Below are 72,089 nucleotides of genomic sequence, written 5' to 3' on the forward strand. Positions count from 1 at the left end.
ACAAATTTTAATAATTCCTGGACATTGGTAGTGGCTCTCAGGGTAAGTATTGTGATATGTTTACTCATTTTTTATTTTATCATTTTAAGATGCTTCTTGACCAATGTTTAAGCACATTATTATTTGATTTTGTGCTTTCTAACAAAATTCTGCCACAGGGAGGCATTTTATTCTGTGTTCCTTGTGAAATAATTTACTAAATACATATTAAAAACAAGCTAAATGTGTAGTTCCAGTTTACCCTTTATTTCTTCAAATCCTGATGCTCACAGGGGAGATCGAATGAGTGAAGAGAAATGATTTGAGATTCAGAACTAAATCACACATAATAGAACTAAATTGAAATGCAAAATAAGGGCATTTTTCTATTTATATGGCTACCAGTTTTCCCATTGTTTTCTTGGGGGATACCTTCCCATCAAAAAACATCCCTTGCTGACTTTGAATGTATTTTGTAGTTCTATTAATTTAAATTCCTCTCTTATAAACTGTTGGATATAATTGGTCAGCAGTTTGATTGCTGCATTACCACATATAAAAGGAACTTTTCTTACCTTTAGTGAGCTGAAAGGAGTTCTGAATCTCACACAGATGAAACCAAATTAAGGAGCTGCATGGAAAGCTTGAACTTGTATTTTGTTTTTTGTTCTAAATGTCTAAATTGGTTGGTTTTTATATCTAGTGATTAGTCATCATCTAAATGAGCATTTTGTAATTTGTATTTGTGAAACATTGTATTAATGGACTCATTTTTTGGCAGTATTTTGCTATTATGGATAAAATTGTCCTGCTTTTTTCTTAAGAATTTTTTATAGGTGATTGTACAGTAGTTGCTAAGTTCTGTGTTTTCTGTCTGTGGGTCCATTTTATTTAATGACGTCTTGTTATCTCCTTCTACTACTTTGCAGATCATTTGTTAGGGCAGTTGTGTTAGTATATCTGTAGCTATTGTTTTTGACATAAAATCAAACTCGATGTTTTTACAGAACCCAAAGTACCCTAAACCAGTTAGATGAACCTAAAACCATGTGCTGGCTGTATACGTTGATTTTAGTTCTTCCAAAGATGAGAAAAATAAATAATTTCTGCTTAGAAAGAAATGTGAATTCAGGACAGGTTTTTTAACTTTGATCCTGTAGAAAGTGGTTCTTCAATAACTGAAAGTCCCACGAGTGCATTTGTATCAGTTACTGCTGGATCATTCTCTGTAGGACCAGGGGTATCAAAACCTGTCACAGGATTTCCATTTCTTAATTAAAATGGAAATTAGTTATTTATCCCACATTAAGAATTAACAGATCTGCATGTTAACCTGTATTTTTAGTCATCTGTTTCCTAAGGATTTTTTCAAATACAGATCTTCTTAGCTTGCTTTTACCTAACATAATGAACAATCTATAAATGTTTGGTAGTTGATGAAAGGACAAAAAGCGTGTTGTTTTGTGTCAAAGTAAGTATGGTATTTCAGGTCTTTTGAAGAAATCCTCTCATGTTATCCATGAACATTGTCAAATTATGACTTCTAGACACTGCAGCTGAAGAGGATGTGTATTGTTTACTTGTGATCAAGTAATTTTTGACAGATTCAGTCTTCATTTTTTTTAATTCAGTCCCCAAATCCTTATTTAATACTCAATGTTAGTATTAACTAAAACCATTGGCTTTGTTTTGTTTATTTCACTTAATGCAGTTAAATGCATCTACACTTCATCTAAATTAAAATACATTCTAAAGATGCATCTTAATGCATCTAAAATCTCTGTCTCTTTGTTCTTCCTAAAACCTCTTTGAAGGTAAAATAATCTTAATTATAAAAATTGAAAAAAGAAAGAGAACACCTTGATTTTCAGTTTATCTTTTGAGTTTTCCAAAGGGAATGGTCTATGTTGTTTTGCAAAATAACGATTTTTTTTTCTTATAAACTTTCAGTTTGTTATCATGGTAAATTTTGATCTCTTAATTGTGGTCTCTGGTCAGATTTGGTCCTGCTTGTAAAGTCCTGAGGTGAAAGTGGAGAAATCATTGCAAAATCACTCTGGCTTCAGTCAGTCACATACTCTTTTTTTAAAAGAAAAGTATCTATCCATTTAGAGAAGAGACCTGTAATTACAAGGCAGTATTGATTCTCTGTGCTTGAGCTCACTAAACTGAAGTAGCACAGCTGGACTTAGGGCAATCAAAAATACAGAGGTTTTGAAGACCAATTGGTGAGTAACGGTGTTTTGTGGATAGGAGTATTTGGATTTGACATTAGTCACAAAGGGAGACTTATTCTATAATGGGTCAGTCGTCTTCACCTTTTTTTGGATGAAAATCGCAGCCATATAAATTCTTATCGTTGCCAAATACTGTGGATAATCTGAGCCAAGAGTAATTAGTAATATAAGTCACATGCAGGGTTTCAGTGCTTATTATTACATTGCCACTTTACCCCTCTGTCAGTGCTTTCAGCACAAGCAAAAAAACTGAAAATAAATCATTGAAGGTACCGTGGCAACTCCACAAATCAGTGCAGTATTTGTGAATATGTGAGAATGTAAAGGTCTTTCATCATACCTACCTTTTGCTAGGCTGGTAAGAAAGGAGCAGAACTCTGTTTTCAGTCACACCCACACCTGTCAACGTGAATAAACATGTCAAAGACTTAATTAATAGGGTAGTTAATAGTAATGCCATTTATTTCCTCTGAGGTGTGGAAAAGAACAGTTATCAAGCAAATTAAAATAACTGGGACTTCCAGAAACACAAGACCCTCTACTGCAGACCCACAAAGCACTAAGTCACCTGTGAAATTCTAGGAGAGACTCATCTTCCTATTGACTTGCATTTGTGAAGAGGAAGTACGAGACTGACGCGGTTGTTGGATTTGCTGTAGTCTTTTTATGGTGTTGTTACATTATTTGAACTCTGCATAACAGTCTGTGGGTAAGGAGTGCTGATCGGTGGTCAAATAATCTCCTAATGTGAAGTTATTTTGAGGAAATGCAGGTTCCTGGCTTTTCTAAACACACAGGGAAGGGTAAATCTCAGGTAGAATTAAGCATAGCAGCTATCTCAATTCTGTCACAGGTGTTATTTAATTTTTTTAAGAAACCATGTGCTAACTGCCTCTTAGTCAAATCTTGGTGTAAAAGTATGCAGTACTTGTCAGCAAAAGTATCAGTGAATTAGTATCGAGGAACACACTAAGCTTCCTAGTTTGATGCATCTTAGCTTTCGAACACTCATGATAAGTCATGTCAAGTTAAATGAATTTCAAAGAATCTTCCAGAAATCTGAGGGCGTATTTCAAATCTTTTTCCCTCAATATACATCTAGTTCTTTTTGACCTTACAAATTTATGGGTGTTTATGGTGCAGTTTATTTTTTAATTTTAATGAATAAAAAAGCATTCAAATACTTTTTAATCAAACCAGATATGATATAGCCTCAGTTGTGGGCACATTCTCAGTCTCCTACTCAAGAAAGTTGTAAAAAAGTCTGTTGAACAGAGTATTTTTCTGTCATGAGTGTAAATGGCAAAGGGAAAGAGTTAAGAGTGTAGTTTGAAAACAGCAAGAGCTGAGCACACACACGACAAACTAAACTGTAGAATCTGCTGAGAGCAAAGATTGGAGTTTATTGAATGAATGTGTGAGTCAGAGATATTCCAAACTCTTCTGGACAAGGCCCTGAGCAACCTGACCTAACTTCAAAGTCGACCTTGCTTTGAGCAAGAGGTTGGATCCTTCAGGATCCCTTATAATTAAACTATTCTGTGATCACATGTAAGAAAGAGGGATGGTAGAAATGGAACTAACTTTTGCTTGCAAAAAGATGGGTAACTAAGCTGCAAGACTGCTAGTACTGTAAGTTGCTACAAACTGAAACAATTAGGTGATTGTCAGGGTTCTGATACAGATGTATCTTCTTAGTGGAAGAAAGAAGGAAAAAAATGTCTGTCCTGCAACCTGGCTTTACAAGAGGAATCCAGAATCAATTGTAGTTAAATTTTTGTGAGTGATGTTTTAGATTACCCTTTGTCCTAAATAAATGTGGTTCTAGCTGGTTTTACTTCATTTTTATACAGGGTTCTACAGAAGGCAGAAATAATTTATCTAATAATTATTAGTCTTCATCATGTGTTATTTCTATTATCTTTTAGTTACTGATAACTTTCTCCTGTAAGTTATTTCTAGCACTGAAATTAAATGTATACAAGAAGAAATGGATCCCTTGCTTTGGCTGCCCGAAACTAACAGCTTTCGACGTTTCACTCCTGAGTCCCTGGCAGCAATTGAGAAAAAAATTGCTGAGAGAAAAAACAGGCAAAACAAAGATAAGGAAGAGAGTCAACAAGTTAAAGAAGATAAACTTAATCCCCAGCTGGATCTGAAAACATGCAAAAAACTGCCCTCTCTCTATGGGGATCTTCCTGAGGAGCTCATTGGGGAACCCCTTGAAGATTTTGATCCATACTACAGTGATCACAAGGTTAAAACTTTAAAGAATGTTCTTTATTTAATTTTCTTTAGCTAAAGTCTTAAGAAAAAAATAGCTGTATGCAGAGGATTCTGGTGTTGATTCTTCTGTAGACAGATCTTAGAACATTACTAGCATACGATGAGTTAGGAGTGCTATGAGTATACTTCATATTTTATAGTGAAAAAGTATTTTAAATCCCACGCTACAAGCAGTTTTAATTATGAGTATATGATACACTATTATGGAAAATATACTCTGAGATGACTGATGTTTTGTTATTTAGAGCAACTCTCTGTCTATGAAGTCTGTGGAGCTGAACTCACTATACTATAAATAGTGCCTGTCAAACAGTAGGTCATGTTGAAATTGCTGGCAAAGTGCCAATACTTTTGCTCAATTACAGATTAGGACATACATATTTGAAATATTTCCAATGTTCTATGTAATAAAAAGATAAAATTAACTTACACTTCTTAAGGAAATTGTATATTATTTGATAATGTCTCACCAGCTTTACTTATTGTAATGTATTTGTTTGGTGTATATCCCATGCTATTACAGAGTTTTTTTGTGTTGTGTTATCTATGGGATTGTGTAAAATAAATGCTTTAGGAATCCTCTTGAGATAGAATTTCTATTATATGATCGCTTACTACTGAAGCGGACTTGAGCTGAAGTGTAGAAGGTTTTGTTTTTCTTATGCCAGCAAAAGTTAATGAAATATAATGAAGTTATATTATATAATGAAATATATTGAAGTAATATAATGAAATATAATGAAGTTAATGAAATATCATTTTTTTCATGCTATTAGGGTGATGATCTTGATGAAAAGAAGAGAAACTATGAGTTCTTACTTCCTTCACAGAAAATACAAACTGGCATAGCTGGTGTTTCATTGAATATGTAGTATGATTAGGTCTCAGCCCCAAGTAAGGATGCAAGAAAGCTGTACACAGTTAGATATAGTTCTAGGTGAAGATTTTTTAATGTTACTGTTTAATTTGGGGAACATTTTTGTTTCATGAAAATATTTCATATACTATGAATCTTTTGTTTGTAGACTTTCATGGTGCTAAATAAAAGGAGGACTATCTTCCGGTTTACTGCTACGCCTGCTTTGTTTATACTTGGTCCTTTTAATCCAGTGAGAAAAGCAGCAATTAAAATTCTAATCCATTCATATCCTTTTAAAGGTTTCCATCATTTACATTTTAAAATACACAGCACTGTTTTCTGCCATTTTGTTCCTCTGTTGCTGCTAAGCTAAAGGTAAGCTATGATACTGAGAGATTTTTTAGAAGATACATTGAATCTTGTTTTATAACAGCAAGGATATTTACATGCTGTTGCTGTAGGTGAATATGTTAAAATGATCATATTTAAATGGTCAGATTTGCTGATATTGTTACAAAACAGCATTTAGCAGCTCCTGTGTGTTATTTTAGCTTTATATATTTAGAACTTTTTCTAAATCCCTACAGTGATGAGAAGTGTAGACTTTTTTTTTTTTTTTTTTTTTTTAATTAAAAGGAATCCCTCACAGACTCTTGCAGGGTGTCACCCTCCTTCCTTTTCTTTTTCAAATCAACCTTAAGAATTTCCCTAGCCCAGAAGAGTCCTGTGGAATGTCATCCTCCACTTCCTTTTCACCGTTCATCTAAATGTTTTTGCTTGAGCAGTGACAGCATCATTTCTATTGACTATCACTGTATCCAGAAGGGTGAAGGAACCTTAGGTCTTTATGGCCTGCCCCTTTTATGTTGTTTGTGTGATGGAATTTCGAGACACTTCTGTTTGTTTGACAGGAAGAAAATGACCTGGAGACATCTACAGCTAGAATCTACATTTGGATTTACTGAAGAATGAAAGGCTAGACCCAAAGAAGAGCAGCTAGTGTTCCTCTGTTCTTCTAGATGTGTCACCCACATTCTTGCCCTACCCATTTCCTCCTCTTCTCTGAGTGTGATGCGGCATTAGAGCCCCTCCTCCTACAGGTGTTGCAGGGAAAAACTTTCTGAACTCATGGCAGTGCATCCTTCTTGTTTGGTTTTCCTAGATTTTCTTAAAAACAATGGGATAATTTTTTTCATCATGTTTATTCCATATTTTTGCTTGGAAAAAACATGTATCTAAAGTTTCAAATGCCACTTGACAGCTGAGGGCTCTCAAATTTGCTTGATTCTCAGCTCTTCAATCTAGTATGTCCACTTGAATCTCCCACTAATACCCATCTTCCAAAACTACCTTCACATAAAGATCATTCATTGTTATTTTTTAATCATTAACTTAACTCAGCTGAGCAGAAATTTAATCTGACATCAATTTCTTAGGAAAGAGCATGAGGAGTCCTGGGCATATTCAAAACCAGAAAGTAATTATTTAAATATCTGTGTGTGTGTGTGTGTGTGTAAATCAGCAAGTTTCCTGAACTTGATTGTTTTAAAATAGAGCACGTTTTCTTTAACTTATTATTCAGGTTCTTTATTGGGTTTATTACTTGTACTGTGGTACTCAATTGTGCTTCTATGACTGCATCTAGCCTTCCAATAGGGCTCAACTGGACTGAGTGAGTATCTCAATTGCCATTTATTCACTCTTTCTTCAAGATGGCTAGCGTACTGGACTGAAACATTAAATAATATGATCATCTAATTCTGGGACTTGAAAAAACTCAGAGACCTGTGATTTAGACTCATCAGTCTAAATAAGCAATCCTTTCAGGCTATAAATAAAAAAAAAATGCCATTATTGCTCTGCAAGAATGTTGAAGCTTTTGAAATTTTTTATTGTGCTTTAGAATATAAATGTGAGCTTTCAAAACTTTTTATAAGGAAATGTGAGCATCCTCTTACACCCATGATGTTTCTGAACGCAATATATACCTATCTTGTCCACTTGTACTTTGCACGTTTTCCCTTCATCTCCATTCTGTGAGTAAATAATAGAAAAGGTGGAATGTGCCTGAATTCAATCACATTAATTTTTTTCCATCACTTTCACATATGCTTTCTTCTCAGACATCTTTTTACTGGCATTTATACTGGTGAAATACTGATAAAAGTAGTAGCAAGAGGATTTGTTTGGGATGAATTTACATTTCTTCGAGATCCGTGGAACTGCTTGGATTTCTTGGTCATTATTGTGACGTGAGTAAAACTGAATTGCTCCTGCTCAAGGGAAAACATAAGATAACTCTCTGATACTGCTGAAGTTTTTTAGTGATTGGGATCCCACCTGTTTAAGAATTGCTTTTGGGTCTCTGGACCTTTGCATATCAGCTCTCTGAAGAGAGAAAAATAGTGGTAGACTTTAAAACAAGACTTAAATGCAAAGGCTCTCTCTTTGAGTTAGCTTTCATTTGCTGAATTTCTCCCTGTATGCATTATTACAGTTGATAGAGCTGTTGTTTTTTCTCAATTTACTGTATATTTATTTTTTGCTAAAAGGTGCCAGCATGGACAGCCAAAACCAAACATGCCTCTCTGTTATTGTAGCTACTGCACTATGGGTCAAATGAAATTCGTCTGAGAAGGATCCAAAGAGGTTTGCAAGGTGTTGAGTGATGTGGTGATAAATAGCCAGTGAAATTCCAAGAATATAAAATAATACTCAAGGAAAAACAGACATAGCTTTACATACAGAGTTGTGGATTCCAAAATAGATATTACGTGTTGGAAAAAAGATTTTGCAATTAAAATAGATAATCTTGTGGAAATACCATCTTAGTGTGCAATGATAGTCAGAGAAGCAAATATATAATTAGGACCCTACAGGTAAAAAATAAAGAACAAAGGAGAACACTCAGTTATTTCACTGTAGAAATCCGGTATGTCTTTTTCTTCAAGACTGTATGTAGTTTTACTCCTGTAGATACAGAGAAGAGTGACAAAGATGGTTAAATGTACATCTCCTTGTATTCCACATGATAAGAAACTAAATAAGGAGGACTCTTTCATGAGGAAACAGAACAAGAAAATGGTGAGGGTGTGTGGCACAGAGTCGAAAAGAGAATAAATCCCCACATCCTCCCCTTTAGGACTAGAGCTAAGGCACTAAATAAAGTTGTCAAATAATAGAAACAAAACAAAAAAAAGGATGTTGTTTTTCATGCTATGAGAATTTCTATAGGAGAATCCCATTGTGGATTCAAACAGCTTGTTTTCATTCAGGAGGTTTCTGAACAAAAATTGTGGATGAAAATACATTAAGGAATATTTTTAACTCAAAGACCCTACATCATGTTCAGGAAGGCTCTGAGATGTAAATTTGCTGGAAGGAAATAGGAGAAGTAACACTGATTACCTTGATTTTAAACTCTTCTGTAAGCATCTGTTATAGGCCATTCCTGAAGATGGGGTAATAGGCCAGATGGATCATTGCTATGACTCATTTTGGTAACATTTAAGTTTATATGAGCGTAGACTAGCTCTTTCTTTTAAATATCTGGGAGGTAGACAAGAAGTAAGGAAGAAAGTCAGAATTTGCATCCCAAATACAGAAAGAGAATCTTGAAAGCGATATAGCCTTTCTTGCAGCAGCTTATAGATTGACTCAAAACCAAGTCTCAGAGATTTCAAAACAAATCCCTGCCATGTAGCATTTCTGAATATTCTCTGTTTGAAAAAATCCCTAGCTTCTTAGGTTAAAAGGGGCCTCTGGAGATTCTAGTTCAACTCAAAGCGGAGCCAATTTAGCTTAGGTTGCTTAGGACCTTGTCCACTCAGGTTCAGAGTTTCTCCACTGATGGAGAAACAGCCAATAGTCAACAGCCTCTTTGGGCAACCTGTTCCAATATTTATCCGCTCTTACTGTGATTTTTCCCAGCAGTATCTAATGGCAATGTTTCGTGTTGCAACTTAACTTATATCTGCTACCTCTCATCCCTTCATTGTGAGCTTCCAAGAACAGTCTGGCTTCATCTTCTCTAAATTTTTGCATTAGGCAGCTGAAGACAGCAATGTTTGTCCTGCTCTCACATCCCTTAGCCTTCTCGTCTTCAGATTCAACAAGCCCAGCTATGTCAGCCTAACCAGTTTATCATCTCATTGTCTTACTGGCCCCCTTACATCCCTGGCTAGACTTCCTTCAGTATGTCAATGTCTTTGACTTGGGAGGCCAAAGCTGGACACAGTACTCCAGAGTAAATTTCAAAAGTGATGAACAGAAGGAAAGAATGACTTTCTTCAATGTACAGGGTGGACTCATGATAATAAAGCCCAATATGTGGTAGCCCTTCTTTGCTGGAAGGGTGCTCAGTGTAATCGTATTCAACTAGTCTATCCTGACTTCCAAATCCTTTTCTGCAAAGTTGTCTCTCATCTTGCCAAGATATTTGAACACATTTTGAAATCTGCCGTTCTTAAACCCAGGATTTTAATTCTACTATCCATCTTGCTTACTTCTCTCAGAGTCCTGAACTCCGCTTTTTGTTGGACCTAGTATCAGCTGTCATGTCTGTGATTGGTTCTTCCTTATTTGCGAGTAACAGGTCCAACAGAGTGCTTCCCCTGTCAGCTTGTCAATCTTCTGTGTCAAAAACTGATTTTACAAAATGCTTTAGAGTTTGGAAGCCTTCAGGTGTCTTTTGGTGCTCACACTTTAAGACGTCATTGTGCAATTCAGTTTCAGTACTGTTGTATACTCAGATTCTACTGCATATATACATATGTATGTGAACAAAATATTCTTATGGGTAATCTGTAATCCACTAAGGAATTTGCACTGAAAAAATAAACACATTGTTAATCATCAGTAAGTCTCAAATTAACAACAACAATATAAACTACTTCATTTTACCTTCTCACTTCCCTACCCATACTTCTAATTCATTTGTTTTCAAGCCAGGTATAAATGCTTTTCAATACAGTATCTGCCTCAAGGTTTTTGGATCTTGTCATGCTACAAATAAAAGTATTTGGAAGTTAATTCAACACACAGTTTTTACTTTGTACTTTATGATTATTTAATCCTACAAGCTAGACAAAGCTATAATGATATATATATGAGCTATAAAATATATCAATATTGCTGATGAAAGTTACTCTTTGAATAGAAAGTTGCCTAAATGACCTCAAGAGGTCCCTTCCAACCAATATCTTTTTATGATTCTGATATTGAGACTTTTTATTTTAAGGAATTAATTTGGTTACTATTTATGATCTTCTTATAAAAGAATTCACAATTAATTTCCATTCTCACATGAAGGAAGTCTTATAAAAGTAGGAATAACCAATTAGAGGTAAGATTTTGTATAGAATATGCAACTCTTAAAATCTTCATTTTCTGGGCATTTCAATTAGTTAAAACAGATTGATACTACTTTCCGTATTCAAGTTCTAAACTGACTTAAATAAAAGTTAAAAAGAGCACTATGCGGTCCAGAAATAACGTATTGTAAATGAATTTTGCTCAACTCTGTACCCCTAAAGTATATATTCTATAGTTTTGTAAGATATTTTTGATATATACTTTTATGTACTGAATCTGATCAGTTCGAGGTTGAAAGGACCTGATAGTGACATTAAAAATTTTATATCAAGATGACGTTTGGATGGATAAATGCTTTAAAACATTAAGCATCCACATCCACACTAAGTAAAACTTCTTGTTTCTTTTCAGAAGCACTATTCAAAGCTCCCAGTATTTTATTATCAATTCCTAGAAATGGACTTAGATTTTTAACTTCAGATACCTACATTTGGATGAATGTTTGACCTGTTTCTCTTCTGTTAACTAGTCTACTACCATATCCTCTATAGGCATATGCTCTAAGAAGTTTGATCTTTGTCATTCAGTTATGTGGTGGTTTAATTTTATAGGTATATTAGTATCTGTACACCACTGGGCAATGTTTCAGCTCTTCGGACTTTCAGAGTACTGAGGACTTTGAAAGCTATTTCAGTAATACCAGGTAAGGAGAAACATGCCGTACTAATTTTCTCTCAGTTTCAGCAGTATGCTCTCTCTCCTATTCTTGTGTTTAAGTGTCTTGTCATTTTTTGTGACTGTAACAGAATCCCAAGTTATGACCCTAATTTGAGGTCCCTAGTTTCAGCAGCATCCTAACACAATCTTTTTTACCATCCTTCATCAAAATTATTTTGACCTAAGCACATCTTTGTATTCTTGTTGCTTTTTCTATCCCATTACAAGTAACCAGTGTTACTTATGCCAGCAAACTTGTCTTTTTTTCTCTGTCTTTCTTGAGCAGTGTACACTATCCAATGCTTTCAGAATTTCAAAAATTCACTGATCTGCTAGCTTCTTCTTCCAGTTGCCTGAATGGAGAAAATGGAAAAAAAAAATGAAAAAATGAATCAAAAACATAATGGATGCACTAAATCACAAACGTCTTTGTATAGTAAACGGTATTTTGACAATGTCTGTAACAAATGATAAACAGGTTTTTGGACTGCATAGGTAGCCCTTATTTTCAATGTACACACTGAATTCCTAAAAAGAATTTGTTAGAATAATTCTGGATATCACTACCTATGTTGTAGGTCAAATTCAGTTTTTCTGCCTGAATGTTGGTCTTCAGTTTATGTATCACCCTTTGTACCACCCCTATGTCAAAAATGTTCATTTCTTTTTAAAACAGTGAGCTTGTAATGTATTATCTTTTGAGATAGACTGCTCTGAGGTTGGCACAAGGTATCCTTTATTATAATGTCTTTTCAGCAAAATGTGAAGTACTTGTTTCACTATGCACAAAAATCTGTCCATGTTCCTTAAAACTCTTAAAAGTTTGCTTAGATGTCCTCTTAAATTAGAATTTTCAAGTAAGCAAGATCAATTTTAGAAGCAAGTAAAAGTCAAATAAATTATGATTAGGAAATGAAAGTAAAATTACTCATAAGTTTCATATTACTTGTTTAATATTGTGAAGTTGCAAAACTATTTACACCGATTGTTCGTAACACGCTTTCAGCTGTGGAATGTTGTTGTATGGGAATACTACTGCATTCCTCTTCTGATTCTGCATATTATTGAATCTTATTTTTCTAGGTCTGAAGGTCATCGTAAATTCACTTGTTGAATCTGTTAAGAAACTTACTGATGTTTTGATCTTGACTATTTTTTGCTTGAGTATATTTGCTCTAATAGGCCTTCAGCTTTTTATGGGCAATTTAAGATACAAATGTGTCCTCAATAATGCTACATATAATGACACACTCTGTAAGGATGCTAAGATATATGTCCCAAGTAATGAAGGTAAATTTTATTTTCTCCCTTTTACGTAAATTATATAACTTTCTATGTATGTCTTGATTTTCACAGAAAGATATCAAAATATATTTGCATAAATCTCTCATAGTAAGGTATGATCTTGCATTTGGCGAAGTAATAATGTGGAGTCCCTGAGGCAGTTGCATATATAATTAATGAGTCTGGGATTCTGGGAGAGTTAGAAGTCTATGGAATAGACAGGACTGGGTTTTCTGTAAGGCGTTTCCTTTACCTACACAAATTACACTAGGATCCGAATGTTAAGGGTCATGCATGCAGAATTGGTTTTCCCGTTACATAAGCTATATCTTGTATAGATTTTGCCTATATCTAGCAGACTTTCCTATTTTTACCTGAGATAAAATAAGATCTTACATTGTAAGTTGTGCCATTAATGAATTTTCAAATCAAATTGAAATCAGGAACAGATCTTCTGCTCAGTAACTGTGCCCTCTATACACTTTGTTATAAAAGTAATCTTTCACCTGGTTTATAAAATGCTAACTTATATGCTAATATATGGCTAACTGTCTGTATACTGTAGAAATATGAATACGTAAACAGTCACTTTAACCTGCAGAAGTTCAGACAACAACTTGTGATTTTTATGATCCCTTGATTTTTTTTTTGAATAGATATCTGCTACAGAATGAATAAGTCTTCTGAAATATTGCTCTGTGGATTCAGTTCGAATCGTCAGTAAGTAAATAATACATTTTTAGTACTTTTATCTTTTTTTCCACAAAACTTGCTTCTGTTTTATTTTTGCACTGCTGAAGGAATGCTGATGATTTTTCAGGAGGATGGAATGTGCTTGTTTTTTAATAAATAAAAGTAGATATTGTACTTCAGGGAAGGAATGAAGTAAAATACTATGATGTAGACAATTATATATGTGCTTCGCTGGTAAACATTGGTGGTTTAATGATCATGTAGAATGATAAAAAGATGAAGAGGAAGAGATCAGTAGAGAGCTGTGGGATTATTAATAAACTCTCTTCCTCTCTGTCAGTTTTTGAAAAGTAAACATTTGATCATTCCTTCTGTAAGCATATATTCAGGATCTGTATACATTTCTGTTATTTTCCTCTGTGTATTTGTTTGCATATAACTCACCTTAGTGGAGAGTTTCTGTGTAGTCAAACTATACAATGAATCTTGGACTCTTCAAATGACTTTACAGAATGTCTGATAGAAATCTGCCCTTGTGGCAGAATCAGATTAGGGGATAAAGAAGTGGACTTCCGGATGAATTAAACAAACCTATGTTAAGATTGTATAGTGAGTGCTTTCAGATACAGTTTAATAATGCAAATATAAGTCATGTGCATTTTTTAACATTTCTTCTATGATTAGCAAAGAGTGCCCAGAAAACTATAGCTGCTTGAAGATTGGGAACAATCCTGACTTTGGGTACACAAGTTTTGATCATTTCGGCTGGGCCTTCCTTTCCTTATTCCGTCTGATGACACAAGATTACTGGGAGCGTCTCTACAGACAAGTAGGTACTTTTATTAGCTGCTAGAATGGCCTTAGGCATGCATTCTACAGCTTTATGTCCACTAGAAAAAGCTACAGCTGTTTAAATATTATTTAAATTTATTTTTTAAAAATGTAAATATTATAGAAGTTTCAAGTGGCTAACTTAAGTTACAACTTCTGCAGGTGACGTGTATGAGAAAAATGAAGTAATATGTAATTCTACCATGAATTACATGGTGGAACAGATGCTGTGGACAGTGAAAAGTCCTCATACTGCTCTCCATCCTTAGCCACATCCAATCAGTGTTCCGACTGATGAGTGTTTCAATGCAATATAAGATCACAAAGCTGTGCAGATGTCATGACAAATTTTGAGAGTTATCCTCTGTGGTCCCAGAAGATTAAGAATCTTTTTCTCATGTTAATGGGCTGAGTAGCCTGCTTACATGATCAGAAAAGTTTATAGATTAAGGAGGTAAAATATTTTGTTGAACAACACACTTGGGTCAATAATTAGTAGTTAAATATTTTAATCATGTAACTACCAAAGGACATGGTTAAATAGCAAACCAATTAGTGAACTCATTGCTGCTGCAAGGGCTATGAATCCTTACATAATCTGTTTCTCACTTTTTCAGTCCTAATTTCTTACCAAGTTTCTGGTTCAGAACATAGGTGCTTCCATTTCAGACCATTTTTTGACAAATGGGAATAAACAAGTGAAGCAGTTTTTTGTTTTTGGTTCAGGAAGTTGAATGTAACTTCTTCATTCTGGCCTTTGACAAAAATTATACAAAAATTGTATGTTGAGAACTCTCTGGAGCCCTTTTATCGATGCAGTGCTTATGCTAAAGGAGAATATCTTGTTCTGGAGCTTTCGTATGGTCCATTTTAACTTTTTCCAGTGACTTTCTGAGTTTCTTTTTTTCATGGATAAATTATCTTCCTGCTATTTTGAGGTCAGATAGTTTTTGCTCTTTAATATCTTAGAGCTTAAATTTGAGTAGTCTGTTCTACTGTCATCTAAAAGAATTATTGCTTCTTATTCACTAATTAAAGCATCTTTCAGGATTATTTAGATAATTCTAGCTCTCTTCCATATTAAAGAGTTTTAGTAGTCACATGTTCTTCTATTGTCACATGTATATGTCTTTACAGCTAAAGTTGTTTTCTCATAACTTGAACTCTGATAATTATTTTCTCTATTTATTTGTTGGGAGATACCTTGTTTAATTTTAAGAATAGTTTTTGTTCATTCTTCTCAATTGCATCTGGCATCATTATGAATGTTAGGTGGTCTGATGCAGAAGGAGAAAAATACTGTATGAACACAAATAAATGTTTAAGTTCTGAAATTGAAGGCCAAAAGAAACACTGACTATAGATGTATTTCTGGACCTTCTGTATAACCTAGACCAGAGGTAGATCCTGTAGTTTAAAGAAAACAGTGCAATTCCTTGACCTTTTAGCATCACATAAGGAAAGAAATTGTTTAAAGTTAGTTTCAAATTCTATTGTAAACCTTATTTTTTTAAGAATCTCTTACAAGCTCTACTCTTTCCTCACAGACTATCCGTACATCTGGAAAGAACTACATTTTATTTTTTCTAGGGGTCATCTTTTTATGCTCATTTTATCTCTTCAATCTGATCTTGGCTGTAGTAACTATGGCATATGAAGAGCAAAGTAGAGCCACTCTTGCTGAAACAGAGGCAAAGGAAAAATTACTTCAGGATGCCCAAGAAATTCTAGAGAAGGAAAAGGTTTGTAAACTTACATGTGATACATAATATGCAGTTCCTATTGTTCTTTTCTGTCTATGATTTAGGGGGATAAAGTTTTTGATCTAACATGCTTTTTAGAGTACTTTCTCATATTTCATTTCCCTCTATATATTGTACACATATATATGTAATTTATATGTAAATATTTCTAAAATACAAATAAACAACGTTAGTCCGAGTTAAATAATATTAACTTTTAGGTTTTACAGGCCTAACATTATATAATAAAACAACAATGGCTTGCAGGCAAATATTTAGCTTTTCTGGTATTGACAGTCTCCCACACTCTGTGGGCTGCCCCATTCTGGTATAGCTTGACTATTGCTATACACAAGAATTTCTTTCCCTGGGTATAATTATTTTTGATATTTCTGCATGATCTGATGAAGAAAATGTGGGTGGAGAGGTTTACATTCATAGGAAAAGTTGACATTTCTTCAGTGCTTCCAGATTAGAACTTGTAATATTGATAGATTTCAGGATTGATTAAAAATTCAAGATTTCGGAAAGCCACTATGCTTCACTATTTAAGGAGCCTTTTTTGAGTAATGAAACCTACATGCAGAAGGTCTAATAACTGACAGATGAAGAATAGCCTGTGTATAGGCTAATGCCATTAGTTCCATGTTAATGCAGAAGGGCATCCATAGCCTGCATTAATTTCTTTGCTGTTGCTTTAGAAGACTGACTGCCTCAGATTTTTGCAGTGTTTCCGCTGCTTCTTGTCACAGTACTGCATAGGTTCATTAATTCCTTGTCCTATAAGGAACTAGAGATCACCTTGTTGCTTTTATTTTATTTCTGAGATGTGGAGATCAGAGCTAAGGTAACCATGTAGATTGAAATTTATTGGTAAGAAAACGTTTATCTTCTTTATAAAAGATACCTCTGGGTTGCTGTTAACAGTCAGAAAAGTCAGTCTTGCAAGAGCACATATGAATACTCTCTAGCAACTATCCAGTTTCATCATCGAGATGAAAGGCATCATCAATTAACCAGCTTCTTCCTATGTAACTGGGCAGGCCTGTGATGTTTCTCCATCTGTATTCTAGCTTGCTAAACTTCACTTAGGCTTTTCTTCCTTCCATTTTTCTTTCTCTATAATTAGTAGTTATGAAAGCTATAATACCAGATTATTTGAGAATTTAGTTTGAGCCCATAGTTTTCTGTTGTCTTGAGCTCAAGATCCTTTGTAAAGTAAGGAAAGGAGGAGGAGAAGAATATACATTACTATTCTGAGCTTCAAATGCAAAGTGTAATTTCTAAGGTGGCAAATATAAACTTTAATTACAATCCGTCTTTATCTTTCAGTATAGTGAGTAGCATTTTGTAGTCTCTCTTTTGAAGTAGTTTAATATTAGAAAACTGAAAATTGTTAATGCAAAGCAATGAAGTAGCATAATAATTAAATTGTATTTGATTTTAGTCCATTCTCTGATGTTAGCCTTGTACTAATAGGATTTTAACTGTTTGTTTTACAGATGATGGCTGGTGGAGCAAGCGATAAGACCTTACAGGTCGGATCTGAGATGTCGGTTGATGACTTGAAAATTTTAAAAGAAAACGAGAATAAGAAAGAAGAGCCTATTTTAAGACAAAGCCTAATTTTAAGTGACAAGGGGAAGGAGGAACGTATATTTCACTCACAGCCTGATCGTAGCCAAAAAAAACTTGTAAGTATTTGAAGTGTAAGACATGTTCATTTGTCTTAACATGCAGTGTGACAATTGGTGACCAGAAAAGCATTCCTTATTTGCAAATGTTTCCCTCTACCTTCTTTCATGCATTTAATTCACCTTGTTTTTTAAACCAGTTAGATGTTAGAAAGACAGCATTATGTAGACTTGAAGGGAAATGAAAATTAGTAGTGGGTGTCATTAGCGTATTTCTAACATATTATAGGCCTCTGCACTTAAAATTGTGTTAAGATTTATCAGCATTTCTGTTGTGCTGCATAAAAAAACATGGTACAAGAAGCCACAAGTGTAATCTGCTTCTCTGGAGTATCTTCTGCAAAGCTTAAACTTTCTGTCCTTGCTGATGAATGCCTCTACATTCTTTGCATGAAGATTTCCAATTCCAGACCCAAGTGATTGTTCTAGTTGTATTTTTACACATGTGAGTGTACTTACAGATTATCTTTTGAAGGCAGAAAGAGCTATTTATCAATTGCCAGGGTTCTTCAAGATGTCCACCTGTATGTTCACTTCCCCTCACTCGCTTGTATCACAGTTCTCACTTTTGTGATTCTATTGTAAATTCTTTTTATATGTCTATTCTATGCCTATGTCTGTTCTATTCAGTCAGCTAAGTTTTGCTTAGCTTTTGAAGCCACCATTAAAATACCAGAGAGATGAAAAGAAATTAATGTCGACCACCAAAGACCAATGGTATCGGTTCCATTCCTTGAAAAACAGACTCACAGAAAATGTTCATAAAGACCACATTATGATAAAAGTCTGAAGTAATGATATGAACTGTCTGTGGTTATGTACCCTCTCTGCAAAATCAAAATGAAACAAATTACATTGTTAGATTGAATGCCTAAATTGGATAGTAATGTACCATGCGTTACAATGTGGCCAATCAATAACTCCCCGCCAACTGTTGGCTTTAATTACATCCTCTCTGATATTTAAGCCTGCTTTCTCTGTTCCTCCGTGCCTCAAAGAGTCTCACCTTTTCTTTGTGTTAGGAGGGAGAGTTTGATATATCATGGACTAAATCTTGGATAATATTTCAGTGTATTCTGTAAAACACAAGTTTTCACCTGTCTGTTTCTCAGTGCACATCAGGAGCACTGAATGATGTTTAGCAATCAGTACATTCTTACCAGAAACATAGGTAATCTCATTCCTAGTTTAAAGCTATTTGATGTTCATCTAGGCTTAAAATGTCTCAGCAAAGCCATAATTACAATTCACTAAATAGCTATTATTAATATTGACTATTATTTATTATAAAAACTGATAGTTAATGGTTAAATAATCAATAACTGATTCAAACTGATCTTCAGTGTTCATTTCATGTGCTCCTTTTATCACTCACTGGAAAGGTGGAATGATTTTTTTTTTCCTTTGCTTTCCTATTAATGATTTACGTACTTCTTATATAATGGAATAATTACTGTTAAGTATTTTCAGAAGGAAAAATCATCTTGAAGTTTTTTCTTTTAATAAAGTATCCTTTGCCTTCACGTGATATTTTTAGTATTGTTTTGTTTTACACTCTTTCTTCCAGGTAAGATTTTGTTACAATAAATGTAAGGAGGCACATTTATGTTATGCTGCATGTAGTTTTTATATTGGCCAAACATTTATCCATATTTACATGTTACATTATTTTCTATTTTCTTTCTGACCAAAGAGGCAACTATTACTGTCCTATGAATTGTCAGTGGACTCTATTAATGATCCCTTTCGAAGACAGAGGTTAATGAGTGCAGCCACTGTTATTACAAATAGTTTGGGTAAGTCACTCTTTAGCATTTTTCGTACAGTGATTGTGTAACTTGACCTAAGAAATCAAAATGTTACAATCATCATTATTTTAAAAGTCACTAGAGGGAATTATGCTGCAAACAAATGTAAATTTCAATAATACAAATATACTGATACCTCACATAACTGCAGCTGTAACTTGGATTTTCCAAGGGTAAATCATACCTGACCAACCTGATTGTTCTGTACAATGAAATGACTAGTTTTGTGGATTAGAGACAAGTAGGTGACGTCGTTCTCCTTGACTTTAGTAAGGCTTTCAACACTATCTCCCACAGTATTTTGTATCCAAGTTAGGATGTTAAGTTCTGGATGGGTGGACCAGAAAATGGTTTGGCGATTGAGCTCAGAGGGTCCCATTAACAGGTCATATTTTACCTGGAGGTCGGTAACAAGTAGAGTAGTACATGGATATATCCTTGGGGGCTGTCATGACCTAACATCTTTGTCAATGATCTGGAGGAGGTGATGCAGTGCTTGTTCATGAAGTTTGCATGGCACCAAATTGAGAGGACTAGTTGATGCACTTGAAGCACAGAGATGTCATCCAGAGGGACATAGAGAGCCTAGAGGGATGGACCAACAGGAGCCTTATAAAATTCAACAAGAACAATACAAATTCCTGTATCTGGAAAGGAAGAAGTCCTTGAAACAGTACAAGCTAAGGATTGCCTAGCTAGGGGAGCAGGTCTTTGGAAAAGGCCCTGAGGTCCTTGTGGCAGCAAGCTGAGCATAAGCCAAAAATGTGTCCAGGCAGCAGCAATGGTTAACAGTGCACTGGACTGTATTAAAAGGGGCATAGACAGGAGATTGAGGGAAGGGATTATGGCCCTTTGCTCAGCACTTGTTAGACCATATCTGGAATACTGCATCCAGTTTTGCCTCCATCTGCCCTTTCCAGTACAAGAAATACATTGGTAAAATAGAGTGAGTTCAGCAGATGGCCACCAAGGTGCTTGGAGGCTGGAGCACTTGCCCTGTGAGTAGAGGTGGAGAGAGCTGGGCTGGTTCAGCCTGGTGAAGAGAAGGTTCTGGAGGGGACCTAATAGCAGCCTTAAGGTGCATGAGAAGAGGTTACCAAGAAGATAAAACTAGGCTCTTCTCAATGGTATGTGGTAGGAAGATGAGAGAAAATAGGCATAAATTGAAAGAAGAGAGTTTCAAACTACATATAAGGACAAGCTTTTACCGTAAGGACAGTCAGACGGTGGAACAAATCACGCAGTCTCTGACCTCATGGTTGACCCTACTTTGAACAGAAGGTTGGACTAGAAACCTCTTGAGATCCCTTCCAACCTGGATTATCCCATGATCCTATGTTCAGCTGTGGGACATCAAAATATGGGGAACACAGAAATTGTTTGTTTAGAAAAACTGAAGCAGTGTGTTATTTCTTCCATTATTCTGTAACCTATTTTACCTCATGTGGCTGAGTATTAAGGTGTAGCCACAAACATGAAAGCTTTATTTTAGCTTGGAGTTCTTTTAAAGCGCGTCTGTGACTGCACATACGCAACTCGCAGAGAACAAATTGTCTCTTTTCCTGGAAACAATTAAGTTCTTTCTCCTCAGTGCAGGTATTTTATCATCCTTAAAACGTATGAAGAAGTGGGTGATATCAGCTGTTTTAGAAATTATGAGATTTGCTTATGATAGCTTTTCAGTAGCCTGTGACTGGTTTGTGCAGAATGAGTGAAACATAGTTTTGTCGATAATACTATTCTGCTCGCACACGTACTGAACTCTTACAGATGACTGAATGTTTTTTTCAATCTTCTCTATTATTGATTGTCTTCTTGCTGTGAGATTTCACATAAGATAACTTGTATGTCACTTTGCCCTTTGCTGTTTAGAACTGCAGGAGTCAAAACTGAAATGCCCTTCATTTTTGAAACGTTTCGCTCAAAGGTATCTAATTTGGAACTGTTGCCCATTCTGGCTAGTAGTCAAAGAGAAGTTGAAATTGGTAATGTTGGATCCATTTGTTGATCTCTTTATCATGGTTTGCATTATGATGAATACTTTATCATTGGCTCTGGACTACCCTGGGATGCCAGCAGTTTATTCACATATGATTCGTACAAGTGACAAGGTAAGTTGGGTCTACCTTAGAGTCAGTATGGAGTTACAACCCCATATTTATAGTGGGATAGTCAAAATGGCAGACATGCTCTTTCAGTCACTTTATGCTAATTTCTTTTTCCTCTTTCCAGGTCTTCACTATGATTTTTACAGCAGAAGTGGTCTTGAAAATCATCGCTCTAGATCCCTACCACTATTTCCAGCAAAAACAGAATATTTTTGATAGTGTAATTGTTATGATTAGCCTAATAAGCTTTCAAGAAAACTTGTCATTTTTCAGACTGGTAATGATATCTTTATTCTTTTTAAGAGAAAAGTACATGCTTTGTATGTATTTGTAAATATATACAAGTAAAACACTTGCCCTCAAATTATTTTACTGACAAATCTTTAAATAAGTACTCTGTGTTCACATATAATAAGCCAAAATGAATGTTAAATTAGAATGAATCTTTAATGTATTTACTGTGTTTATCATATTGTGTACACTGGATACTGCAGATCCTCTGGCATGGTGCTCCTGTTTGGAGATTTGACGTAGCTGGGAGTTCTCTAGTTCTCTGTTAGTTTTATGCAAGGGTAGATATCAACTCCAGCATTTCATATCTTCAATCTGGAAAAGATATTATCTGGGTGCTTTCGTGATTTTAAGCATACCAAAGATTTTTTCACTGCATGGCATTTCCTTTTGGGTTGAGATTTGAAAAATAACCTAGCTTTCCTTAAGACTTTCTCCTTGTTAAGTAAAAAGCAAAGTAGCTCTGGCTAGTAAAATGTCGGGTTTTTTTGCTTATACCTTTACTGTGTATTGAAAATTATATATGCTAAATATACTGATCATTGTAAATTCTTCCTAGCTTTACAGAGTCAACACACTTAAAAATTCAATTGAATTCTGTTTCTACTTGTGTATCATCACGGAGACTGTTAACAGTCCTTTATACCTGTGCAAACTCTGCTGAAGACGGTGGGATGAAGGCTAATTTGTCTTAAAAAAAATCCTTTTGACTAATAAGAGTGCATCCCATCTTGCTTTTTAGATCCTTATTTGAGTCTACTGTATGAGAGAAAAAAATCTTTTCGTTTGTGATCTCACTACATTTGATTAGCCCAAAGTACAGTCATTTGATAAGCCTCTTCTAAGCACCTGGAAGCCACTTGACTTTTTATTTACAAATAGACTTATACATGCTCATATCTAACTGGGCCTGGGCAGTTTGAAAGCTTCCTCTAGCAGGGCTGTGTTCTCAGTAATATTTACCTTCTGAGTTTAAGCATGGCACTTTGGATTTGAACTAGCTGGCGTGCAGCGCAGGCATAACAAGCACAGACATATCAAAATTCGTATTATAATCTGGTAATCCCAGGTGTGAATTGCAGACCTGTTAACACTCAGTATTTGGGGCCAAGTTATGAAGGTGTATTTCAGTGTGGCTTTTAGTTTCATAAATATGGGATTTTTTTTTCTGTGCATTATGCTTAAGTATACACTGTTCTGCCACTCACATTGTTCTTTTGTGTATTGTTTACAGGTCAGAATCTTCAAATTGGCAAAGTCCTGGCAAGCCTTAAATACTCTGATGAAAATAATTTTAAATTCAGTTGGTGCTCTGGGTAACCTCACTCTAGTTTTGGTTATCATTGTATTTATTTTTGCTGTAGTAGGAAAGCAGGTTTTAGGCAAATGCTACGAGGAAAACTACCACAGAATAAATGTTGACAAGAATTTACGTTGGCATATGAAGGATTTTTTTCATTCATTCCTGATTATATTCCGAATTTTATGTGGAGAGTGGATTGAAATGATGTGGGAATGTATGCGAGTGGCTGGAGAAGGGCTGTGTCTTCCCATTTTCTTGCTAGTCCTGGTGATAGGAAACCTAGTGGTGAGTCTCAGCTATTTTTCTGTTTCTACTGGATGCATCCCGTTACATTGGCATCTTCTTTTAAATTTTTTAAAAAATCTTTATTTTTTTAAATAATGAGGCAAGCATCATTATTTAAAGAGTATTCATACAATTCTTTCTTCTGGGTGTTAGTTTATATTTCTTCTCTTTTTTCCTTCTTCTTCCTTCTTCATGCCCCTCCCTTTTGCACGAGGTAACCGTTCGTTAAAATATTCAATGTAATTCCTTCTAGCCAGAACATAGAAATGCAGTGCCCTTGTTAATTAGATGTCTTATTTCTTTCTTTTATTTTGCTAGAAACAAATAACCAAACTACTCAGTGCTTGTAATGATTACTGAGTTTTGATTATAGTATCAACAGATTACAGTAAACAGATTTTTTTGGTCTGCATGATTTATACTACTTATACTCGATCATATGAGCCGTTTTCCTCTTGTTGTCCATCTTGCCATCTTGCATATATTCTTTCTTTCTCAACTTGTCATACTCTTTTGTCGTTAAGAAGCATTGTTCCATTGTGTTTTAGTGGTTCCAAATGTATCACCTATTCAGTAGGGAATCTGTTAGGCAATACCATATACATTCAAAAGAGACAAGGATAAGCTCTCAAGAAATTATCTAGTCTGCTTCTGTCTCCCAAGATAGGATCAGTTATGCCTTTGTCAGTCCTATTTTTAAAAGTCTCTATACAATCTTTTTATTAGTCTACTGCCTAGAAAGTTGTTCCATAAAGCACAGAGTAAATCTCCTTTAATGTGTTTAAACCCATTACAATTAGTTTCATCTGTAGTGATTGTTCTTTTTTTTTTTTTTTTTTTTTTTTTTTTTTTTTTTTTTCCCCCTCTCTGCTTGGTTTGTTGATCTGTAGCAAATACTTGTTTGGTAGTGACGTTATTAAAGTTTATTTTTCTCCACTATTTTTCAACAGATTTTCTATATCCTCTTACATTATAGACATCAGAGCACGTGAAAATATCTTTGATATGCCCAGAACCACACTTCCTTAATTTTTCTTCTGCCTTTCCTTCCTGAAGGAGCCATACCATACTATAATTAATATTCCCATATAAGAGAAAATAATTTTATTACAGTGGTTGAAAAGGAGTTTGAGATTTTTTTTTAACTAAGAAAGGATTTGAAATTTTATTTCTGTTAAAAGCAGTAGTGTCTCCAACTTTTTGGAGTTACTCCAAAAAGTAACTCCAGTTACTTTTAACTGTTTTAAGGTGCTCAACCTATTCATCGCGTTGCTGCTGAGTTCTTTGAGTACTGACTCTTCAATGGAACAAGTGGAAACTGGAAAAAAGACTAAATGTCAGATCGCCATTGCTAAGATTCTCAAGGGCCTGCAGTCTCTGAAACACAGAATTTTGGATCATTGTGGCAAAATGATGAAACGAAGCCTCAAGGCAAAAACTAGAAAGACTGTGGTGAAAATTTCTGCCAAAGACATAGAGGAAAATAATTATACCATGGCAGATATCAGAAAGGATGTAGGAAACTATTGCTTTGACATTGGGTTTTACAGTAATGAAGAGAGTTCCTCAGTGACAAGGAAATATGAAGAATTTTTAACGAACCATAGTACCTCTGTTCCCATTGCAGTAGCAGAGACTTACAGTGATGAAGGTGATGATGAACAGAGTGTATATACAGCAGTGGAATACAAAAAATGGGTAAGAAATATTAATTTTTTTTTTTTTTTTGTAGCTTGTACCTGCAAATACATTTTGCAAGATTTGACAGTAAACTTCATCCCTTCTATTTTTCCATTTCTGCCATTTTGTTTTTTTGTTCTTCTGGTAGCTTCAAAATGCAAGAGCTATCAAATAGTCTCAATTATTGAGTAAGAGATACTAAATACCAATTTTCCACCATTCAGCTAACGTGACAAAGCAGTGTTCTATCTATTTTGTTTCCATTTATTCCTGTCAATTGCTAAATGAGCTTTGGTTCTTTCTTATTATTATTTCTTCTTATGTCCTTTGCCTTACAGATGGAATCTGGAATTTTTGAAAGGCAGGATTCTTGTTCTGTTGCTTACATGTTGGTAATCAGTTGTATTGGAGACAAAGGAAATACGATTAAAAACTTTGGCTTAAAAAGAAAACATTTCTTAGTGTTTTTAAATCCCCTATTCTGTGTGACATTTTGGATTACCCTTTTCATCTCTTGATTTTGTTGTTTTGGGCAGGATTAATCTTGGGACTTAGGCGCATAAATAAGAATACCTAAATACAGGTTTCTGCGTGTAAGGTATTTAATATGATAGTCAGTAAAGATGCAGTTCATTTGCCTGAACATTGGCTTTTAGAGACATTTGAGATGATTCAGGTATCTGTCAGATCCACGTGGGACTGCCAAATATGACACAGGAGCTATAGCAGCTCTTTCTGGCATCTGGAGGCCAGGGTTATGTAGAAATGGGTTAAGATGGCACTAGATATCAGCTACATTAGTAGATTACTCAATTTAGGTAACTCAAGGTGAATCTCTTCCTTCGTTGCTGAGACAGCTACCCACACATAGATGCCTAGTGTCATTTAAGATGCCCAGGAGTACCCCATATTGCTTACAACTGCAGCTCCAGAAAGGCACCAGTCTTCTATAGGTCCTGTGATGTATTTATCTTTGCCATGTATATGTCTTAGCTACCCTCAGGTATCCTAAAAGACCCCAGACGTTTATGGATGAGCGATTGAATCAAACCCTTTGTGTTCCTCGCTGCACGCAGTGTCCCTTGCTGCATGTCTGTGTTACTTGTATGTCTCCTGCTTTTGCACTTCATGTTTTCTCCCTTCTTGCTTTCTGGACTATTTTTTTCTTTACTCTATTTTTGTTTCTTTTATTACTTTTAATGATGTGAAATACTTTTAATAAAATGGAATTTTACCTGATTACTTTCCTTTGAGAAAGATAGTGTGTCTTAATGAAATTCTGTTCGTGACAGCATCATTGCTTTTATTATATGTGATGTGATTGCCTAGACAGGAGCGGAATGCTGATTTGTGTGTACCTATCAATGATATGTCTTCATGAAGGCATTTGAATTCAGAGTCATTTGGCCATTCTCTGAGATGCTTATTTTCTTATAAATATTCTTGCTTTTGGAAGGTAAGAGTGATAGCTTTCAGCCTATCAACAGTACCACAGATAAGTAAACATCCAGCAATAGTTTCAGCTCACCTCAGGAGACAAGGAGCCCAAGTAGGTGGTGGTACTAACAAGTGACCAGCTCCAATAAAATTTCTTGCAATTTTTGTTAGGAAGCGAACAAAAAACTGTTATTAACCCGCACTCAGACTTACATATAAAGGATGTACTAATAGAAGCTTCTTCGTGCATCAGAAGAAGAATGAGCTTCTTTGCAGGTGCAAGATACAAAACCTCTTACGAAAAATAGCTTATGAGTTTCGTTTAAGTCATTTGTCCATTTACATTTATTTCTCCTACCCCACATTCAAGTAGGTGTGAGCTATTATGAGATGTTGCAGGTAGTGCTTTTTTTTCTTCATTGGTAAAAGCAAATGGTGTTGCCTACGATGTGATTCAGAGAGGCAGTTTCAGCTAATGTATGCATATTCGGAGCAGCTATGCATGAATACAGATAGCTATGTATATATGTGAGCATTGAGCTCAGGTGGAGCCCCATGCTGTGACGACTGTACTACCTAGATTATCTTGTTTAAGGTGGTATTTTATGAATGTCGGTCACATGTTATGATCATAGTATCAACACACTCTAAATCAGTCAGAGCAGGTACTTAGGCAAAAAGTGCACAGTAACCTAGCATTACGTGAAATGTCAAAAGCAGACACTATTTTTGGTTGAATTGTCATATGGCCAGTGTGTAGGTGGACTACTAGAATCCACTTCCTATGTTTTTGGTCACAAGAGGACTGCAGTATTTGAAATTGAGGAAGAAACCATTCTTTTACCAGCTTTTTAAGGGATATTTGTTTCATTTTCTATGAAAAGAAAAATATTTTGATTTTTTTTTGTATGCTTTGGGTTCTGTTAAAGAAATTTGGCTGTAAGAATGACTCTTGAAAAAAATGTTTAAACTTTTTGCATTATTTCATTCAGGGAGACCAATTAAGACATAGAGAGTGGTGCATAACTTCAAGTGACTGCAGTCAGTTATCTGAGACTTCAGAAATCATGACTGTTTCTTCAGAAACACAACAAAATAAAGAGCAGAAAGAGGTAGGCATAATTTCTATTTTTATGAATATGTTAGACATGAAAATTGTTCCAGTGGTTCTCTCATTCACCAACGAAAGGACAAAGATGTTTGCAAACAGTGTAAGCTATAATCAATGTGGAATACAGTGCATCTTTTGAAAGTAAATAATATTTTAGAATGTGGAACTTTGTCTCACAAACATCCATGGCTACTAGTATAACTTGATATATGATTTTGAACAAAGTGAGTCAAAAGGAATTAGTCAAGAAGCATACTTTCTTGAAATGTATCTAGAATGTGCTATTCATTTTTATAGATAACTGCTTTTGCTGTCAACCTGGGATGCAAAAGTTTCGTTTTCTTGAAATGGTTCCCAAAGCAACCATATGTTTTCTGATCTAGAAACTTAGTTTATTCTAATACGATACATTTCCATGTTAAAAAAGATGAAGAATCGTGGTTCATCTCCATGTGACCCAGGAAATTAAATAGAAGTTCAATGAGTCTCTGAATTACTACCTTCAAAAACCAAACTTTAATATTAAATGGTTTTCAGATACAATTGCGTAAACTTTTATTTAATCTAAATTACAGTATTTTGTTATATTAGGAATAAGTTTAAAATATTAAAATATCCATAAATTTAAACCATTACATTTTTCTGTATGCTGAAGGTTTTCTGTGACCTTAAGTTAGCGTAAGTCAACATGGTAGTCAAAAGAGGCAATCCTCCCTTACCCTGACTTCTCATTCTTATCCTCATGCCACCCCCTTCCACATCATACAGGGCACTTATACTTCTTAGCTGAAAGATTGCTTTTTTCTTTTTTAATGTTTCCCCTGTTCCATTTGGTTTTATAGATACGTAGGTTACTTATGAACGACTAGAGTTCCTCAAAATACAGTGCTTGCGCATTTTTTTCCTTCCAACCTTTCCTCTCTTAAAGCCTTTTCAGATGTGGTCTGTATCTCTGCAAAAGAAAAGGAAATTGGAATGGCATGAGACAAGGTGAAGCCTGAGCACTCCCACTATACGGACTGCCAAAGGAAAAGTTAAAATCTCTCTCTAGTCTGAAGTGATGGAGTGCATGTGCACACCTAGTGTGGTTGTACCTGTATGAAGGTACATGACTACACATTTACCTAATTTTGATTCTTAATAAGCAGCTTCTCTTTTTTTTAAGATGTGTTGCACGTGCTATAAACATATTTATGGATTTTTTTTTACAACCTTCCCTCCTTTCTTGTAAGAAAGTGGACAAGAGCCCAGCATATCAGTGCAGTCCACATTTTCGAGCCTGTATGCTTGATACCAATCAGGTTAAAGAACTGGTCCTAAGGACACCCACCTTTTCACCACTGAGATGGCTTTGTGCCAGCAGAACGTGAGGGATCATATCCTTAGGGGACATGGAAGCAACACATTTCAGCAAAAGATTCTAGAAATTCTTTCCATAAACCTTAGTATGTTTGTAGCCTAATTAAAACTCTTCTAAAATTTTTTTCTCCCTGCCTAGAAGACCGATGTAGAAATCCAGAAGTCAAAAGAAAGGAACTTATCAAAAAAGAGCCATGCAATCAATGAATAGGGAACAGCTCTATTATTTGTGACTTTATTTTGGCAATTCAGCACCATTGAGATGATTTATTCCCTACAGATATTTTTTTTCCTTTTTTTGTAAGTTCAATTTATTTTAAATCTGGTAGCCTTATTATGGAAAAATGAATAAATTCTCTTATTTGTTCTTGTCCTGTGCAGAAACTTGATGTTGGCAGTTATTCTGAAGCCAGCACTGTGGATCCAGTTATTCCTGTGGAGATGCTTTCCCAAGATAAAAAGCCACAGATACCTAAAGACTGTCTTGGAGAAGGTAAGAATCTGTTATTTATCACAATGACAACAAATAAGGTGGTATTCAAAGGTCTTTCTTTGTGACATTTCTAAATTGGCAGAAACTGTTTGCATGAGACACTTTTTTTATATACATAAAAACTCAGGCAAATATATATGATACCGGCGTACAATCGGAGCAAGATTCTGATGCCTGAACATTGGCTTTTAGTATGCTGTGAGATCCTGCAAATACTGAAGACGACTGCATTGAGCTAGCAGAACTGACTCGGGAGCTGTAGGATATCCCAAAGGGTCTGAAATAACACCGAACACCAGTATTTAGGCCACTAAATCCCATCCTTGGAGTGTGATGCAGTCTTGTATTAAGATACCAGAGTGAAGGTGTCTATATATGAGCTAGAGCACGTAAAGCACTTCTGAAGGGGCAGTTGGAGATCAGCCAGCATATGTATCTGGACACCTAGTATCTTAAATGGCACTTGACTCCAATGTTTAGACAACTGAATATGTTTGAGCTGCCAGTGTAGTGAATGAATGTGCAGTCAATAGAGCTAATGAAATTCAGAGGACTGTACTGTTCATCCTAAAGCAGACACCTACGTTTGATCACCTAAATGGCTCCTCAGATTGCGTTGACTTTAATGGTTAAATCCTGTTGACTTTACAAGTAAAGAAGTGTGTATCTGATGGAAGACAGTGAACAGAGAATTTTGCAATAATATTTCTGCAGTGCTAACGAGTGATGTAATCAGTGAAAACGATAATTCACTAAAGTACTGGAAAGGGAATATTTATTTTCAAAAAAAAAAAAAAAAATGCGGAGAATAAAACCAGCAAGTTTTGTAAATAGAAGTAATAGCTTTTTAGATGAAATCCCTGCAGAAGGGTCAGAGCATAGAAACATTTTTTGCTTTTTCCAAGCATGAATTATCTGTTAAAAGAAATTACTTCTGCCTGCAAATTTTGTCTTTTCTATCCACAGCAGCACTACCACTTGGGTAAAACAGCACCTTCTTTATATATGCCACAGAAGCTCATTTTAAGATGTCTTGCACGTTTTTTAACATTCCATAGCTCCATATTTTCTATGGAATCAATATGTTGTTCTTTTTCTTTTCAGGTTGTATCCAATGTTTTCCATGTTGTGTAGTGGATATCACTAAGTTTCCAGGAAGCACTTGGTGGAAATTTAGAAAAACCTGCTACAAAATTGTTAAACATAGCTGGTTTGAAAATTTTATCATTTTCATGATAATATTGAGCAGTGCAGCACTGGTAAATTTAATTCAATCTCTTAAACTTTGAACTAAGGAGTAGAAGTAAAGTAAAAGAATCATATTACTCTATTTCATTTATTTCTTCTCTTCCTCTTTCATGTCCCGTTCTCCAAGGATAGATAAAAGTATAATAAACTTATCCCTTGCAAGCTGTAAGGCTTTCCCCAATTGGAGAAGTAGCATGATATTTAAATGTATGGAATTATTGGCTTCTTGATAGTTCTTCGTGGAACTACTTTGTTTGCTTAATTAAGAGGCTAAGCCAGAGTCTGAAATTACTTAGGAAAGCTTAAAAAATAGATGTACCTCCAAATTTATAAAACAAATTAACTACACATTAACAATAGATTTAAAATCATTCAAGATTATCAGAATCTAAAACTGAAGATGTCTGTAAACTGGTGGGGTGACTTAATATTTAATTACAATTCCAATTATATCTATTTTTACTGAAGAATAAGAAATTTTTTATTTGATATGTGCAAACATATTAACTAAGTCTAATGAAAGTAATTTCTGTAATAAAAAAATATATCATGTAGAAAGAATATAACCAACTAGTTTGAAAATCAGTATGTGGTAGATATGAGAATTTTCCCAGTAAAATTTATTCTGTGCACATTAGTTTTAGGTTGAACAATGAACTGTAAATTTGAACTTTCTACTTTAAACTTTCCATGGCAAAAAGCTCCATAGGAAGTTTCTGGGATTCCAGTGAGTGCTCCTCTGTTAGATGGAGTGATTTTTTTACTGTACTGTGGGACCTAGCCATTTTGAAAACAAAAATAGTCAGTATACACGTACAAAATAATAATGATTTCTATTCATCAAAGATTTATTGTGGCACTGAGAACTTTCATGTTACTAACAAGCTGTTGCCATCCAGCAAAAATATTCTACTTGCTGTTTATTTATGAAATTTTTTGATGATGCGATATTTCCTGAACTACCCATAATGAAGTAAGTTAAATGAGATGGTATCACAGAAAAAATGCATGGGAAAGAGACATGGTAAGCATTCAGAGCAAGGGAAGAGTTTAGTAATTAGAAGATTGAAAGAGCATCTCAACTAATGAATGGGTGGGTTGATTAATGGATGTAGATCAAGATAACAAGACCTTGGGTTGCCAAGGTTAAGCGGAGAAAGAGGCAGCGCGAATTGTCAAGGTTTCTCAGAAAAAAAGAATAGGAAATGGTAAATAAGGTTTTGTATGCGAATACAGTGAGTTCTCAATTTCCTATCGTTGAATTACCAATTCTGTGGATACTGTGACATCTTTGTTCTGTAGACATTTATCTTTTAGCAAAACTGAATGGCCACTGCTTCAAGGACCACATAGCTCCAGAAATGATATTACTTGCAGTACAAAGCAGGAGTGTGCAGATCCTGCCAGCTTGGTGGTAATTACGCATAGCAGTGACTCTGCTCCCTGTTTTGTCAGTAGGAATATAAAACAGAAACACAGCAGTGATTTTGTGTGAATTTTAATTAATTCAAGTCTCACTAGTTCTAAATACCTGCTTATGCTCCTACTCCCTTTTATCAGTGACTTGTTAGATAGGGCTTAGCATGTCATTGATTCAGGAGAACAAATCAGCTCTGCTATAATGCCTGAATAAACAACATCTTTCTAAGCACTGTGGACACACCACAGCAACCCAAAGTATGTGCTTTTCAACCAATCTGAAAATGAGACTGTTTTTTTCACAGTTTAGTTTTCAGCTTCTAAATATAAAAACTAAGTGGAAATTTCCTATAATTTATTGTGAAATTGTTATAATAAACCAAACTGTATGTTCTTGTACCATTTGAAAATAATTTACCCCCAAAATACTGAACAGTTTTATAACTGAATTCTGAAATTCCAGGCATTTGAAGACATTTACCTTGAGAAAAGAAAAAATGTTAAAATGGTCCTAGAATATGCTGATAAAATATTTGCTTACATCTTTTTTATGGAGATGCTTCTGAAATGGGTGGCTTATGGCTTCCAAGCTTATTTCACAAATGCCTGGTGTTGGCTTGACTTCATCATTGTATGTGTAAGTATTATATTGAACCTGTCTTATGTCCTGAATTTTGAGATTTTACTATAGGGACAACTCCATGTATAATCAGATTATGAATAAATGCAAATGTAAAAGTTTCCAAAAGCTGAAAATAATTGTAATCAAAAGAAAGTGAGGGAAAAATGTAAATGAAATTATAGGTAATAATTAGAAGTTGCTTAAGAAAATTTTGCTAAATATCACTGTCACTGAGGAGTGTGTTGGTTATAAAAACCTTTTCTAGCATAGAGAGAATGCAATTAGCAATCAAAAATGAAACTAAGATACATCAAGTAACATAGGCACGTGAATTTGCTGGCAGCTTCAGTAGTTAAAAAAAAAAACAATTATTTACTTGAAAAAGAAGAAATTTAGATGGTAAAGGGAATATTAAAGTATTGTTGGAAAAAACATGCGCCAGAGAGTTAAGGAGATAAGAATGTATATTTTGTTCTGCAACAGAAGAAATGGTAACATAAAGAGAAATGGTGAAATGATCAACAGTGAGATAGAAGTCATACAGTATTCAATATATATATACATACATATATATATATATATATATACATACATACATATAGATGTTCATAGAATGGTAAGGTTGGAAGGGACTGGTTGGAAGGGATCATCTAGTTCAACCCTCAGTATGTATATTCTGGATTCAGAAAAAGTTAAATAATGTAGTCTTGTCAGATCATAATGAAATGGTTTTTTATTTGTCAACAATGCACTTGGGAGATACTGAGGCTAAATATCTTAAAGTAAGAATATCCAAATAGCTGACTTCCAGGAATGAGCAGGTAGCTGTTTCATAAGCTGTCTGGATTGTTAGAATTGAGAGTTTTGAAGTACTCAATGCTTCAACATAAAAATCTAATACTAAGACAATTTTAAAAGGATAAATAGCATTACTCTAGCAATAGCCCTATATGTTTAACAGCAGTCCTGAGTAAAACAGGTTAAGAACATGAAAATACCCAATGGCTACACAGTGAGACAACAGATTCAAATAGGAAAAAGTATGGAAATTACAAACAATGAAAAAAGCTAATTATTCAAACCATTTACTGATTTTTTTGTTCATTTCCTGTCATGTGAAGATTAGAAATCATGATTACATGTTTTTTTTGATAGCTTCTATTTCCACCTTACCATCTTAAGTTATAGTCATGATAAGGAATTACTGGAAACACTGCTGAGACCAGTTATATACAGAAAATTATGCTAATTTACGAGAATAATCTTTTCTGGCCTTGTAGTCTTTGAAATCATCATAGTTACTAATTTGATTGTTATACTAACATTTTCAGATACTATATAAAATAATTGTGGAAAAAAAAGAAGTGCATTGATTGGAATAAAAGAATGCCATTATTCAAAAAATATCAGAACAAAGTAAAACTATATTACAATAAATTTGAATTAGTGGTCAAAAATAATGTAACATTCAGCATGTGCTTGTCTTCTGACACAAGCTAAATAAACGTTTATATGCCATTTAATAATCTTAATTTTACTTCAACCAACACAGCTTTCATTTGTTTCCTGGGGGCTGAAGTCTGTTTCCAAAGACATGTCACTTTGTTCCCATGGCAGTGCCTTGAAATCTCTGCGAACACTCAGAGCCTTGAGGCCTCTACGAGCTTTATCTAGATTTGAAGGGATTAAGGTAAGGATATTTGTGTGTGTGTGTATGTGTGTACGTGTATTTCATAATAGCTTCATTTGAAGTTCTTATGGAAAATATAGTTTGATTCTGTAGTTTGGGATGTGAAATAATGTTGAAATGATTCATATTTTCTACTTGCGTTATATGGTGGTTAGTTTCAAAACACTTTCACAGAAATTTACAGATACAAGTAAAAAAAGAAAATTATAATTTAATGTCAACCCAATGTTCTTCCATATTTCCACAGTTTCAATGGACTGTGTAGAACCCATTAAAACAAAAATTTTTGGGGGAAATGTACTTTTCTAAAACCTAGTTTTTTATTTTAACTTAGGCATGGAAAATTCTTCTGAAAAAAATGAACTTGCTTGAAAAAAAATAGGATCTGCTTTTAATAACTTAGAATAGATGCTGTATGTATAAACATAGAATGAACTCACATAAAAGAGTTTTAATATGAGGAGGAAACCCACCATACTGTGAAAGTTATACAAGATATCAATATTAATGGCATAAGAAGGGTAGTGACTGCAATCTTTTTTCAATTTTTTCTCATTGCATGAGGCAGAAAGTTGGAACCTGGAAAAATTGATTCAGTAGGTCTTTGCTTCAGCTGAGCCTATTCATTTTGTTTAAAACTCCTTTTCATAACTCCCTTTCTTTAGACTGCTGTAACTGTATCTACTCTTCTCGATAGTTTTCTCTAGTCAGACTCCCTGCTCACATGACAGATTTCAGGTTATCCACGGTAGATTTAAAAGATAACAGGTTCCAAGTCTTATCAATCATTTGCATGCTTAAATAGGGTGGAATTTTCTTAGTAGGAGCGAGGATTCATTTAATGTACCTTTAAAAATTGCAAGCATCTTGCTCCGAACAGGTTATCGTGAATCTTTAAAGTCAACGTGGAGAAACAGAAAGTGCTATTATGCAATTCACCTGACCTGTTTTAGATCATAGAGTATGCTGAGGTGCTAACCTCAGGCCCTAGGAAGGATACAGAAGCCATGGCTTCCTGGACAAGAACTTGATTAAGAACAACCAGCATGGATTTTCAAAGGGCAATTCTTGCCTCATAAACCTAATTTTCTTCTATGATGAGATGAGTGGCTCTGTGCATGAGGGAAGAGCCACTCATGTTTTCATACCAGCTGGATGTGTTTTGAATAGGTGGACTACAAGATAGGTAGAAACCTGGCTGAACTGCCAGATTCAAAGTATCAACAATTTGAAGACCAACTGGCTGCTTGTTACTAGTGGCATCTCACAGGGGTGAGTACTAGGGCCAATACTGTTTAACAATATTTACAAGCAGAACTGGGGGATAGATTTTACCCTCAAAAAGTTCATAGATGATGCCAGCATTAATACACTGGGGGGCAGGGCTGCTGTACAGTGAGACCTTGACAAACTGGAGGTACAGGTTGCAGAAATCTCATGAAGTTCAGCAAAAACAGATAGAAAGTCCTGCGCCTGAACCAGAACCATCACATGTGATCTACGGACTGAGGGCGCGTTGGATAATGAGAGGCTTTGCAGGAGAGGATCTGGGATGGACAGCAAGTTGAGCATGAGTCAGTAGACACTCTTGCAACAAAGACAGCCTATCATATACTGGGCTTTTCCAACAATTCCGATTCTACGGTTCTACAGTTCTTATTCTACAATTCTTACAGGTCTAACCAGCGTATCAAGGCAATTGGCTTTTCTCCTCTTTGGCACTTGTGAGACTGAATCTGGGTTGCTGAGTATAGTTTTTGGGTTCTCCAGTATAAGATACTAACATACTACAGAGAGACCAATGGAAGTCCAACAAGATGATTAGGGAGCTGGAGAGGAGAGAATGAGAGACTTGCACTTGTTCTGTGTGAAGAAGAGAAGGTTAAGGGCGAGGAGGGGGGATCTAATTGTTGTCCGTAACTACTGAGCAGGAGGTTACAGAAGTGATAAAACTAGACTTTTCTCATAGGTCCACAGTGATAAAGTAAGAGGCAACAGACTTGAGTTGGCAATAAGGAATATACTGATTAGATATTGGAGAGAAATAAAACACAGTGACTGTGGATAAAATTAGAGTGGGTTGCCTAGAGAGGTTGTTGAATTTCCATCATTGGAGAAATTCAAAATTCTCTTGGACAAATCCCTAACTAACTTGTCAAGGTTGACCCTACTTTGAGCAGGGAATTGGAAGAAATGAACTCCAGAGGTGAACTTCCAGCATGCGTTATTCTGTGTTTCTGGTATATGTATATTATCCTAGCCCAGGATAAAAAGCTCAGAGTCTTTTCAGAATGAGAGCAATGAAACATCTCCAGAGAGACATTCAGCACATCCCACTGTAATATCAGAGAGTAGTGAAAAGAACCTTTTTTAAAAAAAAGTAAGGACCAAAATTACTCAGTCTTCTTTGGAAACTAAACTTCTCTACTTCATCTACTGTGTACATTTAACTACAAACACTTATCAGATTAGGTTTCCTTTGTTATCGAGGGCAATTTGTTTCTCTTTTTTACAAAACTCCTCCAAGATAAAACGTTAGAGGTTATTTGTGGCAATATGGTAAATGTAGGTCATGTTACCCATTCCTCTATACCTGCTTTTTAGATCCATAGTTGCTACAGACTCATTTTTTATATATATTTCTTCTATCCAAGGAGGATTCTAGTTGCCAGCTGCTTTAATTCCTTCCACAAAATGGCAAATTACTTCCATGGAATTACATGTTAAAACAAGCTTGAAGTTAAGCAGAAGCTGTCTTTAAATTGGCCATGTACTAGTTTCTATGTGTGAGAATCTGCTATAGATACAGAATAAGAAAAAATAAGTTCTTAAAAGTAGTTTTCTAGAAAGGTGTTCTATTGAATGCTTATAGTTCATGCAGTCTTTTCATTCGTTTCATCTATTTAAGGTTGTTGTGAATGCACTCTTGGGAGCTATCCCCTCAATCGTGAACGTTTTGCTCGTCTGTATTGTCTTCTGGCTCCTATTTAACATCATAGGAGTACAACTGCTTGGAAAGAAATTTTGGAAATGCACACTCAAGGCTGGAAATATCAGTCTAATTAATAACAGAAATGATTGTGACGCCTACAATGGAGCCTGGGAGAATGGTCTTGTAAACTTTGATCATGTTGGAATGGGATACTTGGCTCTTCTTGAAGTGGTAATTTCAAAAAAAAAAAAAAAAAAAAAAAAAAATCATAGTTTTGTTTTCTTCAAGAAAATGTGTTAAGCATTCCTGCCATAGAACACCACTATTACTTGTATTTATCTTACTAAAAATGTTTTTTTTTTAACTTACATATATATATTTTTTATATATGAACCGCTCAATTCCTCCTGAATAACACATAAGCACGTGGAGCTTTGTGTTAAAATAAAGCACTTTGTTTCATGCCTTTTCAGTTTGCTTTGAATTTTGGTAAGCATGCTAAGCCTGAAGTAATCTGCATGTTACTGAATTTAAAATTCTTATTTTCTTTAGAGTAAAAATGAGTCCCAGACGGGATGAGAGAGAAAATACATAATTCAATTTCTTTATAACTCTGTGTTTTCTTATTATGTAAGTCATGAAATATTTGGATGCTAAGGTATTGATCTTCCCAATAACAAAATAAGGGGGAAGGCTATTTTTCCCTGATGCCTGTTATCCCAGTATGTTATCTAGATGTAATTCTTTTCTCTACATCCTACATTACATTTTTTACAGGAAATAATATTATTTTTGACTGTTAATTAACCTCTAGAGAGCCATACTTCCAAAGAGATCTTCAAAAGTGATGCATTTTTTTTAATAGCACATTGCTCACTTTTGCACAAATTTTAACACATTTGTATTTGCTTTACCTAATCTTAATTTTAAGCTTTAAAATTTTTATTTTAGTGAAAATAAGCTTAATAATCTAATTTTTTTTTCAGGCAACCTTTAAAGGTTGGATGGACATTATGTATGCAGCAGTGGATTCACGTCAGGTACATCACTAAAATGAATTTTTCTTTTCCCTTTTTCTCTTTTTTTATCTGTATGATTATTTTCCAGTTTCTTCTGCAATGTCAGTTCAGAAATATGAGCGAACAGGTCAGTGCACCAATAGCCCTTTAAACAACGAATAACTGGAAATTAGACTAAAGAAAATGTAATTAAAATAGAGTACTCCATACAAAAACCTACTATATCAAGATTATTAAGGGCAAAAGTCTAAAATATTTTTTACAAGTTTGTGTTGGGAATAGAGTTCAGAGAAAGGTCCTGGAGGGACTGTGCCTCTGCAACAAATTTCCTTCTTTTTAAAATGCGTACAGTGACAATGAACCTGCCTTCATGTTTAACAGTTATTTCTGCAGATTTTCATCCCTGTATTTGGTATACTTACTTACGTTCCCTATTTCCATGTGCTGTTTCTCACTGTCTTACTAAGTAAAATTCTATGTGTTTTAATTTCTGTATGTTTGATTTAGTCACAATTTTCTCATTCATTTGCCTTTTCCTTATTTCTTCAAGCACTATATGCTTACATATAGAAGCTAATAATTAAAAATGAGATTGTTGCTTGTACAGTTGATCATAGTGAGCTGACTTTTTAGAAAGGCATCTTGTCATGTGTATGATAGTTCAACAGAATAGTTTAGCCTAAGTTGATTTGCTAATCTAGGCACCCACAGCATCACTTCTGATTAGAACTGATTTATATACTACTTAAGCTTAAGAGTTTGCTAGACCTACATTTAGCTATATGTCTTCCTTGTATATGTAACTTGTATATGTAAATAAAAGTTTAAAGGTTTAAGAATAATCTGGCCCTTCTGATGATAAAAAGTTCTGTTATTATAAATTAGAAATGCCAAAGTTAGTTTTATTCAATTCTTACCAACATTGTTTTCTCATTTTGTTTTTTGCTTTTGACAGATAGATGAACAGCCCAAATTTGAATGCTTCTTAAGCATGTATATTTATTTTGTGATTTTCATTGTCTTTGGATCTTTCTTCATGCTGAACCTTTTCATTGGAGTGGTTGTCAGCAATTTTAACCAACAAAGGAAAAAGATAAGTACTACATGAACTAATTCAGGGTCTCTTGTAATCCCATTTGTATCAAGTGCATGCTACTTTGACATCTAAATATCTAACATTTTTGGATAACATTTTCACTGGAGGAATTTAAAATAGTATTTAGATTAAAAATTTATCTAAAAGTTTTAAAGAGAGAAAATAAAAATCTCCTAGCTAGCACATTCTTAGTCAGTGCCCACTATTCTTCTGAGCTTTTAGCAATTCACTTGTAAATCCTATTTTCATGCCAAGCCCTTAATTGAGTAGGAGAAAAGGGAGAAGGGAGAGAGTAGTTTTAGGGAAGAAAAATCCACCCTCTCTGCCCCCCCCCCACCCCCCCAAAAAAGTTAGATTTTGCTACAGGACAGTGAAATTCTTTCTTTCTTTTTTGAAGAACCTTTTTATCTGAGAATAAACACCTAAAAAAAGTGTTAAGGATGATCAAAAATCATGACTGCTAATAACAGAGGTAGCTACTGCTTTCCTAGCAAAGAAACTTGAAAAGATCCTTCTAATAGGAACATCTTGCAAAGCTAGCTAAACTTTAAAAATTCAATCTGCAATTAAAAACTCTGTACAGATTAACTTACTGGGCTTGTATAAATTTCTGCTATTAGATTCAAGCTGTGTCCCCAAGATGAGGCCATCTATAAAATTAAAGGCTTCTTAAAGCACTTGAAGCACTGACTACTTCTGCTTTCCTCCTCATAACTGTTAGATTGCCAATTCTTTATATTCAAGAACAAATGGGAGACAATCTTGGAATGGAAGACACAGTCAGAGAAAAGCAAAGGTCAACCTTCCCGAGTATACTTCAGCTTCTTCAGGCTGGAAGATAATGCAAAGCATCAAAAGACTATTTATTATCAAGCTTATTTTTTGATTGAGTTCTCTCCCTGGTTCATTTAGGGATTTAAAATGGGATATTGAGTCAATCAGTTCACTTTTGAAAGTCTTAAATAAGCAACTTGCCCATTAAAAGAAATACTCACAAAAACCTAACAGCAGGAGGTTTCCAATTTCAAGGTGCACATCTGGAAGACAGACTCTCCATAGTTATTTCCACAGGTTGAATTATACACCAAGTGTTAAAGAGCTACTGTCTGCTGCAAAAATAGATAGCAATAAGGCACACAAGAAATTCTCCTGCTCTCTGCATTTATACAGAAAAATGATATGTAGGGGTTGAAGAACAAGAGTCCAACTTTAATTTAATACAATCTTTTTTATATAAAAGTTCCAACAAATAGGAACAAAGTAAGTAGCTGATTAGTCTAAACATGTATCAGAAGCTGATGTAGATGATTTTTTCTTCTTTTCTCAATATATGCTCTAAGTGTACTTTTTTTCCATCTCTGCTGCTTCTTGGAGATTTTCACTGTGGTTCACTATAGTGAGATTAAATTGCATTTTCAGAGGTCTTGCTAGAGTCATTCAAAGCACAAATACATTACTGAACATATTTGTGTTACAAAATGCTGATCATTTTTAATGCTTTTATGATGATTGAAAGAAGCTGCTCATGAATATGAACTCATGCAATGAACTCATGAATGGTTCAAAGTGATTGTGGAGTAATACGGATGGAGTAGATGGTAATAGAATGAGGACTAGAAATTCATTGTAAAGGAACCTCAGAGAAACTGGTCCCAAAGTGCTTATCCATAATCCTCAATTTACTTTTTAACCCGACCATATACTCCACCTTTCCTCAAAACATAAATTAAAAGTACTTAATTCAGTCTATAATGTAATTTAAAAAAAAATGAAATGGATTTATAAAAACTTTAGCAAGGCTTTCGTGGTTGAGGAGATGGACTAAGGAGCTTTCACAGGGCTAGACATACAAGATCAAACCTGATCTAGCTCTTTAGAGTACATCTTTTCGAAGAACAGGAGAAAAAGGAAAAATACCAAGTAAACATTTTGTCACTATGCTATCTTAGGTTATACTTACGACAGCTGTAAGTTACTTTTTTAAACGAATGTGCTGGTGTTTCTTTAACTGACTGCTTAAATTTAAATTGAACAACCCTATTCTTTCCCTATACTTAGGTGGAAAAGATCTATTTTTGACTGAGGAACAGAGAAAGTACTATAATGCACTAAGAAAGCTTGGATCCAAGAAACCTCAAAAACCCATCCCAAGACCACTGGTGAGACCATTCTGAAGTGAACATAATAGAAGACTTATAGATGGTGATCATATTTAAACCAAGCAGTCAGTCATCTGAATAGACACATAAAAGTAAAATACACATAAGAGCTCATGATCTTCATTATTACATACAGTATTTTTACAGTTTACTCCCTTTTTCTTAATTTCATCTAATGTAGTCTCTATGCTAGGTATTAATTAAACACAATTTACAGCCTATTTAAGTCTATTCAAATTTACAGCCTGTTCAATATTTGTAAAAACATTGTATTGAGTATTTACTATTTGTAAGATGATCTTGATTACTTAAGTTGCATGATATTGCTTCTGCAACTAGATTAGATTATTGCAAGAGAGAATGAGTAGTGAGTAGTATGTTTCCAGTGGCTGTTACTTACTTTTAAATAGTCTTATGCTTTAATTCTTACAGTTTCTTAAATTTAATTCCAAGCTTGAATTCACATATTAACTGTTCAGTTTTTCTTGTATAATTTTTTAATGAGAATTGCTTATACTAGAATATTTGCTTCAATAAGTGCTTGTATAAAAGGAGCAATCACAATGTACTCAAAATGTTTTCCTGTTGTACAATTTTTAAGAAACATGATTGCATAATACCTGAAAATAATCGGAACAGGTTCTGAGTATTTTCTTTTGAGTATCTAAAGGAATCACCTAAAAATGCTTTCAGTTGCTTATTGTTAATTTTGTATTCTCTTAAATTCTCCTCCTAGGCACAAGTTACTGATTAATATTTGAATCTAGACTGGATCTTAAAAGTAGCATTAATCAGTTCTTATCTCTCTCAACAGAATGTGTTCCAAGGATTTCTTTTTGATATTGTATCACACAAAGCATTTGACATTACTGTTGTGGTTCTCATCTGTCTAAATATGGTTGTTATGATGGTAGAAAATGAGAATAAAGACATCAAGAAAGTTCTTAATAATATCAACTGCTTTTTTGTGGCCGTATTTGCTGGGGAATGTATCATAAAAATACTGGCCCTAAGACATTACTACTTTGCCAGTGGCTGGAACTTATTTGACCTAGGTGTCGTGATCCTTTCACTAATTAGTAAGTATAAACTGTTACTAGAGTAGATAATGTGTCTTACCAATACTAAGCCAAAAATCAATATGAAATAACCATTTATATATATTAGATAGACAAATTCTAGATCCACTGCACTTTTCCAAATTTTGTAAGTAATTTCTTCCTTATGTATTATGTTCCCTTGTATTTTTGTAGAGTACGAAAAGATAAATGGATAGTTTTCACTTTTTTTCTTAGAAAAGTGTGACTTTTTATTGAGTAGATAACAGAATACCAATTTAATTTAATGCAGTTGCATCATCTTTTCTAAGTCATTGTACAGTAGTCATAGTGTTTTTATACCTTCAGTTTACATGTAATCAGATGAACTATGGTTTTTCACAGTGCAAATAAGTTTGGTTTAAAATACATTTGTTTGAAAAATGGGAAACATTTATTCCATTTCCAATAGCTTTCTTTTAATAAGTCAGTTTCTCAGGGTTGAGCTGGAAAGTTCAGGAAAATTTAGTTTCCTACCATCTTTCTAAATCTGGGCCACTATTTGTGGATGTTGAAAGTGTTATTAAAACAGGCTCATTTTTGTTTTTCAAATTAGACTAGGTGTTTATCTATCCAAAAAGGGTATATTTGACCTCCCAAAAGGGTCATATATAGTTTTTGTTTCTCATACAGTTTCTTTGGTTTGTGCTTCCTACTCAAAGTTAAGGCATATCATAGAATAAAGACTGAGAAGAAAAATTAATCTGAGTTCTCTGCTTTCTCCTTAAGAACTGTATTCGTGTGCTATCCTATGAAACTCAGACTTCTTCTTAAGTCTTCTGCTTGTAGTCATTTATATTACTACTGTGTTGCTGAATGTACGGTTCATTTGGTAATAGGATCATAGAATGAGCTGTGATGGAGGACTAATAGTGAAAAACAGTTTTCCTATATTTTCGTCCTGCTGTTTTCTGATCTCATTCAAATATCAAGCATTAATGAAAGTCTCACGCTTATCATGTGACTGCGGCCTGTAGCAGCAATCAGAAAGCTCCTAGATTATATTAAAATTGATGTGCAAGCCACATAGCTTCTAGCGCAGGATTTGAATGGGTTATAAAGGAGTTTTTAAAATACTTGAGTAGTAAGTAGTTTTATCCTCCAAATTACAGAAATTAGAGGATAGCAGAGCATGTTCTTCTTCCTTAACAGGAGTATTTTACAAAAGGATACTGCTTTGTAAGGACTTTGTGTTAGGAAAAACTCCAGAGTAGGTCTGTACATAATCGGGATACTTCTTTAACATTTAAAGTTATTCTATTTTGTTTTTTTTTTTTTCCCTAAGCTCTTGTATAAGCATTTACAGTACTGATAATGTATTTTGCTATTAGCAGGATAGTGTGATCAGTATTACTTTTAACATCTGAAGCACAGTATATAAAAAAATTTGCATAAACGTGGAATTTTCACTGATACGGTTTCACAAAATTTTCTTTTCTTTTTTTTTTTTTCAAAGGTGTTGGACTCTCTGAAGCCTTAGAATCTTCCTTCTCTCCCACACTCATGAGAATTTTTCGTTTGGTGCGAATTAGCCGAATCCTGAGATTAATTCGAAAAGCTAGAGGAATTAGAACTCTTCTTTTTGCATTACTGATGTCTCTTCCTGCTCTGTTCAACATTGGTCTTCTGCTTTTTCTAGTTATGTTTATTTATGCTATTGTGGGCATGACAAACTTTGCCTGCGTTGGCTGGAAAGGTGGGATTGATAACCTTTTCAACTTTCAAACCTTTGATAGTAGCATGCTCTGTCTCTTCCAAATTACAACATCAGCTGGCTGGGATGGTCTTTTGAGCCCGCTATTAAACAATCCTGATTCGTGTGCTCCCAACTTAAATTTAACAAACAGAAAAAATATTAGTTGTGTAAATCAGACGGTAGGCATTATATTTTTTGTAAGCTATATCATTATATCATTTCTCATTGTTGTAAATATGTACATAGCTGTCATTTTAGAAAATTTCAGTGTTGCCACTGAAGAAAGCACAGATCCTCTCTGTGAGGATGACTTTGATATGTTTTATGAAATCTGGGGAAAATTTGATCCTCAGGCAACACAGTTTATTGAATATTCTGCTCTCTCAGACTTTGCAGATGCTCTGGCAGAACCCTTACGCATTCCAAAGCCTAATACGATTCAGCTCATATCAATGGACCTTCCTATAGTTAGTGGAGATAAGATCCACTGCTTGGATATCTTGCTTGCTTTCACTAAAAGGGTGTTAGGAGAATCTGGGAATTTGGATGGTCTTGAATTACACATGGAGGAAAAATTTATGGCTGCTAATCCGTCTAAAGTTTCCTACAAGCCAATCACTACTACCCTTAAAAGAAAACAAGAAGAGGTATCGGCTCTTGTTATTCAAAGGGCCTTCAGAAGATATTTGATGCAGCGTTCTTTGAAACCTGCGTCTTTCTTACACTGCCTTAAACGTTGTAACAGTGCTGTCTTTGGAGAAACAATATATGAGAAGGAAGGTCTAACTGCGTTAATGCTTAATGAAAATTATGGTAGAAATCTAGATAAATCGCTGACTACATCTTCCATATCTCTCCCTTTATTTTATGAAGGTATTGCTGAAACAGATAGTGATAATGCGGAGATATAGGATTGCCCCTGCCTGCAGCATTTTTATTAAACTAATATCAGTTATTTTCAGTTTGAAAAAATCTTTTGATCCCAGAACATACTATTCTAAATTTACAATAATTATGGTAGCCTTTAAGTATTGTGATTGCTCGGTTTTGCAAATGCTCCTCAAAACAAGTAAGATTTAAACAACTGTCATAAATATTAAATGAAAATCAAACCATGAAATTTTTTTCCCTCAGCTACCAGAGCAATTGAGTTAATTTTTACACTTGCTATTTTTTATATTACTCGATATTTATGTGTTTATAGAAAAAATCTGTGCAAGATCAATTATAACTGTATTATGATTAATAAGCACATAAGACTATAAAACAATGTGTATGTCTTTAGAGATAAAGCCTGGCCTGTACAAATTAATTGAAAATTTTAATGTAACATACTTAATTGTAGCAATATATTGCCTTATATTTGGTTTGAAAAATAATCGGTTATTGTAGCAAAGTGAAATTACTGCAATTATTGTAAAGGAAATTACTCAAGAGGACAGTTAAATGTAATTAACCCCTAATTTTTATGTTGTCTTTCTCCTAGAGCCTTTGGCAGGATTTATTCATGCTTAGGAATTTTTGAGCTGTCTTTACTTATGCACCTAAATCGATTTAGCAAACGTTCTTTAGGTATCTGTGCCTGAAATTTGTATATAACTTGTTCTCTGTATCATTCGCTGTATGAAAACCATGATGACAATGATTACTAAAATCAAAGGAAATTGTGCAGGAGGTATTATTTCCAGAAAATCTTCAAAATCAATGTATATATAATTTCATCATTATACTTAATTAATTAGAGCAATTAATGTTACTTTGACTTTTTTTGCTGTATAATTTGGACAGGTGAAGCAATGTGATGGCCTCCTAATTGTTAGTAAAATAGGACTGCTTTAGATTCTGTAATAAAGAATTCAGGTGTTTACATGTTTTTGTCTGTTTTGTGAGATGTATTTTAATTTTATCCTTTATGTAATCTATAATTAGAGACGTAAAACCACTTTAACATAATTTAAGGAAACTGAGAATGCCTCCTTCATTAAAGGGAGGCAGGAAAGAATTGGAACCTTCAGGCCAAAAATAGCAGGAACAGTAAAGTAATTACTCATTTTTAGTGTCATTTCACTTATTAAATAATATTAAAATATGACATCTACAGATTCAGTCAAGTGTAAGCTATTTGTGTAAGTGTAAGAAAAAAATGCATGTCAAAGCTAACTCAGATCCAGCAGAGTTAATGAGTTTAGATACAGGACTGAGTGAACTGGCTTTATTATTTCCAGGAACAGTTTGTGTTCAGAAAAAGCTTGAGATCTTTTAAGATAACTCAGAAAGTTTTGCTTAGAATGAGCAGCAGTGCTCAGTGCGATGCAGAGCGCCTTGGCTGGTCTGCTTAGGAGGGGCTCATGTCCAGCACTGTTTGCTTTTGGGCAAGTGATGCGCAGTGATGCTTTTGAGGTGAAGCTATTTATTTTGTTTGGTGTTAGCTGGAATGAGCAGTCAGCTCATGTTTTACAGTCAGGTACCATTAGATGGCAGTATTTACTATGTTTTAAAATAGTCATAACTGAAACAGATGTCAAACTTGTACACTTCGCATCAGGTTAAATTAATTGTAAATACCATAGGAAGTAATGGCATAGCCAACCTTTTTCTATCATGGGCTCTAAATTAGCCACGGATCTCTGTAGGTGTTTGTTCCCTGAATGTGTTTTCCTTTTCTCATATGACAGATTGACAAATCTTAATGCTTCATTTTGAGCAGATCTTCCAGGAGGTAATTTCAAGCATATCTCTATAGTGTTGTAGCAGGAAATATTTGTTAGGAAAAATATGCCAAATTTGTTCTTGCATATTGGAAAAGATGGAAGGGCTGGAAGAGTGATATAAGAGAATTAAACAGTAATAGTATAATAATGATAAAATACCAGTATTTTTCTTAAAGCTAATCTGATCTTTACAATTTAAAATAATGTTGCTTGAGTACAACAGCAGATGCTACAGCCTAATGCAGAATTAGAAAACCTTCAAGGTTGAATGCCTTATTTATTTTGTAGGGGCTATTAGGCAGAAACTTTGGACAAAATTATGCCTGGCATAAACATATTCTTAGTATTTTTTTAACCTTAGAAACATGCAAAAGGACAGGAAATCACCACAACGTGCGTTACAAATTCTGACCCAATCCTGTGTAATTATTTAAGCATTAAAGTAGCTGAAGTGCACTGTTGCAAGAATGAAAGGAGAATGATGATACTCAGCCATTGTAGTTTCTTCATGCTATAATTGCCCAAAAACCTATTTAGCTGCTGTGACAACGTAGAATTTCTTTAAGGAGATTATATAGCGATTAGCTGATTACAGTAAATAGATGTGAGTTTCCGAAAAATCCTGTATCTGGAATGGTGAATTCTTCCAGGCATAGTTACCTGGACATAGGTGAACTTCTCATGGTGGTCAGTCATGCTTGGAACACAGTGGAAGAACTTTTGTTTCTCTTTGTGAGGTTTGAGATTGAATCAGGGGACAGCACAAATAAAGGAATATTGTATCCCTCCAAATAGAAGAACCATGCATATAACGCTGCCAGTGAATATGCGAGGCCTAGAAACCATGTAATATGCATCAACATTACTTCTTAATGGCAGTGCAGAACTCCATAATTGTATTTCCATTGGTCAGTTTGCCTATGTAAAAAATACTTAGCAACTGACCACTGGTAATTAAGGCTTTTCTCCTACTTTTATGATAACGCTGCATCCATGAAGAAAGGCTCAGTGATGTTTCGGGGGAAACTGCCCACTTGGCTTCTGCAGTTTTTTAGTCACTAGTAACCTTGCAAGATCTGTGCTATTCATCGTATTTCTTCACATCTCAAAGAAATGCCACATATAGTTAAGTTATTCCAAAACAAATGTTCCGGGAACAGCATCTCATCATTGTGTCTTCTCCTGAGCCTGCTGAAAGCTGCTGTTCTTGACAGGCCACCTACAGCTTCAGTTTCCAAAGCCATCAGCAAGGTAAAAATTCTGTGGCTTAACTTGAGAAATCCCTGCAGTTCAGGTTATGAAAATGACACATCAAAATATGCTGTTCTGTTTTGTATGTGGAATGGCTCTTCCCATGAGCGCAGAACACCTAGTGACTGACTAGTGGTTTTACACAAAGTTCGTGAAGTTATTACTACGCATGATAGAGATCAAGTTAAGAGTAGAACAAAGCTTTTGATATTCATGAAGAAAATTGCAAAGATAGAAGAATTATGGTTAAATACTATTGTTACTTACTGTCAACTAATAACAAGACTGACTTAGACTTTGTTAAGCAGACTTTACAGACTTACCTTTCAAAGTGGTCTCTCTGTCATGCCTGTCAAGAAAAGGTTCTGCCAGTTCTTTCAGAGAGATGAACAAAAAAAAAAATGGGCCTAGTTCATGTAGAGGCTGTCATCTCTTTTGCTCCTCAGAACATGGACTGCCTTTGGCATGAACACTTTAGCTCTATATTCCCAGATTATCTGTTGATCAGTAACAGCCACTCCAGTTATTAGTTCCTTTCTGGAATGATTCCTTGGGGAGCTGACTAGGGCAGGGTGCTGTCAGCAAGACTGACACCTAATTCACCAAGCATACTGCTATCCTTGCATACACGATCACCAAGTTTGGGGCATGTTTCACTCCATGGCCTTCTTTGTGATTTTCCCAGTCTTCTCTTTACTGTTTAGCATGAGCTTAATACACTGTCTACTAAGTCTGTGTGATAGAAGCCCTTGCAAAGACTGCCTGCTGCAAGCCAAAGCTTAGGTGAACATTAGCTGTCTTGACTCTTCTGGGTACACAGTCATGTGGAAGGCAGAACTATTTGCCTTACTTTATACCATCTCCCCCTTCCCCTTTCTTCTCGTATCTGAATAAAGGAGATGGATTCTTCAGGTCATTCATAGGTTTGGATTGTTTTTTTCATTATAATGACAATTATTGAATTCAAAAATGGAAAGCCAGTGTCACTCCAGTCTTCAAAAAAGGCAAGAAGGAGGACCCAGGCAACTATAGGCCAGTCAACCTCACCTCCATCCATGGAAAGGTGGTGGAACAGCTCATTCTGGATGTCATCTCCAGACATATGGAGGAAAAGAAGGTGATCAGGAATAGCCAGCATGGATTCAGCAAGGGGAAATCCTGCTTAACCAACCTGATAGCCTTCTCTGATGGAATGACTGGCTGGGTAGATGAGAGCAGAGCAGTGGACGTTGTGTCCCTTGACTTCAGCAAGGCTTTTGACACTGTCTCCCATAACATCCTCCCAGATGGGTGGGAGTGTGGGTTAGACGAGTGGACAGTGAGGTGGATTGAGAAAGGCAGAGCTCAGAGGGTCGTCATCAGTGGCGTGGAGTCTAGTTGGAGGCCTGTGGCTAGCAGTCCCCCAGGGCTCAGTGCTGGGTCCCAGCCTGTTCAACTTTTTCATCAGTGACCTGGATGAGGGGACAGAGTGCATCCTCAGCAAGTTTGCTGATGATACCAAGCTGGGAGGAGTGGCTGAGACACCTGAGGGCTGTGGTGCCATTCAGAGAGACCTGGACAGGCTGGAGAGTTGGGCAGAGAGGAACCTCATGAGGTTCAACAAGGGCAAGTGCAGAGGCCTGCACATAGGGAGAAATAACCCTAGGCACCAGTACAAGGTGGGGGCTGACCTGCTGGAGAGCGGCTCTGCAGAGAAGGACCTGGGAGTGGTGGTGGACGACAAGTTGACCATGAGCCAGCAATGTGCCCTTGTGGCCAGGAAGGCCAATGGTCTCCTGGGGTGCACTAGGAAGAGTGTTGCCAGCAGGTCGAGGGAGGTGATCCTGCCACTCTACTCAGCCCTGGGGAGGCCTCATCTGGAGTCCTGTGTCCAGTTCTGGGCTCCCCACTACAAGAGAGACATGGAGCTACTGGAGAGAGTCCAGCACAGGGCTACGAAGATGATGAGAGGGCTGGAGCACCTGCCCTGTGAGGAACGTCTGTGAGAGCTGGGCCTCTTCAGCCTGGGGAAGAGAAGACTGAGGGGGGATCTTATCTCTGTGTATAAGCACCTGGAGGGAGGGTGTCAAGTGGACAGGGACAAACTCTTTTCAATTGTCCCGTGTGACAGGACAAGAGATAATGGGCAGAAATTGAAGCACAGGAAGTTCCGCCTGACCGTGAGGGGGAATTTCTTCCCTGTGAGAGTGACAGAGCACTGGCACAGGTTGCCCAGAGAGGTGGTGGAGTCTCCTTCTCTGGAGAACTTCAAGGCCCGCCTGGATGCAACCCTGTCTAATATGCTCTAGGTGATCGTTCTGAGCAGGGAGGTTGAACTAGACGGCCTTCAGAGGTCCCTTCCAACCTTACCGATTCTATGATTCTATGGCCAAATAGTCTTCAACAGCTCTTTGTATTATCTAGCAGTCTGAGTCTATGCCAAGTGATTTCAGGTATGCAGTTCTACTCTCTCTGTATGATAGGGTGACAAATTGGAGTGTGCAATTAACAAGGGATTTCTTAGCTGTCCACCCCTGGGAACCTAACGGTCCTCAATCAACTGCTATAACATTGTGTCAGATTTCTTTCTGGGAATTTCTTCAGTACCACCATCCATTACAAATATTTGGATAAAGATATTGAGTAGTTTTAGAGCTGAATTTGGTGACACAGATTTAGGCTCTTTGTTCTGCCAGTTCCAGAAAAGATATGTGAAAGCACCAACTTAATAAGTGTTTTTATTGATCTACAGAGGCTTTTGAAAGTACTAGAGAGATATTTTGGCAACCCTTCAGGAAAAGTATAGCTGCTTGGGCAAGTCTGTTGCAGCCATCTGCTTCATGGTTCTATGAAACCAAGGCAAGATAGGCCAAGCTGATTTTGATAATGGTCATTACCTTAATGCAAGTGCTGTGGGCAGACTGAGGGCAATGCCATTTCCTATTCTCTCCGGGATCCAGGAAGGATGGGCATACACAGAAGGATTTAAAGGTTAGAGTATTTACAGGTTAGAATTGCCATGACAATCCAGCCTAATTTCCTGTGCAAACACTTTTTAGAGTTTGTCCCCAAAGATGATAAATTAAAATACTCACTTAGAAAGATCAACTCCTCTTTGAATTTTCTAGATAATAATAACCTTCTTGAAATGAAGAGAGTAGAACTGGATGTAGTATTTTAGTACTGGTCTTATTATGCTACTAGTCCTAGTGTTCTCTGCATGATACGTCACCAAAGATTTTATACCACTACCCTAACTATTTATTTTTTATGCCTATGTCTGAAGGAATCAGTCGTTGTAATAACACAGACATAAAGAGGCAAATATAATAGAAAATCATTTCAAATATAATAGAAAATCATTTCTTTGTTCTTCATTTGATATCTTCCTTGCTGCTGCTACTAGTAAAGCTTGTAATTGTGGCAATCAGGAACCTGTATTTGTGTAAGACAGATTTTTCAACACGTGCACAGAAATTACCCCCCTAATTTTCCTCCCCTCTCTTCTGAGCAGCATCTACCCCTTTTCTACAGAACAAACCTAAATTTTAATACCAATAGCAGCAATGAACAGACTGTTCCTTAGCAGCAGAAGAAATCCTGATTTCCTACAAAATGATCTCCCATACATCCTATCCTCCTCTCACTGCGCCTACTCCAAGTGTCCTCCTTGCCCAGCATGACCCCACCTTTGGAGAATGGCATTCAGTTCCTCCCTGCATATACATAGGGACCATAGCTTATTTCTAAGGCTCTCTGATACCCCATTTAATAAAAAAACTTGCTCTTATGTCCATTATGTCCTCTTATGTCCATTATGTCCACCTACTCATAGTATCTTCAGCTTCCTCCTATAATTTGTTTTGTCTGCCAGTTGTGCAGAAGGATAGACTCTGGCTGTGAGAACATCAAATACAACAGCTAAAGGTGAGCTCTCCTACTTTCCCCTCAGTAGGGGGCTCATCCCTTAACAAATATCCACAAATCTAAGCAGGAAAGAGAATATCAATATATAAGTCAGTGCAAACTAGCACTTTCTTGTTACTTCCAGGAATCCACCTACAAGATACAAAATCATATGAAAAACTAAGAGTTGTTAGCTGTTGCTCGTCCGACTAGTTGGTATTTATTTGAGAATACTGAATCTAAAGGTATGTTTGCATTGTGTGTTCTGATCGGTCCACAACCTGGACTTCCAAGCCTGAAACAGGCTTGTGGTTAGATGTTTGAACTGATACTTTACTTCAGCTGAACACCATTTCAAATAAACTTTGTTTTTACAACAAAATCAAAACTTATCTCGGTGTTATTTTGTTTATTTCTGTTATATTGCTTGATTATGTGCGTAGATACACATACCTGGCTGCCAAAAAGGAATGTTGTGGCTACTTAAACTGATGTCACCTGTTCCATTTTCTCCATTTACCCTACTTTCAGTCGAGGGCAAAGCTAATTTTTTCCTGACATATCTGTTCTTCTTTCTGCAATTATCCTAGGTCAAGATTATAAACAAGGAAACATTCAGAGCAAGGTTCATCTATTTGTTAAAGATGGCAAAATGGTAGTAGAAAAAATTACAGTTTTAGACCCTATTCACTCACCTTAATGGTTACAGAGACAGTGACGAGAGCCAGTTTCATTTTAAGGTTCATTTGTTTACCCATGTATACAGAAGCAGGTATTTTAATTGCAGTGCAATTAAATTAACTTCATAATGTTTTATAGCATGCCATGAATAATATATGAGAAGTAAAGTGAGATATAACTCCATATTTTCGATTTGATGGTGCCGATTAGTGGATTTGAATACTACATCCTGCTACAGTAAAGGAGAAAACAATAGTCTTGATTCAACATTTGCTGCTTATTCTGTGTTCTGCATGTGCAATATTACCTCTTATTCATGTAAGAACTCTTATTTGATATTAAATTCCTTTATTTAATGTAATATTGTACTTTTCGGTATGCATATTGGAGTAGTACTAAGTCCTCAGTTATTATAAGGGACTCCAGTTTTTGGATCTTTCTGTCCTGCTAGTTGATGTGATAGCACCAGAAAATGTCATGGTTCGAATCCAACTTTGTGGCCACTAGTTAAACAACACCCATTTTTCATAGATTAGGATTAACGTAAATGTTGCAGACTAACAAGCTATTTCCTTACATGACATTGGCTTTCTGTAGGTGATTCAGTAAACCTGTTCCTCTACATAATCAAATCTTATTCCATACTTTTTGTAAAACCTTCATCTTATTCTATCTTTCTTTCATATTGAAGTGCATGAAAATATTTTGCTGGGCCTGTAGAGTTGCTGGCTTTTTGCCAATGCCAATCCTACTAAATGCAATGTTGGATTCCCAAGTCCTTTATCACGGTAGAAAAAAAGTTTCTGGCTGGCCTCAGACTACAGGAAGAGAAGAAGATTCCCAGAAACCTTACAAGAAGACCTGCTCTTCCCATACAGCTGACATTCAGATAGTATGTGTGAGATACGTATAGGTATCTCAAACAAGAAAGAAATAGTATCATACTGTTCCAGCCCCCCAAAAGGGCAAGGGCTACAGCATCACGACATGTTGAAGTCCATTACCAGACCATTCAGAGTTTGACCTAAAAGTACTTGTATACTGCTAAGCATTAGAAGATTAAGTAAAATTGCAATTTCCCCCTTCACTAGAAACCATGTTAAATGAGCACTAGTAATTCAAACAAGAGTTAATGTATATTTAAAGGCATAAAAAACATACAAATATACCAAGTAGCAACAGCTACAAAGTAGAGTAGATTTAAAACAGATACTAAAATTGGACCAATAGTGATCCAAATTTTTAGACTACTAGTCATACTTTTTCACAACAGCTTGTCAGAGTTGCCTCAAAGACTTCTCAAAATCAGAGTTTCTGCCTGTATTAGCCCTCAGTGATGGAATGACCGGCTGGGCAGACGAGGGAAGAGCAGTGGATGGTGTCTACCCTGACTTCAGCAAGGCTTTTGACACTGTTCCTCATACGTACCTTGTAGGCAAGCTGAGGAAGTGTGTGCTAGGTGAACAGACAGTGAGGTGGATTGAAAACAAGTTGAATGGCAGAGCTCAGAGGGTTGTGACCGCTGGTGCAAAGTCTAGCTGGAGGCCTGTAGCTAGCAGTCCCCCGGGGTCAATACTGGGTCCAATCTTCTTCAACTTACTCATCAAAGACCTGGATGAAAGGACAGAGTGCACTCTCAGCAGGTTTGCTGATGATACCTAGCTGGGAGGAGTGACTGACCCATCTGAGGGCTGTGCTGCCATTCAGAGAGACCTGGACAAGCTGCAGAGACAGGTAGAGAGGAACCTCATGAAGTTCAACACAGAGAAGTGCAGAGTCTTCACCTAGGGAGGAATAATTTCATGCACCAGCTCAGGTTGGAGGCTGACCTGCTGGAAAGCAGCTGTGCAAAGAAGGACCTGGAGTGCTGGTGGACAGCAAGTTGAGCACGAGCCAGCAATGTGTCCTAGTGACCAAGATGGCCTGTGATATGCTAGGCTACCTTAGAAAAAAAGAGCATTGCCAGGAGATCAAGGGAGGTGATCCTTCCCTTCTCCTCAGCCTGGTGAGGCCACACTTGAAGTTCTGTGTCCAGTACAAGAGAGACATGGAGGCTGGAGTGAGTCCAGTAAAGAACTACTAAGATAATTAAGGGACTGTAGTATCTGTCACAAGGAGAGGAAAAACTTCTTTACTGTGAGGGTGACAGAGCACTGGCACAGGTTGCCTAGAGAGGTTGTGGAGTCTCCTTCTCCGGAGATCTTCAAGGCCCGCCTGGATGCAACCCTGTCTAACATGCTCTAGGTGACCCTGCTGAGCAGGGGTGTTGGACTATGTGATCTCCAGAGGTCCCTGCCAACCTCAATCATTCTGTGATTCTGGGGTTCCAGGCCCAGTGTTAAAAGGGTAGAATGGAAACATGCTTGGACATTCCCATCCAGCCCAAGAGTTTTAAGATTTTGGAACGGAATCAAAACCAGCTATTAGCGCTATACTTGAGTTTTAAGCCAAAAAGTGCATACAGGCCAAACAGCTCACAAATGAGTGCTTTCAACATTCTGATGTAATGATTGCTGTAAAGCTTTTCTGTACAAAAAATTTTAGATTTTGCTGCCTGAAAAAGTAATCCAGGTAATCTCTTCCCAAGATCCCAAGAGATCAAATGTGGTAGTATGAACTGAGGACTCCGGTTGTAAAAAAAAAAAAAAAAAAAAAAAAAGCTTCTACATCAACTGCCAACCTCCCTCATTAAAAATAGTCCAATTTCACTAATTAGTTGAATGAGATGCTGAATGAAATTTGTAGATAAATATAAGCACTTCCTTCATTTTCCCACTCTCCATTTATCTTCCCACTTTTTTTCTGTTGATTTTAATTTTTTTAAATTGCATGTATTGGAAGAAATTTGCATGAAGAAAATGTTGTGGTTAAAATATGAGTATTAAATCAGTGTCTAAATGTCTTTTGCTCTGTGTGTTTTATGCCTGATACCAAGAAATTGCTTATATTCTTATAAATAAAAAGAATGAAAATACATATTAAAATCAAGTAAAGTTAGAAGTGTGGTCTCAGTTATAGGACATTTTGTTCACTTGGAGAAGTAAAGCTAGATGTATGTTTATATGTGCAACTATGCTTTTGTGTTTATAACATAGATGTTTGCAATAGGTGTCAACTCCAGTAAACAGTATGTTTGAACTGTCCCTTTTAATGACAATTTTTTGATAATGAATCTCACGGATTGCCAGAAATACCAGGATGACTAATGCAAGTGAGACATGAACGTTACTTCAGAGTATCGCTTCCTCGGCCTTCGTATTTTAGCACAAAAATAGTTTGACTTTCCAGGCACATGCTCCTATTTCCACGGATTTAAATCTCTTCTTTTCGCTTTAAAATTGAGGGTGAGATGAATGATGAAACAAATCCTCGACATTTTCCATTCCGTTTGTTGAATTTGATAGACTTTTAAAGCATGTATTCCGAGAGGCAATTGCAGACACTTCTCTTAGCAGAGCCCAATTATGCCTTGGCTCCGACTCACTGTATCTATCAAAATGTCACAAATGCTTTCATGTAGGCAATATATTGCTCTGCCAGACCCAGGAGAGGGGAAAATTCAGGCACCCCAGAGTCTTCTCCTTAAGTAGGTGTTGAGCAAATTAGCCCCATTACAATTCAGCATGCATTAGTCCATTAAGGAGCGGGAGGCAGATTCCTTTGTGTAAATGACCAAATGGTTTCACTGGATATTCGGATTAGTCATTTCCTGTTATTCTTTGAAGAAAGTTCCTGATACCTGATATTAAAACATCTTCATTTTTACAGGAGGGTAACTTTTGAAAAATAATTTAATGAAAGAAAGCATTCCCGTATATTTTAAAAGGTAATTAATTATTTTCTCGTATCATCAAGTTATTTTTTTTTTGGCTCAAAGAGCACAACATTCTCTCAATTCTCAAACTCCTGCATAGTTTTCACAATTAATGTAGATCCTTGCCTACAAATTCTCACTTCCTTCCCCAAATCATTTCTACTTCTGTTCCTACATTTAATATTAGACCATTGAGAAGGCGAAAGATGGGATGAAGGAGTAACTTAATTTCCCCCCTTTTTTTTTTCTGTTTTCATTTGTTGGTGGGTAGGAAAGTATTCTTCTTAATTGTCTTTCTTGCTTATTACGTTACCTCTGGGAGTCCAAATGTGACAGAGAACAGTGGAAATCTCACTTAAACTGTATCATCACTGCTGCTACTGGATCAATTTGCCTTCTAAAAGAGAAATTCAGAGATAGATTGTTCCCTGAAAGACAGTAAACCAGATTTGTAATGTTACTTTGTATGGCCTAAGCTCTGAAAGTTTAAATTCCTTTTTCACCCATTAAGTCTAGCAAGTCTTTTAATAAGCATGCTGGAAACTATTACACTCCTTTTGCTTGCAGTTGTGTCAGCAGAAATGATATTTGACAAAAATATATAAAAGAGCGACACAATTGGGTGGAAAAGATCTGCCCCCTCAGCGCTTTTCCTGGAACAGCCTGGAGCCCATTTCAAACCAAGGACTTTCTGCAGTAAAGTGTCCATGGTCCTTCCCAAACAGTGTGAGTAAACAAGAAAACGTATGCAGAAGAACGGCAGTCGAGGTCCCCTCCATCACAGGACGTAGACATCCAGCCCGCAAGGAGTTTGCTCATCTTCACTCGATTGAGGTCTACAGAAAATACAGCTATTTCAGGAAAAAGATGAACTAGCGGCAGACTCATCGATCAAGAAGAGACCTCTTTCATAGATCGTTAGCATAATAACTGAAAAATAATTTATTGCTCTAACTTAAACAGTATTCCTTTTTCTAGTAGGAAATGCCTGGAAGGCATCTGTGTCTTCTCCTTAATATGAATCCCCCACCGCTTTTCTCACCTGTATCAGAGAACTTTGGTACAAGTGCTCGTTCACCAACTAAGATTTATGAAGCAGTTATCTCTGTTTCCTTTACTAGGGCTGTACCGATGAAATCAAGTCCGTTATTTTGCTTGTAATTTCTCTTTTTCCTGATAGAGAATCGATTCAGGAGGAGGCACAGGTCAAAACAAATCTTTCCTAGGACAGCTTTTATTCCTCCAGCTGTTATAACTAATAGTAGATCGCTATTCACCCCCAACATGGACTAATTCCCTCTCGCAGCTCACTTGCTCCCACCGCCTGTGCTTGTTCCAGCTTTCCCGGTTGGAGCAGCGCACAGGGGTTCTTGGAAAGTCCCTCAGGGTCCCTTGTTTCATCGGGTGCACGTATCGCACTGTAGCCTTTGAACATGCCACCTTTTGCTTTAAAAGGAATCAAGAAAGAGATTTCTGCTTCAACCCATGTTTCATTCTGCTATCATGGATAGCTCAAGTATTTGCTCTTCTCCCTGCTGTTGGGTTGGTCCCATATTGCTAATATGACACTACGCGACTGGTCACTCTCCCTGCTCCCGGGAAGAACTGGCATTTCAACTCTTGCAAAAGTTCCTGTTTCACTGTTTTCATCACCATCAAATGTCAACTTGTTTTCAGGGTTTGGGACAAAAGAAGAAAAGGGAAAAAAAAATCACTTCTTTCCTTTTTAGACAAACCTAGAGTTGCAACTTTGTGATAAACAATGGCAAAACCTTGATTTTATCATGTAAAACTATAATATTCTTTGCTTTTGAGTAAATTATTCTAAGTTTTGAGAAAATATCAGAGACACAGAGAATTTAGTTAAACTATTCTTCGTATCCAAGGTGCCAGGGTAGCTGAGATAGAGAGCAGATCCACTTTGCATTTTGTGAAGGTGGTGCAAGAAAGAGGTAGCTGAATGACCAATTTCCTCCTGTTTTGCATTCGCTTCTGCATTTTCTGGCCCTAAGTTGTCCTTGCTGCTATCCCACTGTTTTGATCGTGCAGCTCGTAGCAAACTGCATGAAGGAGCAGATCAAGTTTAGAACTACCCCAACTGCAAAATAAAAAAGATACAGCTTGTAACTCTGACGAGTTCACTATTCTGGTTCAGCATGCAAGCAGACCATACGGAGCTGAGAGCAACCGGTACAGAACAGAGTGAGATTAGCTGAGCTGCCAAAATAATTGTTTAAGCTGAAAACATCACCTGAAGTTATGCATCCACAAGCCCTCATATTGCAGGATAACCTCACTTCTTCCTACGGGTTAAGGAAATAACTTGGGTTTGGGACCATTGGTGGAACAGTTAAGATAGATGGATTTTTTTCTCCCTTGCGGTTACTTAGGAAATAGCATACCCATTCAGAGAGCCCCGAGATTTAGGGCTCTTCGGCCCTAATTCAGCTGTCTGGAGACACTAAGTTGGAAAGCATGGCTGTAGCGAACTGAAGTCTTGGCTATGGCATTTGCCTCTTCTCACACTCTTCCCGTTTCGTAAGAAGTTTAGAGGCCAATCAAAACTTTTTGAAAATTGGACATAAAAATTTGTATGCCCAGTTATCATCACATCTGTGACAGCTCAGCGAGGCAGTCATTAGACAGGAATCCTCCGAGTTGGAGGCGGAGACACTGAAGAAAGACCTCACAAGAAAATGCAGTGGATGCAGGACTAAGAGTTATCAAAAGTACCAAGGAAAAAAAGTGAAGATTCCTGCAGAAGACTGTTGAAGACAGTAGATAATGATAAATTTCTCTGTTTCAAATGAAGATGGGATAGTTCAAAGTCCAGAGCATGTGTAATGATATGGTATTCATTTACAACTACTTTGCCCAGCTGCAAAGGATCACAGAAGCAGATCTCACATTTTTTAGACCGTATTTGACACTCATTTTTCCACTTTGGTCAATTATTCCATCTCTAAATCACCATACCATGTCATACAAAAGCTTTAGTTGGTCATCCTGTTATGAAGCAAGTAGCTTAACTCTTTGTACTCTGTGTACAGAGATTTAAAGTTGATTGGTCCTGAAGGCTATAGTTTCTTCTTACCTGTCTGGACCTTCATTTCAGGGCATAATGTCTTGAATTAATTAAAATTGCTCCTGATTTACATCAGATAATCAAGCTTCTTCTTTGCTTCTTTCTTTTTTTCATTGAAATTAGAAATATAAGGGATTAAAAGGTTTTCTCAAAGAAATAAATAGCCATTGAGAAATAAATTTCTCAAATAAATAGCCAGTGTCTGCTATAGCTAGGGAAATTCTAGCTATACTTACGGCTCTTTAACGAAGTAGCATTAGGAATATTCATTTTCTAGCAAGACTCCCCTAATTCTCTTAGCATTATTTTGATAGACTGCCAAGGAGAGAGAAAAGAGCGATCCACAGTTTTCCGTTTCAGCAGATGATAAGCAAATTTTCCCAATCGAAATGTGCATTGGACCATTTAGAAAGCTGAAGATTATTGTATGTAACAGAATGATTTTAATACATGCTTACAAAGAAAGCAATTTCCTGTTATTCTGTCATACCAATTATCCATTCAGAAGAATTTTACATCATTATGATTTTTTTTTACATTTCATTCTCTGATAAAAGGAAATGAGATTCCTTTATACTAAGTCTTTATTTGACAAAGATGCCAATGAACTACTTTATACCATTTAGACTTCACTATTATGTGGATCAGAAGATGGCTTCAGCTATTCTTTTAAAATAAAGCAGCAAGGTAATATATTATAAAAGCTGCTCTAATCCGTGCAGTAAAAAACCATTGGAAATCACTAAAAGCTCTCTGCTGCCTCATTTCCTCATTTTCAAACTGGGCTAGAAATCCCACATACGTTAATACTGTCTCATAAAGAGCAATTTATGAGGGTTTCCCCTCTTGACCAGAATCCCTCAGTCTCCATTGGATGTAGGTGTCATAAAAATACACTGAAAAGGTTCCAATTTTTGAAGTCACGGGTCACTATATAGACGAACACATTACCGAAACAGTTATGCATTTTGGAGGCCAGGGTCCATACCATAATTACATAATTACAACAAAAACAACAACATCCAAAAAATGGAAATGTTATGCTACAAATCTCACTATGGTCAGTTCTTTGTAGGAAAAAGAAAATAAAAGGTGGGTGATTTGGTCCTGTTTAAAACCTTATTCATTAAATACATTTAAAGTAACTGAAATTATTATACAGAACTGGAACGTTCACAGGAGCTGCAAAATTGATTTTTTTTTCCAGGCTATATTGGTTGGCATTAGAAATTATAACACTTGCAATCAACAAGTTATTATTTTTTATTTTAGTTATAAGTACACTACCCAAAATATTTAAGTTTTCTCTCAAATAAGGACTATATATAATCCTGCACTGAAAATCTGAAATCTGTCAAAAAACATTAACTTGAGATATTTTTAATAATAATGAAGAAAATAATGAAGAAGTTTCAGTTTCACAACACTGAAATTTTTCCTTTCCCAGATGACAAACTCAGGTCTGTTTTGCACATTAGATGCTAAAACATTTTATTTGGGCTTCATCTCATTTCTCCTACAGTTATGAGTGTTGCCTCCTTATGAAACAGGAAAGGTTATCTTTACTAAATCTGGTGATGCGGTGAGATTCCAGAAATACACGAAAAAATGTTTGGACTTGTGCAAACTCATCTGCTTTCCTCCAATTAAATCTGCCACTGTATTCAGTAGTGTCACCGTTATGACAGTGGTGAAAGCTATGCAAGAACCTAGATAGTTACTCACTGATTGCTGCACCTGACACATAATTTTTCACAATCTACCTTCCATTCATTATTTCCTAAATTGCTATAAAATAGTATAATTTGGCATAAGAGATACATTTGTACACACAGACCAATTACCATCTCATCAGGAAGAATAAAGAAATAAGTTGCTGGTTATTTTAAGGACAACTTAGACCAGAAATTGTCTTGTATTATTTTGAAGTAACCATTCCTTACCCCAAAGGAGGTGCTGCACTGTGGAGGGTAAAACTGAAGGGAAATTTGAATCCCACTTTTGAAGCGTTCAGCTTTATTGTAGGTTGCATTACATTTAATGAATGTTCTTCTTATCTAATAGCAAGTATACATCACATGAAAATGTTTCTCTTGTCTTTAAGTGTTAGTTTTTCTTAAGTTTGAATATCCATTAACATCAATCAAGTATTTGTCCATTTACATTAAGCCTTTCCTGTGTTATACGCAGCCTCAGGTATTATTCAGTTTTTTAAATACCTCTGTGCATTTTCCTCTCAGTAGACTTTATGTTTTGTAAACTATTTCCAAATGCTTCTTTTATAAATGGGGAATGCTTTTTGGCTGCTTTTCATTTAGCAAAGTTGGGATTTTATGTGTGCACTTGCATTTCTCCTTTTTCAAGTTTCTTTTAGCTTGCGGCTTATTTCCCTCTAGCCTTTCTCACTGGTTGGGGTCTGCTGGGGTTGGAGGTTCTTTGCTTTTCATGCTGAGGGAGGGAAGAGAGTTGAGCACAGGTCAGGAGGGGAACCCACCTGCTTTCCCAGCCTTGCTGTGGGTGCAATAGCTGAAATGGGGGTTTAACTTCGGATGGAGAAGAAAAATTGCTGCCAAAGGTGCCTTGCCCTTTCCTGTCTAGCAGGGAGCTGCACTTGGAGGGAATCTGTGTTTTCTCCCCATGCATTTTAAAAGGAGGTGGGACATCAGCATGGAGGGTGCAAGTGCAGAGGGAGGACTCAGCTCACAGGGCAGGTGCCTGCGTAGAGATGTCTGCACGTTGGCTTGGCATCTAAGCTCCTCCGTATGCCCACTAGAGATCTAGTCAGCACAGCTGGTGGAGTCTAGGGAGCTACTCCACTCACCTTTAATTTAAATAAATGTACATTTCGTTAGGCTACTATTTTTCAGAGTTTCTGCATTTTTTGTGGTTTTGCTTTCCTTCACAGGCTCCATGGGGAGTCATGGCCCAAAACCACTTTGCAGCACATATGCTGAGAGACACCTGCTTTCTGAATAGATCATTTTTGATAAAACTTGTTGGATGTTCTGTAGAACTTGCTGAATGTTAGAACCGATTTAGTAGTTTCTTTGTAAGTGGTTAATACTTTTGCCTAACTGAGTACGCACAGAAAAAAATATATACTGAGTGCAACTGGTGAAGAACATGTTCTTTTGAAAATGCTTTGGAATATTTTTAACTGCCAGGAGCGAAGCTTACCTCTGACTTAGTCCTAAATTGGGACAGAGCTGACAAGTAACTTGCACATATCAAGATTAGCACAAGGACCTGAAGAACTCCAAGAGAAACACGAGATGCCATTTTCCCTGCTTTGCCTAGAGATGGGAATAATTGCTTCCTGCCCCTGTAAACTGCGAGTTACCTGTCCCCCAAAGCAGAGGAGAACAGCTGGTAGTCAGGGAGTCAAGCCTACCTGCATCAGGTCCTTTTATCACCTATAACATTGGGTGAAATTGAAGCAAATAAGCACAGGAGATAGATAGATTTGACAGCTATGTCAGCCTCTGAAGTTAGAGATACTTTGTACTGGCATACTTAAAAGTGTTTGGAAACTTAACTCACATTGATTTCAATGGCATTCAGATACTGAAAATTTCACTGGGCATCCATCCAGGTCTTTAGGGAGCATGAATGTCTTCAAAAATCTACTCTCATAATCTGTCTATTCCTTCTATACGAATGCAAAGTGCAGTTAGTTTTACCAAGAGACAAGTGCTTCACCCACTACATGGATATCTAAACCAAGTTTCAAACAAGCTCACTCTTCAAAAAAATCAGGTCGGATAGTTTTAAAGCTTTGTAAGACCTTTGGCAAATAGCTTGAAGGGAACAGAACATAATATGAACTGAATTTGTGTCGTGAAGTCTGAGATCCATTCACGATACGAACATGCTACTTTATGTACATGATGTTACTGTAAAGTGTGATGCTGGTGACGGTTGTGAAACCAGATGGATCAGTGATATTTACCTGTTCCAATTTTCTGTGACATTTCCTGACTTCATCTGCGGACCGTCCGCGTGATTATTACAAATGTTCTTCTCCCCATGAAATGAAATACTCTGCATAGCCTCCTTTCTAGAGCATCCCAGACAGAGTTTAACTTCCTACAGTGGCTCTCTCACTAGATTTATAGAAAAACAAACCACATTTTTTTTCCGAAAAGGTGATGATGTTCCTCCAACACACCAAAATCATGGATCCGGCGTAGCATCACGAACTCTTCCGCCCCATTTCTCACATCCCTGCATCCTTTGGCAGAAGGTCACTTTAAAGGTAGAAGTAGATCAGCAGATCAGACCAAACTTCAACAGAAAATAAAATTTGTCTGAGCATATTGCAAAGCTATGTTCCTTGAAAGTTTCTCTGCTTCATCAACAAAAGCTGTCAAGCACGAAGTACTGTTGGGGTAACAAACTGTGTTACTGATCATGGTTGTATTTAATATAGGGAAGAATCTGGCACTCAGGTCGCCTGAGTCCAAGCAGTGCTCACATTTTGGAAAGCAGTCTCACACCACACAGGTTCATCTCTTATTCCCATCTGAAGTCAGTTTGCGTTCCTTCCTCCGATTCAGCCCATTTTAACCAGATAAAATTTTTTTCTTCTCCAATCAATGCTTACAGCAAAGAAAAGGTCTTCTTTCTGCCTTAAGAAGTTCACTAGTTTGGCTAATTCGGAAATAAGACCCTCGGAGTCTGGTGTGTAAGAAAATTCCCTTTTACGGACAGAAGTTGCACTGTGCCATTTAGCATCAGGACTGGAGAACAAATCCTCTCCTGTTTTTGTAGTGGTACAGATGTAGCCACAAAGAAGAAATCTCTCTTCAGTCTTCTTCAACAGTGGCTTCAGTCCCTGGGGAAGTTACAGGTTTCGGGAGCACGTGACCTCTTTCAGGTTCCTCACCACCTCCTAGGCCACCTCCCTAGTCCACAGCCTTCACTCACAGGACTAGTTCTATCATTCCGTGTCGTTTAACTCATTTCAACTTGGAAATTTATGCTGAATTTGCAAAGACTTATTCTTTGAAAGGGAATTTTGTAATGATTTGGAAGTAGAAAGTAAGCATTAAGAAAATTTAAATGAGTATTGGTTAGAATTTTCCACTGGTGTTAGTATTATATGTATAACCTTAATCATATATATGCATTGTTGTTTTATTTATATGTGTGTGTATATATATATGTATATATATACACACACGTGCATACACATGCACATGTACACACATAAAATAACACACACCACTTTTTCTGCCCTCTACTCAACTTTACTCAAAATCTTTTGGTCTAATTTATAGATTTTGCATTATAAACCTCTTGAATTACTTTAGTGAAGGAAAGAGCTGAAATCTAAATATTCAAACAGAACGCCTTTACAAAAAGATCGCGGTAGCACGGAGCGCTCGCACTGTGAGGCTGAAGAACACATTCGCCCCCACGTTCCTCATCCGCCGTGTCCAGCTCCGCTCCCGATGACCTGCTCTTGTGCGAAAGAAATCCAGGGATGGAGCAGTATCCTGAAGAAACGCTCAGATCGGAGCCTCCCCAGCCTTGCTGGCTGAGGTTACAGCCTCTCCCGTGAGACCTTGTATAATCACATTAGTTTCTTTGATGGATAAATAGACACAAATGCCTCCGACCCTTCCTTCTTTCCCTCCCACGTACAAATAACTCCCTCCCCGAGGAAGGGTATCACCAGAGTAGCGAGAAACTGCTGAAAGGGGAAACAGAGAGGACGAGGCAGCGAGGACATTTGTTCTAAGTCTTTCTTGGGAGATACCTGGGCTGAGACATGTTTCTCTCGCGTAGGAAGAAGTGACTCCTGGAGCCTTCGTTTAGAAAAGAGCGTAAGTCCTGTATGTTTGCTGCACTCTTTTTCCTCTTGGCAACGAGGTGGTTTGGGCTGGGGTCTTCTGTACGGTTCAGTGACTCTCTGTGTGCCTAAAAATCATTGCAGAAACTTCAGTGCAGGTGAGTGGTATGTAAAGGAAAGTGCAGGTGGGATGGTGTTAAAGAAAACACAAAAGTTTGTTCTTTCTCATGTGATGTTTCCTGTTTTTGACCTTTGATTTTGCTGAAATGAGTACTCTAGTGCCAGAAATAATGTGTAGAAGAGTGAAAAAATATATGAGGCAGTTTTTCTTCTGTGCATAAGAAGGCAGAGAAATAACTTTGTTATACAAAGTTCAGATTCTCTAGTTACAACATTTATTTCAAAATAAAGATAGAAAAGATCAATAACTAAAGTTTTATAATATTATTTAGAATAATATTTTTTCTTTTTTCAGGTTTATCCTATTTAGTAATAGTGTTCTAACAATTAGTTTTTTGAGAGTTGAGAAGAAAGGATCTTTTTTTAAAGTGATCTCATTTTAAATTGAAGGCTTAATTAAATCTCTCTTTTATTTGTAGAATAAATTTGCAGAACAAATTTGTAGAATTTGTATTTGGTGAATAAATGCTTTTCTCAATACAAACTGTGTGGCAGATGCACTGATATGAGAATATTGCTGAGGAAGTAAATTACAGAATGCAACCGAGAGGAGAACATAAATTAGGCTGTTTGGTGGTGAATTGGCAGCAGAAGAAAACCTTTCAAAACTCACAGAAACGTCAGAAATGGGTCTTTTTGCTCTGATCAGGCAGAAGAGATGAAAAGTTTCAGATTTGCCATCTGAAATAGCTTTTATTTTCTAGCAGTAGCATATGTGCTCTCAGTTCACCCCAGAGACAGCAAGTAAATCTCAAGAGAGATGATTTCTACTGGAATAGAAGTTGTATGTTATAGAAGGATATTTTATTGGTCTTGACAGCAAGAGTGATAAGCTGGGACCAGTTCAGAGACCAATTTAGAGACCCAGCAGAACTAGTTGTTCCAGGGGGCCTTGCCATGGCACTGTACATTGGTACTGTTTCTTCTAACATGTTTCATAGGTTTAATTTTTTGAAGCACCAAATGCTGAATGTTTTTTAAATTATTAGACTTGATCTGACACTGCTCTCCATAGAGATGGAGAAAAGTTCTTGAAATTTCAGGGTTCTTTCTATAGGACGAGAAGTGTGGATGAAGCAGAAAAAAGCTAGGAATTTTCTCTAAAATGCTTGTTAAATGACATCCCCCATGCAAATGCAAACTTCAGATCTGACTTCTGCTTAGATGCATTTCAGCTTATTAAGAAAAGTGGTTCTGGGTAGAAAATGTTGCAGCTGAAAGATTAGGTAATTCAGAGAATTTCTAACACCTGGTAATTTTTGACAATCAAAGTTAAAATTTAGATTGTATACTCCAGATAACCTTTCTGAATCCTTGCATGTTAAATGGCTCCTCATTATGTTTTATTAACAATTCTTTTTTTTTCCCAGATTTTATTTTGTGGAATATTTGACATTTTTAAAATCATTAATTTTATTATGCTTTGGGAAAACATTTCCCTTATGTTGTATCTGAAAAGTTCCTCCAAACCTTATTATTTCTCTGTTAAGAGATCTTTCCATATCAAAAGATACATGATGAAACCGGTCTTCAGAATTACAAGATGGCAAATGTGTGATACTTTTAGTGCATTCAGGATACCTGCTATTGGTTGCAATCCAAAATCTCATATAAGTATTTCATCGAGTTTGTATAGCTTTCTTTGCTGTAATAAAGACTCATTAATATGAGCTAAAAGTTTGTGTAACTGGTAACAATGTTAACTAAATTTAAAACTCTGTATATGTGGCAACAACAACAAAAAAAAACCAGACTTAACTGTCATTTTCAAAGCACTGTGTAGGATAATATTTTACCTAAAGGATAAAATCATCTTTCAGGAACAAGAAGAAATTGTGATGCTCTAATTATCAAATTATCTATTATCTAATTTAAATTCTAGTGCAGCAGAATCACATTTCTGCTTGGATTGATACTAAATTAATCAAAGCTAACAAAAATGTTTATGCAGATTTGACATGTGTAAGGTTTCTGACATATTGACAGTCTTGCCTTTAGGGCTCTAGATCTTACTATGCAGTTTCTCACAATTTATGATTTCAAATGCTTTGTACTCTTGGAAGAAATGACAGCCAGTGACAGAAAACATTTTTTTTTAAAAAAAAAAATTCAACCAGATAACAGCTTTGAGAGATGCTTGATGGTCCAGCTGATGGATGATTTTCTAACACTAAAAGTAAAGAAATCAACATTGCAGGTTCAAGGATCCTTATATCAACTTGCCAGTGTGCTTCACCCTTGTGTTTGCCAGTGTTGTGAGGATAATTCTGCTCCGTGCACCACTGGTCTCTGCTCTCCCTGCTAAAGCTGCTCACTGATAAGAATTACAGTGGTGAACATCACTTGAAGTGATTATTTGAGTTGCATTAAACCGCTGTGTGGACATACATTCAGTATTAAAGTGGCCTCAGTTTGATTAACCTACTTTGCTTCCAAAGTCAAGTAGTTTAAATCAGTTTAAATCCACTCCTGCTAACTGAGAGCTCAAATGAAAAAACCATGTTACCGTTCAGCAATGACACCTGAATACAGCTGCGGCTGCTCTTCTGCATGTGTCCCGAGCCTATTGCAAAGTTGAGGTAGCAGGGATTTGTTCAGTTCTCACTCTTTATGGGTGAGGGTAATTCAAAATCCTTCTGTTTGCTGCAAACCTGGAATATACATGAAATCTGGAGATGATTCAGCCCAGCACTATAAAAAATCTGCTGCCCAAAATCACAGCTCCTGGCTGCTAATAGTGACCTGTAGCATATGCTCTTTCTCTTCTCCCTTTTTCATGACTCAGGCTATCCAAGCTTGATGAAATGAATACATTTCCTTTCCTCCTCTCCTTCTTCCTCCTCTTCCCCCTCTTCCTTACTTGGGCTGACAAGTCAGAAGCTCCCACTCTCTTTGGCCATGCTCCTTGAATCTGCCCCCAGGTCAGATAATATATCTTGGTACGGTGTTTCTAAATGAAGTTATATTCCATATCATCTTCAGGTGATGCTAACTAAGGCACACTAATACTCAAAAGAGATTAAATGTGTGTTAACTAACAGGAACACATGAGCATCCGTGTTGGGTCAAAGAAAATGTCCATCCAACCTCACATCCCACCTCCAACACGAAGTAAACAGCAGATGTAAGAACATAATAACAAGGGAAGAACATATTAACAAGGCAAATGCGTCATTATAGCTCCCTGCTGTGCTCTCAGTTTCTAGGCATCCAAAGCGAAAGGAGTAGCTGGGCCATAGGTGATATCTTCGTGTTTAACAGCCTTGATGGGTTTTCCTCTGTGAATTCCTCAAACGACTTTACAAACCTTTGCACACCTTTGGCATTCACAATGTCTTGTGGCAGGGAATTCCACAGTCTGGCTGCCTATTACTAAAACCAAACAAATAAGAAGCATCTCATTTTTTTCTAATCAGTCACAGGATATTTTTGCTTATTAGCCTTTCGTTCCTGTAATACAAAAAAGATCAGTAATCATCATCTAATCATCTTCTTCACGTGTCGCATAGTTGCAGATTTTTATAATATTCTCTCCTCAATAACATTATTTTCCAGGATAAAAATTCAATATAGTCGTTTTTTGTATGAAAATGTACCCTACTGTTAGCCATCTCAGCTGCCCATCTTTGTTTTCTTTTCTTCCTTGCTTACATTGTTCTCAAAACAGAACTAAAGTGTACACGGTGTTCCAGATGTGGACAATCAATGCATTTAATTTCACCCATTTCAAAGTCACACTTCTATTAATTCAGATCCCTTTTCCTGAGTGTCGGTGTTAACTTCAACTACAATTAAACTGTTTTCCCAGTCAGAAGAATTCCAAGGTCCACTATTAATCTTTGGTTTCCTTCAGAGTCAAATAATAGAAACATCTGAGAAGTTACAATACTATTGAAACCAGGGAAGTGAGGAAGAGAGAGGGGCTGTTTGCACTGAAAGGTAGAGCTCAGAGGGTTGTGACCACTGGTGCAAAGTCTAGCTGGAGGCCTGTGGCTAGCAGTATTCCCCAGGGCTCAATACGGGGTCCAATCTTCTTCAACTTACTCATCAAAGACCTGGATGAAGGGACAGAGTGCACTCTCAGCAGGTTTGCTGATGATACCTAGCTGGGAGGAGTGGCTGATACACAAAGCGCTGTGCTGCCATTCGGAGAGACCTGGACAAGCTGCAGAGACAGGTAGAGAGGAACCTCATGAAGTTCAACACAGAGAAGTGCAGAGTCTTCACCTAGGGAGGAATAACCTCATGCACCAACTCAGGCTGGAGGCTGACCTGCTGGAAAGCAGCTGTGCAAAGAATGACCTGGAGTGCTGGTGGACAGCAAGTTGAGCACGAGCCAGCAATGTGTCTTAGTGGCCAAGATGGCCTGTGATAACCTAGGCTACCTTAGGAAGAGCATTGCCAGGAGATCAAGGGAGGTGATCCTTCCCTTCTCCTCAACCCTGGTGAGGTCACATCTGGAGTACTGCATCCAATTCTGGTCTCCCTAGTACAAGAGAGACATGGAGCTACTGGAGAGAGTCTGGTGTAGGGCTATGAAGATGATTAAGGGATTGTAGCATCTGTCATCTGGGGAAAGACTCAGAGAGCTGGGGCTGCTGAGCCTGGAGAAAAGAAGGTGAAGGGGGATCTTATCAATGCATTTAAGTATCTGAAGGGAGAGTGTAGAGAGGATGGGCCAGACTCTTTTCAGTGGTGCCCAGCAACAGAACAAGAGGCAACAGGTACAAACTGAAAACGGAAAGGTCTGTCTTCCAGTGAGGAAAAATGTCTTTACTGTGAGGGTGACAGAGCACTGGAATAGATTGCCCAGAGAGGCTGTGTAGTCTCCATCCTTGGAGGTATTCAAATGCTGTCAGAACATGATCCAGGGTAACATGTTCTAGGTGACCCTACTTGAGCAGGGTTGGACTATTTTTATTTTATGAGTTACAGAACATCCGTGTACCACAGGAAGGATGGTGTGGTCTAGGAGAGAAGTTGATTGAGTTAACTTAGTGGATCCAGCCATGCCATGTGCAGTCCTGGGGAAGGACCATGGCGTTCCGTGGGATTCTCTCTAATCCCTGGCATCCCCCAAGTCTGGGGAGATGGTCTCAAATCCTGGTGCATGGTCACAGGATTCCCCACCAGAGTCTTCCTCCATCCTCTTGTTACCTCCAATATCCTTGGTTCTTGGATTGTGTGGGGAATATCTCACTGACGATTATTCTGTTCAAATTGCTGTCATTTTCTGATGTGCCCTCACTGTTGCTGGTGCTCACAGTCTTGATCAACCAGTGTTTGATGCCCAACAGATTGTTTCCATAGTTTGCTATCTATTTCCTTGGGCATGCCAAAATTATTCAAGGTTCATTCTGTTGTTTGGAATGAAGCATATTTCATCTACTACAGTAAAAATTTAAAGTTTATGGGCTTTTGCTAACAGCTATGTTAACCAAGCCTAACTCATGCTAACTGATACAGCAGTGGAGTGGCCTATGGCCATTAAAGGCTTTTTTATTTATTTTTATATTTTTTTCTCCCTAGATTCCTGTGGCTGTCAGACTTTCCTAACTTCTTCTGTACTTGCAACTGGCTACTCAACAACTTGTCAATTGACTGCTAAAGCACTTAAAGAAAAAAGTGATCTCCATACAGATTTAAATTATTTATGATAGCAAAGTAGTTGAAAATTAGTCCACTCTTACTATGCAAAAGAAAATGTGTCTTAACACTTCATTAATTGCTAAGAGGGCTATTCTTGTAAGTAGTCATTAAGGAAGCCATGTAATACAACACAATTCTAAAATTTTTATGTTTGCAGTCTGCTGGTGACTGTAATGATGTTTTCCCAATCCCTACCATTGACTACAGAATTACTAACCTTTGAAAGTTCAGCAAACTTAGCTAAACTTTTAGCACTTGTCCATTAGTTGTGGCAGCAGGAAGAGTAGGCTTAACAGATGAAAAATATTGATCTCACCTAACCTTAAACAAGTTAGGTAACTTGAAACAGTCTCACCAGGCAGCTGGAGAGACAGTGGAGATGTAGCTGTCCATCTCTGAGATATCTACAGTGAGGTGAGATGAATCCCACGCGAAGTGCCTTTCCGGCTGAACCCTAATAGCCTTTATCAGGTCTTTATGAACAATTTTGAGCACCTCCACGCCATGTTTGCAATTTTCTTTCTCTGTTGCAGAGAACTATTGCCTGTGAG

General features: G+C 36.5%; 1 protein-coding gene across 1 annotated transcript; it reads left to right on the forward strand.

The window, feature by feature from the left end:
- Positions 1 to 4,202: 4,202 nt before the first annotated feature.
- LOC134137638 (sodium channel protein type 5 subunit alpha-like) lies at positions 4,203 to 45,399 on the forward strand. Its single transcript, XM_062570858.1, has 25 exons — positions 4,203 to 4,473; positions 5,528 to 5,646; positions 6,944 to 7,033; positions 7,485 to 7,613; positions 11,286 to 11,377; positions 12,475 to 12,696; positions 13,332 to 13,395; positions 14,053 to 14,197; positions 15,747 to 15,941; positions 17,444 to 17,635; positions 19,329 to 19,431; positions 21,316 to 21,554; positions 21,676 to 21,828; positions 23,077 to 23,430; positions 24,679 to 25,128; positions 29,399 to 29,510; positions 30,615 to 30,769; positions 32,641 to 32,854; positions 34,407 to 34,489; positions 37,398 to 37,652; positions 38,408 to 38,461; positions 39,396 to 39,537; positions 41,595 to 41,695; positions 42,510 to 42,774; positions 44,249 to 45,399. The coding sequence occupies exons 1-25, from the start codon at positions 4,207 to 4,209 to the stop codon at positions 45,397 to 45,399; spliced, it is 5,346 nt and encodes a 1,781-aa protein (XP_062426842.1). The 5' UTR covers positions 4,203 to 4,206.
- The last annotated feature ends 26,690 nt before the right edge of the window (positions 45,400 to 72,089 follow it).

The sequence above is a fragment of the Rhea pennata genome, chromosome 2 (genome assembly GCF_028389875.1).
Source record: "Rhea pennata isolate bPtePen1 chromosome 2, bPtePen1.pri, whole genome shotgun sequence".
NCBI classification, from domain to species: domain Eukaryota; kingdom Metazoa; phylum Chordata; class Aves; order Rheiformes; family Rheidae; genus Rhea; species Rhea pennata.

What these genes read in the sequence shown, in the direction of transcription:
- LOC134137638 (XM_062570858.1), top strand. Translation starts at nt 4,207, where the DNA reads ATGGATCCCTTGCTTTGGCTGCCCGAAACTAACAGCTTTCGACGTTTC. An exon ending in ATTAAAATTCTAATCCATTC is followed by an intron (nt 5,647 to 6,943) that starts ATATCCTTTTAA and finishes CTTATTATTCAG; the next exon opens with GTTCTTTATTGGGTTTATTA. An exon ending in TGAAGGTAAATTTTATTTTC is followed by an intron (nt 12,697 to 13,331) that starts TCCCTTTTACGT and finishes TTTTTTGAATAG; the next exon opens with ATATCTGCTACAGAATGAAT.